The sequence below is a fragment of the Taurulus bubalis genome, assembly GCF_910589615.1.
Source record: "Taurulus bubalis genome assembly, chromosome: 12".
Lineage (NCBI taxonomy): Eukaryota > Metazoa > Chordata > Actinopteri > Perciformes > Cottidae > Taurulus > Taurulus bubalis.
In genome coordinates, this window is record NC_136600.1 from 21,173,261 (window position 1) to 21,228,681 (window position 55,421).

At 40.9% G+C, this 55,421-nt stretch overlaps 3 protein-coding genes across 3 annotated transcripts in view; all 3 read left to right on the forward strand.

The window, feature by feature from the left end:
* Nucleotides 1-422: 422 nt before the first annotated feature.
* On the forward strand, nt 423-28,704 carry aplp1 (amyloid beta (A4) precursor-like protein 1; the record flags this gene model as incomplete). The annotated part of the gene is made up of 17 exons (XM_079227586.1): nt 423-488; nt 19,084-19,263; nt 20,234-20,363; nt 21,709-21,821; nt 22,554-22,747; nt 22,833-23,137; nt 24,329-24,456; nt 25,618-25,692; nt 25,794-25,952; nt 26,047-26,175; nt 26,603-26,702; nt 26,838-27,005; nt 27,137-27,154; nt 27,280-27,347; nt 27,482-27,547; nt 27,686-27,829; nt 28,585-28,704. The coding sequence occupies 17 exons, from the start codon at nt 423-425 to the stop codon at nt 28,684-28,686; spliced, it is 2,145 nt and encodes a 714-aa protein (XP_079083712.1). The 3' UTR covers nt 28,687-28,704.
* Nucleotides 28,705-38,685: 9,981 nt separating this feature from the next.
* zbtb32 (zinc finger and BTB domain containing 32) lies at nt 38,686-44,224 on the forward strand (the record flags this gene model as incomplete). The annotated part of the gene is made up of 4 exons (XM_079227336.1): nt 38,686-39,704; nt 40,531-40,631; nt 42,993-43,160; nt 43,995-44,224. The coding sequence occupies 4 exons, from the start codon at nt 38,686-38,688 to the stop codon at nt 44,222-44,224; spliced, it is 1,518 nt and encodes a 505-aa protein (XP_079083462.1).
* A 9,395-nt stretch (nt 44,225-53,619) lies between these two features.
* Nucleotides 53,620-55,421, forward strand: part of igflr1 (IGF-like family receptor 1) — a gene marked incomplete at its 5' end in the record, with an annotated part of 2,605 nt that continues 803 nt past the window's right edge. The window contains 8 exons of the mRNA XM_079227337.1: nt 53,620-53,668; nt 53,780-53,975; nt 54,227-54,254; nt 54,353-54,403; nt 54,628-54,715; nt 54,806-54,886; nt 55,075-55,179; nt 55,369-55,421. The exon at nt 55,369-55,421 is cut by the window's right edge and continues 803 nt beyond it. Coding sequence (XP_079083463.1) covers nt 53,620-53,668; nt 53,780-53,975; nt 54,227-54,254; nt 54,353-54,403; nt 54,628-54,715; nt 54,806-54,886; nt 55,075-55,179; nt 55,369-55,421 — 651 coding nt within the window. The remainder of the gene's footprint in view (nt 53,669-53,779; nt 53,976-54,226; nt 54,255-54,352; nt 54,404-54,627; nt 54,716-54,805; nt 54,887-55,074; nt 55,180-55,368) is intronic.

Below are 55,421 nucleotides of genomic sequence, written 5' to 3' on the forward strand. Positions count from 1 at the left end.
TCACAGTTTATTTATGGTATCAATGACTATTCCCCAGGTGATGTCTGTTTGCTCAGTTTAAAACAAATTGAAGTTTTATTTTCTCCCTTTAACCAGACGCAGACGTCCAGCATGCGACTGCTGCGTTGCATTCTCCCTCCATCGCCACCAGATGTCGCTCTTCCCTAAACCACTGCGAGGACGCCATGAGTGAACTCCGTGATAAATACCCGCAGAAACAGGGCTTGGTTCTGTCAGGCTTCATCCACATAAAATCCCAGGCTGCCATTGGAGAGCCCGTCGGCAAGAGCGAGCAGGACGCAGACGCAGGAGATATCGCAGGAAGGCGCCGACGAACGCAGTGTCCATCACTTCAGCTGATGTAACAGTTGGAGGCAGTTATTTAACAAAATATACAAAAAGAGACAGCAGAAGGAGAGAAAATGGGACATACCGCAATACCTATACTGATGGCTGTATTGTCCTGCTGCGTGTGTGGAAACGTCGAGGTAAGAGAAATCCAAACCGTTTGAATCGATGGCGCATTGCAATATTGCTGTCTGTTTAGAATGTCGATGTGGCTTTTTTTAGACAAAATACTGTGTTATAGTTCATGCAGACATCCAGCATGCCACGCATACAGCTTTCCCTATGTCCATATCGCTGACACGCACCCTTATCTAGGGCAGGTTTAATTTGTAAATGCATCCCCGGGATGCGTCCTATGTCAACAAGAGTAATGGCACACAGCGGCAGCGAAAATGCAGTGATAGTGAGAGGCTTTAAAATGCAAATGCAGCAATAAGTATATGCGTATGGGAGCTGACTTTCAGGACGTAAATATGAGAGGCTTCATCGAGATGTGCGTTTACAGTGCATCCTGCTCGCTGCGTCAAGTCTGGGCCTGTATTGGAAATGAAAAATGTCACACAGGCCTTTTGCTCTGTTGAAGGATGGAGATCATATCCCTACTCATTGCGTCCCATCTGGCCTTGTCAGATGGACAAATCAGCTCGCATCCATCCTTTTAGAGGAGTGGTGCAGCTCTGGGAGCAGGATGGAGTCGTGCATATTCAATTGTTGTCCTGTGTTACATTTGGTTTGTGTGACATAACCCTAAATAAATTAGAAAATCCCCCAATTTAATCTCACAGGGAATCAGGCAACGCTGTCAGGGTTTTCAGTGGATCGTCTTCTTTTAAATACCTCTGTTTCTAATTATGTGGCAGTGAATAAACTGATCATCAAGAGGGGGGTGACTTTGACATATCATTGGGCATAGAGTGCGATACAGAGTATTCTACTAATGAGAGACGCAGGTCATCCTATTGGCATCTGTCTCCATCAATAGGTAGCGAGGAGATAGTGAAAGTCTGGGGTAGAGAGCGACAGATCAATGGGACGCCAGCTGCTTCCACCTCCCGCCTGTCTCATCACGTCGTGCAGCAGACGCACAGTTTGATGGACTCACCCATCATCTCCCCCACTGTAATAGACCTGAGGCAGGAATGCAGTTGGATCATGGGCATTTGTGGGCAGGAGGATGAGTCATGACGTCCAAACTGGAGATCTGGTTCAGGTCCAAAGTACTGCTCCACCTGGAAATGAAGAGCGAATGAAGCTGCAGTGTCGGAGATAGAATATTGAGCACCCAGACTGTTGGTCTGCCTGAGTTTCGAGATATGTTTATTTATTAGCCATCTTCCTCAGTGAGTCTGTAACAGTCATAAAGCCTCTCCTTTCATTCCGAAATAATTTCACTTCTAAGAGCCTTAGTGGGATTACTGCTATGCTGAGGAACAGGCTTTAGCTTCATACAAGGAGACCTGCCCATGAAGGTTTACACTGAAGATTACCCCATGAGAGGGTTGGCTGGCTGGATTACACTGTGGTATTAGTCTCAATAAAACTGTCAGCATCCCTTAATTTACTCAACATTCACCCAGATGAAATGTGCGAATTGGATTAATTCTCTCTTTTATAGTGCAATATTTAAGGCATAATCAAAAGCTAATCAAATTAGATGTCCGAACGCACAGTGTTCTGGATTAGTAAAGCTATACGCATTTTTAGCTGGAATACAAAATGAGCATCATCCTGTCTTCTGATTGGACACTTTGATGCAAGGTTGTCACCTGAGTCAAGTGCAGTAATGGCCTCCCATATCTGAAGGTACCTGTCGCTGCACACAACGCGGTAATCGAATGGACATGCTGAACAGTTCTGATAGAAAAAGATCATTCTTAAAAAGATCACAGAAACAACCACCTTCATGTGCAGCCTGTACACTTCTATATCATGGAGTCTGACATTCATGGAGCACAGGGAGTTTGTGTTAAATCAAATTTGTTGTTTTTTGTGTGACAGTAGCCTTTACGTTATTTCATCTTGAACCGGAGTGGGCAATATGGAAAACATATCACAGTCAATAAGATTATGATTTGATTTTAATACTAGAGGGGTGGGTGGTGTAGCAATATATTCTGTGAGATAATATACTTTTTTTTGTCATACCATTTATCCCTTGGACATACTTGGGTGTATTTATTCTTCACATACTACCATCTGGCCGGAGACACAGGACACTGAGATGGAAAACAGCTCGCTTCAGAAGGAGTTGTGTTGGACACGCTGCCTATAGTTCCTTTTGTTATAATAACCATTAACATTTTCTCAACTGAATGTTATGTCACAATGTATTTATAGTAGATATGATCTGACCATAATTTTCTTGTTTTGTCCCACCAACACTTCAAACCCCAAATATAAGTATAATTAATATAATATAAGTATTCAGTTCACTATCAGAAATGAGTAAGAAACACAGAAAATGTTGGAGATTTTGCTTAAAAAGTTACTTAAATCAATAATTTGATTATCACAATGGTTGCTGATTATTTCTATTTTGGGCTGATTTATTGTGTCAGTTCTTATTGTGGCATGAAATCATTTGTTTCATTACAGAAGGTGTTATCGATATCATGCAGCCCTATCATGATGTCATTCATTCTCTGGGAAATCAATGGAGAAACTGATAAAACAGCAACGTCTTGTTGTTGGCTAATCTCAGCTGGGGCTACTCCTTAGGATCACAAACATTAGGGAATCACAATGGCATTGTGAATACTCACCAAACATAAAGCCAAACTGAATCCAGTGAGCTTAGTATTTGCAACAAAACCCCGAACAGGAAAATCTGATTTACGAAAGCGATCAGACAAAGATTGTGTTTGTGTGTAGCCATTTTGATAATACAAAAAGGAGGCTAAAGGCTACAGGTAAGCTTAGCTTTAGTCAACCAGCTCTCTGTTTATCAAGATAAATGACTGCAGTGCAAACCTGAGCACTCCAACCCAGAGAGGCTGCAATAAAGAAGTAGTGGCCCCAAAACAAACCCGCCCTATCTACAGGTTTTAATACAGAAGGCCTGGGACGGCATAAAGCTTCAAAGACAATGGAGAGAGAACATGGAAGGAAAGAGCAGAAAGAATAGGACGCAGGTTTTATGGCCAAAGATTAAAATAAAAATGGTGAGTCATAAAGTCGCTGTGTAACCCCCCTCACCCTTCTTTTCCAACACCACATCCCCACCAACAGAAAGTGCAGGCCGCATGCTGGAATACAGCCATACAGATCCATTCACCTCCCACCCCCATCTGCCTCAATGCAGGCACACAAGAGGATTTGTTAGGAAAAAAACTAGAAAAATACCTCTTTCTCTCTCTATATCTCTCTCTCTCTCTCTTACACACACACACACACACACACACACACACACACACACACAAACACACACACACACACGCACACACACACACAAAGTGCCCTACACTTACTTAATTAATTAATTTTAGAGCCAAGAGATAATCGAGTTCCACTAATGGATTCCTGTGCGCTTGCTATTCTCTACTATATCTGTGTGCCAGTGGGTATGAAGCATACATTTTGTTTTATCACATGTTTTATCACATGTCCCCCCCCCCCCCTCCCTCTTATCTGGCTTTCTTTTACAAGGATTTGATGTGCATGCAGCGCACTCTCAGTACCAAGATTAAATCCTGCAGAGTCACTGTAAAATGAGAGCTATATTGCGGAAAGGAGCCCTAGAAATTGAGCTGTTCCAGAGGTGACAGACTAATGAGTGATATTAATGTATTCTGTTGGCTATTCTTGCAGTCGACAGCATTGAAACAGGGCCTCGTGCTGTGTGAATCAGAGGGCTATTGGGTGGTTTAAATGTCTATTATTGCTGCTGGTCTTTTAGAGTGCGGATGAAGTACACATTTGTGTTTGTGTCTTCAGGCATGGAAAGTCATCCAGCTTTTCTGCTAAAAATAAACTGACATTAATTGTACATTTGCACAGCCTCCTCCCGATAGATTCAGGGAAACTCTCCCAAACCCTGCTTTTAGATGAATCAATCTTGTCTTCTGGCCTTTCTGGAAAGGAAGTGATTCCCAATTCAGCATTTAATAATGTTTGCTCGCAAGGCCCATCACTGGATGTCATCTCCACAGCATGTCGTGCAAAAACCTGAAGCACTGTATTTGATGAGTTCATTTCTTTGCCTTCCCAGACGACACAGCCTTTTTTCTAGGTTAGATATAATCAAGGATTAGCATTAACTTCCAAAAGATGACTTTACCTTTCATCATCATCCACTTAATGGATGTCACATATAACATGTTATATATTCATGGGGCTATTTTAAACCCTACGTACATGCCAAGCAAATCTGATTGGTTGAGCCATGTGCCTGTGACCTTCCAGGTTTCTTCTGTTTGCATTTGCACATGTCATGTGTTTGCTCAGTGTCACATAGAGAGTTTGAGACTAGCATAGGCATCCTGATCACATCCAGCCATGGCTCCTCTCCAGAGTCTTGCAGGGCAGAGATATCACTGCAGCCCAAGGTCTTCGCACTACGCATAACTGCCTCAGTAAGCCTAATGGGGTGGATTTTTTGCGGAAAAGTTTAATGCCAGGGCGTAGCGAGATGTTTAGTCCTGCTGCAGCCTGTGGGAGGTTTCAGAGGAGCCCCCTCGAAAACATCTGCAGTGTGGCGATAACACTTGTCCTCCATGTTCAGGAGGAAAAAAAAGAGAGAACACTATGAAACAGATTGAGGGCTGCTGGAGAGAGAGAGAGAGATAGAGAGAGAGGGGGGCATTTTGCCCTTGCATGGCGGATGAGTTGAGAAAAGGAGAGGGTGAGGGAGGATAGGGAGTGTAAGTGATGTAGAGCATGTAGAATGTTATGTGGGTTGCAGGCTGGAGGAGTGCATGCTAATGGAGGGACCCAGCCCTATTGCAGCTGGGAGAGCAGAGAGATCAATCTTTGTCATGTGTATGTACATGTGGCCTTGAAATGAGACGAGGGGCAGAGGCAAGAAAAAGCCTGTGGCCCGAGTGGAGCACTGAGTTGTATTAAAGAGGGACTGGGACAATTCTAATTTCCTTAACGGCTGTGGCTGCAGGGTTTGAGAGAGTGTGAGGTTGTTGAGTCCACTGAGACTGATATGGCCAGTATTTAAATTCTACAGGAGAACATTGGGAGCTGTTATGGAGGGAAATTGATGTACCTTTTGCCAAGTCTTTGGCATGCTCTGGCATCATTTTGCACTGCATTGGCTACACAACATACAGCTCTTATCAGAAGGACTAAAAGCTCATTTCAAAGACATGCAACATCCAAATGCAACAAAGATACACTGTTACTGGTGGATAGAAAACGCTTCAACACACACAATTAGGTCACACACACACAGATAACTCAAAAGTATACACGCAGACACACACATTCAGCACACACTTGCTGCTTTATCAAGACGGCACGCTGCAGAAGCTGCATCAATTATTGAAGGCCGTGGAAAGGTCTGGGCTCTAGCTTGTCTACTGGGCTTTGGCACTTGTCACGCACCCTCTCAACGCTGTGATGCGAGTCCTCTCTCTTCCTGCTACCTGTTTTTTTGTTACCCCCGACCCTACCCCCCCTCTACGCCCTCCAGGTCCACTCCCCACCCCTTGTTCCACAGGACACAAAAGAAAATCCCCACGCCTGTCTCCTCCTTGCCTTGGCCCCTCTCCTCCCTCCTCTCGGCCCAGCCTCCCCTGCCCCATCCCAAAGGCACTCCCTACCCCTCCCCTACCAGCTCTCCCAGACACTGCTCCTCCGCCTCAGCAGCTTTCAGCGGCCAGTGACATCTTTTCCCTTTCCTTGTGTATTCTTTGATTGTTCTTGAATAATTCATGCTCCGAACTCCCCCTTCTTTTTATTCAATTTTCTTTCTCGGTACTTTCTGCTCATCTTGCAGTTTTTTTGTTCCTTCCTTCTTGATATTTTCAGACATCTGAGTCTAACCGTCTCTATCTGCACATGCTGGTTCTCTATTGTTGCTCCAACTTCCTAATGCACCATCAGATAACTTTACAATATGAACAATAAGTTCCCAACAATATGAACCGTACGGTACAATGTGAATTTCGTTCAGCACATTCCAGGAGTTTTGTCATTTTCCTGTTGGTTAAACCCATTTAACCTAAACACATAACCCCAAATGATCTTTTAGTGATTTCCTACTTTTCCCAGAATGCTTCTTCACAATCCTTAGACAACTGTGAACGTGTTGCTCTCAGCTAAGAGGATGTAACCAGTAAAGTTAGCTTATTATTGAAGTTCTTCAATGGGACACTTTTTGTTTTATATTTGAAAGTGAAATTTGATGAATGAATATATACTTTATTAATCCCTAAGGGGAAATTTGGTGTCGAGTAGCAGCAATTTACAGACAGAAAATAAGATATCAAAACAGCAGGGATGAAAGATATATACAATAATAATTTATAATAATAAAATATAATAAAATAAAAATAGCTGGGATGAAAGAAAAGAACAGAGTATTAATTTAGGAATTTAATTACATTAAACTTAAATAGTAGAAGTTCAAAAGTGCAAGTATGTATGATGCAACCGATCAGTTGTTTATTTACCGGTGTTAAAGTGTTTTTGGATGCAATATATTGTAGAGGAGTTTTCATTTCCTGCGAAGGAGTCTCAAACATGCCCTCCCTTCTTCCCCTGAGACAAAATGTTCCCACAGCATTTGACTCCATGCTCAGTAATCAGCAACTCCAGCTTAGATTCTCCAAAGATCGCCTGCAATCGACTCAGCCTCTATTTTATACAGTACGCACAGATGGCTCGCCTATAAACAACCAGGTGGCGGTACGAGCAGCTATAGATGATAAAGAGACGCAGGTGTTGCACTGGCTGCTGTTAATCGTCAACAATAAGACACATATAATTCCATTCTTTGCTCAGCTGAGGGTCATTGTGAACGCCAAGGCCAAGCCGTGCCCGTTAACAGTCAATACTCGCACGAGCTCGTCTGACAAATTGTGAGTCTATGGTTTGGAAAAAGAATGTAATAAAGACATAAAGCACAAATGGAGGTTCCAGGCCCCGGTGAGGGGTCTTTTGTAAGATTGTCTCAATGATTAAACCACTTTACCTTCAATCTTTCACTCTGTGGAGACTTCATGGCCTTAGGAAATGAGATAACACTAATATTTAATCTACTGAGTGATTCTGCAGCAGAGACTGGCAGACTGCACAGCCAGCACGCATTATCCTACCAGAGTGGCCCGGGCTAAAATAACACGGAGAGGGCCAAAGCAAGATAGGACATGTCGGTCATCCTTTTTATTTGTTGTCAGTTGATTTTTTTTTCAACTGCTTTCTACTTCTATTTAAATGTAGAAGCACTTATTTTTAATACAGACACTTGAGAGGTGATTCATCGTGTATGTCTTGACCGATCAGAGGATTTTAAATCTGTACATACCCCATCTTTTGTAATAGTGGGGATGAGTGTACTGAAAGGGAGGCTTGGAAGGACAGACAGTTGGTGAAGTTGATTAAAGATAATCAGTTGTGTTGTAACATGCAGGCTGTGCAGCCCTGGAGCTCAGGAAGCCTCAGAGGAACGTGACGAACGTTTAGTCAGCTACTGAGTCACCACGTTGAGATTCACTGGGAGGACACAAATACAATTCAATGCTGTCAGGGACAGTGGTGTAGTAGTAGTTTAAGCTACACTGTGAAATATGGTATGTTATACTAACTGTGTGTATATGTTGTTATTACCATTTATGTATTTTATTTATCATGTGTGTGATATTATGCTACATTTTATAACTTTTATTTCTTTCTCTTTTTTGAGCAATTATGCCATCATTGTTTTATCTATGAAATAATCTACCAGAGAAAAATGGCCATCACAATTTTATAGATCCTGAGTTAGCGATTAAAAATAGGCCAACCCGAAGAGAAATGTAGAAAAAGTGGGAAATCTGCACATGTGAGAAGCTAAAGCCAGTAGATGTTGTCCATCTTTCTTTGTAAATTACCTTTATTATGAAATCAATTCAAAATCAGCATACTCAAATAATATTCATGTTTGATTCATAGATTATAACAATGTTGTTAATTATAGTAATTTCTTTGGAGACACATTTGTACTGTTACCAGGGTGTTACCATTGTTATTTTTATATTCAGATAAAGTTATTACTCATTCTCATTTGCACTGTTATATAATTAGATTTGATAGCAACACTATTTCTACAATATAGACTTATGGTTTTGATCACTCTAAAGACTGAGGGAGGCCCAGTATTGCTTTAGAAATGTAAGTGACACGTAAACAACCCACAGTGATAAAGAAAGCCAACCAGAGAGAGAGAGGCAAATGAGAGAGAAAGAGAGAGGCAAATACAAGAGAGAGAGAGGCAAATGAGAGAGAGAGGCAAATAATAGAGAGAGAGAGGCAAATAAGAGAGAACGAGGAAGAGAGAGGGACAAATAAGAGAGGGGTAGAGAGAGAGAGAGAGAGAGAGAAAGGGGCAAATAAGAGAGAGAGTGACATGCTTGAAATTCTGTGGGGAACCGGTTGCTACAGTAACAGAGAAGGTAGCCTCCTGTGGGTGGTGTTACCATGGTAACCACCCTCAGTGGCCCTGTGATGCTGAGAGGGAGAACGTAGAGAAGAAGGGGAAAAAAATGAAATGTGTTTACGGCTTGGATGGGAACAAGTGAGCGGATGCTGATGTTAAATGTGGGAGAGCGACGCCAGCCGCGCCGCTAACTGTTTCATCAAGATCGTCTGACGCAGATTATTTCTTCTTCGCCTTGAACCAGTGGGAAGCCGGTCCCCAGTGGCAATACCAGTTCCCCCTGCTGTTCACCTCATTACAATGAACAGAAGGCCAAAGGTGCTGTGCAGGGGCCACGCCCTCTCTGGGAGACCTGGGAAGAGGTCACCTCCCTCACTGTGTCTTTGCAGTTTCTCGTGCTAAAGGTGGCCATGCTGGACTCCTTCATCAGCAACCGTGTACATTCTGACCTCTCACTGGGAGTTAAAGACCAGTTTGTTCCCACTGTGGCGATACCACATGCCTTTGAATTAAAGCCATGAGCCATGGTGTGTAATGTATTGCATGTGGTATGGAACCAGGATCTCCGTCACAATTTAAAAAGATAAATTATTGCTTTTAGCTTCCTGGTCAAACCCCAACAAATACATATAAAACACACACAACCACACACCACTTTGCCTCCACGTCACGCTCTCTTTCAGAGGCTAACACAACAGTATATGTGTGTGTGTGTGTGTGTGTGTGTGTGTGTGTGTGTGTGTGTGTGTGTGTGTGTGTGTGTATATGTCTATAACATACAGCCTCATTTCCATAAGGTGCATCTAGACAGGATCCCAGGGGAGCTGTCACGATGTGATCAGAATTGTAAATTGTGCATAAATCAGAGACAGAAGCAAAGAGAGATGTATGAATGTTTTAACCCCTTCTCCCTTCTCCCCCATCTCTGTCGACACCTCTCTCCCAATACAGTATATTACTCCATCGTATGCTGAAAGTGCTGATCGTGCATTCAGTTCAGCACATTTTTATTTATTTGACAATCTCAAAGAGTCAATTTCAACCACAAAAAAACAAGATACAGAGTAATCATAGAGCATAAACATGACATATTCACAGTTCCTCATTTACATATGTGTTATATTGCTATACGTTATAAGTGCAAAGAGCATCAGAGGTCATAATTCATATGGATGAAATGCATTCATGTCATAAAGGACTCACACTTTCCTGAAACAAATCTGAGCTTGACAGATAATTTCAATTTTTACTCAAGAGATGTTCCAAAGCAATTTCATGTGTGTTTAATTTGCCTTCCTTCCTGTAAGATGCACTCCAAGATGATGCATTGCTCTATTGGCAGATTCCATTACATGTTTTAACAAGCGCAAGATGCAGCGTCGACAGATCTGTAGAAGGTACACTTACCAACTATGTGCAATATTCAAAAAGTGCATGAAGTGACAGGAAAGTAAAAGTCGAACTGGCAGAAGAGACGACGTGCGGAGGAGAATACCCGGGAAGAAAGACCTCGGTGCAAAGAAAAGAGAGTCAAAGGCAGAGTGAGGCGCTTAAGAAGCAGCAAAGGAGTGAGAGATAAGAAGAAGCAAGAAGAAGCTCCACATCCTATTGATGCCGGCTCCCTGCTGTGTGTCAGGGAGACTGGAGAGACCGGCTGTCTTTAAGTGGATCAATTATTACAGACTAAACATTCCGTTTTAACCTAAACATGCCCTCATTTACGCTTTAAGAGCCCCTTAATCTACTTAAAACATGCTCAAGGGCATCATGTTATTGTTATAAGAGCTACATTACACTACATTTCTCCGCCAGCACAAAACACACACACACACTTGTCAGATACCTTGCTATGAATAAAAGTATTATCTGTATACAGGTCCTCGTCTGAAATTGAAAATCGTGTTTCTACCTGATCCCCATTAACCTGCTAAATTCAGGATTTGGTTCCAAGGTGGATTACCAATTCATGAGATCCAGCTCAAAGCCAGTCTGTCAGTCATTTAAATGGGGACTGCTTTTTCACAATACCAAAAATGATCCACATCTTGTGTTCTCAGAATAGATAATGATTTGATATCTTTATGCATTAATGTTTCGTACCTTTTTAGCGGCGACGATGCACAGCATAGTTAATAGAAATTTGAACCTTTGAGTCCCAGATATGACTCAAGCGGCGCCTTTTTGAATGTATTTACCATATAAATACAGATTCGGAGAGCGTGTTTGCATCGTGTCAATCTCAATCTGCCCGCAGAAAATCCCTGATTCAGTGGCAATTGTGTTGACATTCGGATGTTTCAGATGGACCTGCAGTGCTCAAATCTCCGCTAAGCCTTTGATTCTTTCAATCCCCTGAGGTAGCTCTTCAGCTTGAAATCATATCTGCAGGCTCCCAGTGTTTGGCATTAACATGTTGGCGTTCCCTTGTTGTGTTGCTTAACTGTGAAGGAGGTTCAGCGGTGTTACATAAGAGCAGAAATGTATCAAGAGTGCTACTAGTTTGGCTGTGTGGAAGACGCCCGCTGGACTCCGAACTCTCTGTTTTCCTGGCTGGATTTTATGAAAAGTTATTATCACGCAGTTGTTTGTCTCCCACATATCTGCAGGAGGCGGTGGCAGAGAGAGGATCGGGAAGATGACAAACTACGCTCTGTGTTTTTGTCCTTTCTGGAGAGAAGACATGCACAGTGTGGCCTCATTATGGCGCATGACTCAGAAGTAGCATTTGTTGAAATGTGGGTGGAACAGTGGGGGAGACATGCAGTTCTTTTTGCAACACTAGTGTCACAATCACTTGTTTCCCTGTTGGAATTTCCTGGGTTTTTTTCCGTCTGATTGCGTTGGATACTTCAAACAAGTTTTCCCACAGATGCTGCTGAAAGGCAGGAAGTGTTTGAAAAAAAAACTCACAGGAAACACATCTGTAACACTATTGCCTTCACAATGGGAGTTAAACACAGGTCTCTGTGAATTATGGACTGTGTTCTAAAGAGAGAGAAAAAGAGCGAGAGAAGCAGGATGTGTGTGAACATGATATTTATTATGAGTCATGTGAGTCCCAGCTAGGAAAGGTGAAGTCTCTGTTTGTGTGGGTAGGAGCTTCTGTTGAGTCCCATGGTGCGATCGCACATCAGGGACATCTGTATCAAACTCAGTTCACGTGATTTCCGGGGGCTGTTTGTGACCTTTACAGAAGAGGGAAATCAGTCTTTTTCTTATCCCTCCCAGCTGCAGCAGCCTGTAGAGTGCGAGCTGAAAAGATATAGGCTAACACCTTGAGATAGGATATATATATATACAGACCCCAGTATGCACAGCCCTGAGTAAACACACGCCTAAATAACCACGATCATGAAATGGTTGGCACTGCCAGCCTCCAGATCTATGGAGTCTCTTGCAGTGATGCCATCTGACATGTCCTGTATTTTAAGCTATACTTGAAATGAAATCAAATATTGTGAGCTGGTTTTGGCTTCTGTTTCAGACCTAGATGAACCCTGGTGATTATGGGGCCATCTGCTCCCAGTGTGCCCAGCTGGAGGCTGGACCGCTGTAATCTGGACTGATGAAGCTTGACTTAGAGAAGGCCCTGACGTTTGCACATCTTTGCAACAACAACAAAAAAAAGCCTCCCTCGTAATGGTTGTCAATTAAGTATTAAAATGAGGTTCAGTATTCAATAAGTAACTTTACTGCTGTATGTGGTTTACAGGAGGAAGCTGTTGAACGGTATTTTCCACCCTGCCGGAAAATATCAGTCGCTTTGAATGGAAAATGAATGGCTTCAATTAGCCATTAGAGAGATGTATAATGATGAGTGTCAATGCGCGGAGCTAACCTGCTCTATCCTCCATTGTCCCCTCTGCTGCAACATTAGAGTCTGGCAGACTAATGTTGCTACTCTCTAATAACTACATGCCACACCAGGAAGAGGTCTGATGGAGCATATGAATAATTAACCAACATGATTACAATGATGAATGCTCCCAAATCTCTCTGGCCATTTAGTACTGGCCTAGGGAGGGAGGCCAAACAGCAGAGTGTTAGGCATTGTGTGAAAGCTGTTAGGGGGAGGGAAGGGGGAGGCAAGAGAGAAATCAAGGATAGGGCGGCTTGGGTAGATTGAGCTCAGCCTTGAGAGGAAGCAGAGAGAGGGGGATATAGAGAAAGAGTAAAGGAGGGGCACGGAGAGCAGGAAGACACCCACTATTCAGCCATCTGTGCTGCAGAGAAGCACAAAGACGTGCTCAGGAAGGTCCGTGTGTCTCATACATGCATGACTTATGCATCGGTGAGGCGTGTTTGTACGTGGGTGTGTTCGCTACGCGAGTGATGGAAAGTGGTCGGTCCTCAACGTTATATTAATCACAAGCAAAAGCTAACCAGGCGTTTCACAACACGACAAAGAAATGATTTAATAGAAACTCATTATTTTATTTTGTATCGCATGTATCACCAGTAAAACATAATGCATTTATTTGTGGATATAATGACTGTATGTATACAGCAACACAGATGTACAATGTTAAGAGTTGTACCTGGACCCTCAGATCCAGACATGTTCAAGTTGTTTTGTCTTGGTGATGATGCCGTTTTTTTTTTTTGCTTTGATGGGATATCCCAGATCCCTGTTGCTAATTAGGGATTAGCTCCACAGGGGTCTGATGTCTCCAGTTAATTAGCAGGTGTCAAGCAAGCTCCCTACAAAATATCTCTGATGGGGGATTCTGTATATTTTCAAGTTGAAGTGTGTCACAACATATGCACAGATGCCCACATGTACTTTGTAACAGTAATACATGCACACAGAGAATACACCTCCGATAATTTAGAGCATGTAAGATAACAAAGGAAGTATATAAATTAAATATAGATAAATCAAACCTGGTGAAACATGAAAGGATAAAACAGGATACAAAAAACTAAATGAAACAGAATTGTGTGCAAGGACATAAACATGCTTTGAGTGATATCAAAGGCCCCAATCTAACCGTGGTTGTGATGCTCCATGCTGCAAGCACTGTAGACATCTACTTGAAACCTCTGATGCATTTATGGCACGGTGCTCCGATGTAAAGTCTGGCAGCAACTTGTAAAAGGTGACAAATGATGGGTGGGCTCCTCCGCTCCGCCTCTATTGCTCTGGCTTGCCTGCCGGGGCCGGAAGATTGCATCATTGCAGAGGATGAAGTCATCCTGCAACATAAGGCTGGAACAGGTGCTGAAAATTTAATTAGAACAGGGTGGAAGAGGCTGGAAGAACATGTAAATGTACTGCCCTGGCCCAAACCCAGCCCTGACTGACAGAAGCATTTCTGTTGCAAGATCAAATCTAGGCTCTTGTTTTCGGTGTTCCATTGCTGCATCCTTTACTAAATGGGATATCTGTGAAAATATAATTAACCATTATTATATCCACACTGGCTTTCCCACAACGTCTGGTACAGTGCACAGTGCGTCTCTGGGGAATCAATTATTTTCCTGGGGATGCTTTCTGCTACGGCAATTGTGAATGTACACGTGTTATTAAAAAGCGGAGGATGCAACCGGTACGGAGAAGCAGATCAGAGGAAAAATATCATTTCAAGGGAGCTAACGAAGGCAAACAACCTGCTGAAAAGGCAGAATGCCAATCGATGCTTTAAGTCATTGGGCCATTCTAAATGATGAAGCTTTCTCTGCAGTGGGGGGCTGTCAGGCTTCTGGGCTGTCTGCCTGTTCAGCCTCATCAGCACTGAGACATGATATGTGGCCGTCAGGATGGCTGAACAGCGCTGCCTTACCAACAGATGACTATGAACCTGTCCGTTACTGGTGAAGAAGCACGATTGTTGACAGATTGTGAAGCCAACTGGATCAGTGTGCCTCGGCTCTTGATGGAGACTGGGCGTGTTCAGAGAGACTTAAACTGCCGTGCTCACACGTTGGCATCAAAATGGAAACTGCATACCAATCTTTGTTTGCATGTTTGTCTGTCCAAAGGGAATTATAGCTATAAATTGTAACATGGACAAAACAGCTTAATCAAGGCACGAGAATGAGATTCAGTCACTGTTACAAGAGCTATTTTTAGCTGTGAATCCTAGTCCTTCTCCACAGAGGACTATTGTCTGTGTCTATTTAATCTGTGTTTAGTGAATACACCAATGCGTCTACTAAAGAGCCCAAAGCATTGTGAGGAAAGCAATTTTTACTCTTTGATTTATTTGTAAACATTACCTTCCTGCTTTTGCTAAATTAGAAACAATATCCAAATAGCATATTTTCAAATTCTGCTTAGTAATATTGAATATATGCTGTGAATCATCAACACGGCCGACAACCATGCTAGCAGCTCTGTTCTAATGCTAGCATGCTAATATTTAAGAGATATAGATACTGTGTTCAACATCTTACTTTTACAGTTTAATTTGTCATTCATGTTCCAGATTTTTGGTCGTCAGTATAGAACAAATGAGAATTGTGACGTTATAATGATGGCAGAGGACAAGTCAGTGCATTATAAGGACAATACATTGTTCGGGAACTGAATATACTAAGTTTGATGGCAATCATTCCAAAATGTTAACCTCCTGATGGCATTAGAGGAAAAGTCATGTAATCACAAATGAAGTAGACTTCATCCTCTGTGGATCATGACTGTATGCATAATATTTCCTGATAATCTATCCAATAGTGGTTATTATATTTCAGACTGGACCAAAGTAGTGGACCGACTAACCAACGTTGCCATCTTTAGAGCCATGCTGCTTGCATGGCTAAATGTATTATTTATTGTGACCTTTTCACATTAGGTGCAGAAATCAGAAAGTTGGAAGAGAGACTATTTGTTGTGTATGTGTTTGGTCTGCATGACCCAGACTTTAGGAAATAAAGGAGGTGTGTGCAACAGAAACAAATGTGCAGACATGTTGAAATCTTTTGTGTTGTAAACGACACTACAGGTAGCTACACATAAACTTCCCTGCCCTCCTCTCTGGATCTCATTTTCCAATTGCCTTTATCAGGCAAACTCTGCTTTTGGTTGACTGAACAATTTGCCATAAAAATCAACAATTGTTGAAACTTGTTTGATCCTCTCTGGCTTCAGGTTGACTATTGAGTTGATTTGACAGTCATACCAATGATATGTGATCTGGGGGTGCTTAAGAATGATAGACACAATGCAATTGAACTCGCAAAGTAAAGTAAAAAAGTGCATTTAATGGTATTTTAGCATTATTGCATGGCTAAATTGTAGGAGTTGTATATTTTAGTGTCACACAGTAACCAAGGTTCAATATGACTAAACACGATGAAATAGAAAGGCAAATGACAACAGTTGGTTCTTAAAACAAGTTCAGTCGACAACATTCACTGGAATGAAATCAGCCTTCTATCGTCATGCAGGGATTCAAGCACAGTCTTGCAGATGTTTTTCCAGACTCCTTACTATTGCATTTACTTATTTCCCAAGTCAGTGTTTATTTTTCTTAGACACAAAAAATAAATAAAGCAAAAAAATATTCTGTCCAGTCACGGATGCTTCCTTTAAAAGTATTCAAACCATTTTAAGGGACTGACACATGCTGACGACTGTGTCTGTTACTGCTGTGAGAACACAATGAAACGTCTACAAAGGCTCTGTGTGGCCTTCACGCAGCAGAAACGAGTGTATATGTGACGCCAGCCCCCGAGTGATGCTTATGTGACCCTGACGCTGTTTATAGTGAAGACCAGCTTGTGGAGAAGGAGTGAAGTGGACATCTTAAAACTGTATTTCTTATCATGGGTTATCACAAGAGGGAGATCTAATCTGGTCCCAGATCAGGCTGGAGGCCGGGTGTGCGGCCTTGCCGTGCTGGAGGTCAGGGCCTCGGGCTCCTGATGGACTGTTATTGATTGGGGGGAACGTGGCGATACAGTTGCAGTTGCTCAGCATTGATTTTCGGCAAGTGCAGTAGTGGAGAGCAGGCAGAATGAGAGAGCTGGACCAGGGGGAGCTGCCAGGTTATCTTCTCAAATATCCGGAAGTATTTTTTTTTCTTTGTGGCACTGACCTTTCCTGAGTCAAAGAGAGAGATATCTGTTTAGACATTAGCTCAGCAGCTACACAAGACGGACTGTTTCAGCAGCTTCAGCAGTGTTTTATTGTGCCCCTCCAACAAGAAAATGCTTCAGTTCAGCACTATTAATAACTCACACTTGTCATTCAGTTTGATAGAATAGAACACTTAATATTGTGAAACTAGAAATAATACTTTAATTTAAACATTCATTGTCTACAAATAATAGATCAGCAATTTTGCCAAAGCACACTATAGTTATTTTATATATTTGTGTATATGTTTTCCATGCCACTTAACTTTGGGATGATCAGTAACTTGCAGGGACTTGAAACTTCCGTGAGATGGGTAATCCATCACACTAAACTTGTCAGCAAGTGCTGACAGCCAACACTTTGGAGTTAGCTGCAAAACAGCATTGTTTCAATGAGCAATATTGTCAAAAGACCCATAAGGCAAATGAAAAAGGAGACAATCAATTTTGTAGGTTGTGGTAAAAAAATACGTATGTTCAAAGAGTTAATCTATCCTTCAGCATGAGGCAACTTTGTAATCATCTAGTAATTTATATTCAAACAAAAATCTAATTAACTGGGAGAAAATACATGGCCTAGAAGGTAAAAAAAAATGCCTTCATAAATCTGAAAAACTCTACGCCCTATGCTTTGGGAAATGGTCAGCAGTAATGAAAAGTAGATCCGTAATTTGTAAGAAATCTGCTAGGACATGCAGAAACACAAACTCCTCTTAGCATAATTATAATGCACAGACTGCTGAGGGCCTTTTATATTTATTGTACATTTACTCAAAGGGTTTTATATATTTATTTGATTCCGTGTGAATTTTAATTAGGACTTCAAACACTTGAGCTCCGGTCGGCCATAGCAGGGCTTCCCTTTGATCAGGCGTCACTCTCCCATATTTTATCTCCTCTGTTTCTCCCCTTTGGGCAACTTCCTTCTAATTGGCTTAGCGTTGCTCATCTTGTCTGTCGTCAGTAGGCCTATCTCTCTGTCTGTCAGCGCAGATGAAAGGATAGGAGCTATACTCTGGGGCGCGGGATGCCTTTTGAGGGGTTTTAGGGTTGGACAGTAAACAGTATCGCGTGTCCTCGTACAGCCAAAGGATGCGCTGAGGAACCGCATCTTTTACTTGAGCAAAGTGACCCGCAGAGAGTCTGTGCGTGTGTTAGGTAAACAACGTGTTTGTGCTCAAGAGATGACTCAGACATCTAGGGGAACATGATGTATTTCCCTCATGATTTTTGAGGCCTTGCTGCCGTCACATGTTCTGAAGCTTTGTCTGCTCAGGCAGAGGAAGTCCTTGTGTGTGCTGCATAGAGTTTCTCTTTCTCCTACCTCACCCTTCCCCTCCTTTATTCCTCCCTGGACTCACTCTGTCTCTGTGCTTTGTGTTAATGTAGTGAAGTGGCCTATCGGTCAATGAGCTTGTATTAACACCTGACTCTCAGCCCTGTGCTGCTGCATTTCTTGCTCTATGTGGGATCCCCTGGGCCCTCCCCCAGGCAGAGGAAACATATCCCACGATCAATAACAACATCCTAGAATGCTGCTGGGGGAGGGGAAGGGGGACGACGACAATCTCTTACATTGTCTTGTTACAGTATGTTTGCTATACGCCTTCCTTTTTATCCACCGTCCATTCCTTCTTTTCTCAGCTGTCACAGCTGTCAGTCGACGGGGAGCATAAGGCCAACGGTCGATTACGCAGGTCTTCTATTGCCTTTTCATTCACTCCACATTTATTTCAACAGTGAGTCTTCTATGGATCTATCCTGCATTTTTAGGTTTTCCAATATTGACTTTAAGCTCGCAGGGTGCACTCAATTCTCCCATGCATTAGCACCCCCTTCCTTTCTCTACATTCTCGCCTCTCCGTTTCGATCTCACACTCACTCAGTCACTCAGTCTTGCGCCCAGGCTTGCCCTCTTGGTCTAATGTTGGATAGTGCTGGAGTGCATTTAGGAATTATCTGTGGTCTACTCGCCATGGATCAGCTTCAAACACAATATAATCTGCCACTGTGTTTGTATCGACTCCTTCTCATCTCCCTTGTCTCCCCCCGCCCCCTCCTCTGCTCTCTAGGCTCTGGCCATGACCGAGGTGAACGGGCCCGGCCTCCAGGTGGCAGAGCCGCAGATTGCCATGTTCTGCGGCCGTCAGCTCCTGCACATGAACCTACAGACTGGCCAGTGGGAGCCGGATCCTCAGGGCCACCAAGGCTGCTTCAAAGAGCCCGGCGAAATCCTGTCCTACTGTCAGGAGGTAGGGTCCTGAGCATGGGAAGGGAAATAACATAAAGTTGAACTGTAAAGAACACCAGCCCGGAACAATACGTCTCACAGCAGATTTCTCTTAACGGCAAAGAGCTGGTTTTGAAATAATGCAGCATGAATTCAACACTGTAGAAGACGTATTCTTATTCTCTAATTCGGTTTGTCTAACACCTGTCCTATAAATCTATATATATAACCATATATAGTGAAGTGATGGTGGCCTGTTGGAATATTACAATATTTCATTCGTAGCACCATCTACTTTTCCTCATCTTGTTACCTGATATGTGTACTCTTTAACATCTACTGTCAGGTAATCAATAGTACACATACTCTCCACAAACTCCTCCTTCAGAAATATTTATTTGAAGTGCCACTGTAAAGGCAACCAAGCGCCATCTGGAGGTCAAAGTAGACGCTGCAGCAGCAACGAGCCTGAATGGACTGTAATGCGATTAGCAGGCGCATTATGCATCTGTGGTGGCTTTGCACAAAAGACTCCCTGTTTTCCTTGACATTCGTGATGAATGCATTTTAGTGTGCATTCAGACTCTGAGTCAGCTACATTTCCCTCACTATTAAACCTCATTATGAGTTTGATATATTGTCCCCAATCAGGTGAAAGTAGTCAAATGCAAAATTGGAAATAATGAAAGACAGGATGTTCACTGAAATGCTCAGTGAACATATGTGTAAGGAGGCTTTAGACAAAGGTTGTACACAGCTTTGTCTCAGTACTTAGAACATGTGTTGCATGAATCTCTCCCTTGTTAGTCTTCTTCCCTCTTCCTCTCTCCGGATCCTGCTACTTTTATTCTCCCCATCCCAACCAATTCCCGAACCTCTTCTCTAACCGATTTTCCCTCCACTGCTCCTCTTGTCTTCAAACCGTCTGTTCTGTCCATCCATCTATCTGTTTCTGTGTCTCTTGTTGTCTCTGCATGTACCTGTATGTCCAGATGTACCCAGCACTTCCAATCTCCCATATAGAGGAGTCAAAAAGACCTGTCACCATCCCTGCCTGGTGTAAGAAAGGTTGGGGCCACTGCCAGACACACCCCTTCATAGTCCTGCCCTACCGCTGTCTAGGTAAGAACACCGCCGCACTGCCATTTTTTCCATTACAGTACGAACAATACATAGGATTACATTTCCTCCTTTATGTTTCAAGACTGACTGTGTGTGTGAGGTCACACCATGTGTATCACAAAATTACACTTTTCTTAAAGAGTCATGCAACAAAAGTCCACAACCAAATTCAAACCAGGAACATTGCAGTTATGCATCGTTGCATACTAGGCTAATTTGCTTTCTTGTGGAGAGTCAGATGAGAAGATTGATAACACTCTTATGTCTCTGTTTTAAACATGAATGCAGCTGGTTTGCTTAGCTTAGCATGGAGACTGAAAATAGCTAGCCTGGCTCCGTCCAAAGATAACATAATCCAAATGTAAATATGACGGATCGCCATTTTTACAAAACGGTTGTTAAAAGAATAAACAAATAGTAACGTGTCACATTTCTTTTATTGAGCGGTATTGATCTTCTTATCTAACTCTGGATAAGAAAGCCAGTGTGTGTATTTCAGAAGAGCTGTTCCTTCTCTTGTTGTATTGCACAAGATGGAAGAGGCCAGGCCACACATTTACTTTGGAAATATTTGGGGTCAACAACACATCCTTTTGTAACCCAATTTATGTGAAAAGCCAACAAGACAAACATGCTTTTATATGATTTAACATGGATTTAAATCAAACTCCTTTTGCATCTCCCCAAGTGCCAGTGCTTTCTGATTGTCGTACTATTGCAACACTATATGCAGTGATACAATGCAGGATGTGCAGCTCAACATTATTGCAGAGAGGCCATGTCTGCTGTCAGCCACTAGAGGGGTAGATAGGCTAACAATGGATGGGTGAATGAATGAGTGAGTACTGAACAGTGAGTCCCATTGGATTATTATGAACAGCACTGTAGAACCTGCTCTAGCTTGTTTTATTTCTGCTGTACTGCCTTTATGTGTGAGCCTGAAAGACCAGCATGTCACCCTAGTACCATGTGAAGAACACATTTTAAATGCAATCGACTATAAAACGTTATATTCATTTATGTATGGGTTATTGTATGAAACAAAGTAGTCATCTACATTCATGTTCTCTATAATACATGTTTTATATTTACTTAATGGACTGTAGCAGTCTTCTCAAAATGCTTATAGATTACACATGAATGCGTTATGTCAGTTCCTTATTTATGCACCCCATCCCAAATGAATTATTCCAGTCCACTATCATACTTGTTTCATGCATTCTTTGTATCATTCATTGTTCATTCATGTTCTCTCTTTCTGTCCTTTTTTAAAGCCCACTTAAAATACTCCCACTGCTTGAAATCGCCTTATACTGACCCCAACTTTTCTTCAATCCCACTGCAGAAGGCGAGTACGTGAGCGAGGCCCTGCTGGTGCCCGACCGATGCCGTTTCCTCCACCAGGAACAGATGGATGCATGCGAGAGTTACGTGTACTGGCACAGCATCGCTAAGGAGGTGAGGAGGGCAGATAAACAGTTGGCAGAGGAATTTTTATGAGACTTTCCACTGGAGCATTGTCAAGTACACAAATGAACTTTCCGGTGCCGATAACACACCTCCTCTGTAGCCTGAGCAGCAACAGCAGACTAGACTAGACAAGTCGGTGAACCACGTCATACTTTTTCATTACACCTACCTGAGGTGTTTTTTACAAGCTGTTATACTCCCTCATATCACCTCCTCTCAACTTTTTATATTCTGAAAAAGGAAAATCGGAAATAATTTCTGTACTTTTAACTTTTATCATGAATATATAAGGTCCAGATAGTACAAAAACATTAAATAGAATAAAATACATACAAAAGCACAATTAAAATACATAGACGTACCAATGCCTTAAAAAAAAAAAAATAGACAGCTGTACCAATGTCTCCACAGCTGGGACTGGTAGCGTGTAGTACTGAACTGATTGACAAAACAAAGATGATCTCATTAACTTGACAGAAACATTTATACATATGACTTCTTAAAACAGGTAGGAAAGTATTAACTCCTGCAGCCACAAACATTTCACTGGCACTGCAACATCCTGGTCTCTTCAGTAATATTATATATATATATATATATATATATGTATATATATATATATATATATATATATATATATATATATATATATATATATATATATATATATATATATATTCCAACCTCATACATTGTGTTTTGAAACTTTGTGGAATTAAGGAATGCACTGCAGACAATTTGGAGCTCCATAGCTACGGCATGCTGCTGCCATGTGGAGACCATTTCCGGGGGGTCGAGTATGTGTGCTGCCCAGGCCGAGGGGCTTCCAGTGGTAAAGGAGAGGCGGAGGAAAGAGACGTCCCTGCTGGCACTCAGACGCTCTCGTCTCACACCAGTGGAAAACTCAACACTGTGTAAGATGATTCAGCTTTGGCAACTCAGAGATGAGAGATTGTGTATTAATGGTCATCAGAGTAATGACTTTCCACATTTCCACAGCACCAAAGTGACAGCCCCCACTCCGAGCCCGTCTCCTGAAACAGATGTGGACGAGGCCGATATGGAAGAGGAGGATGATGAAATGGTGGAGGAGGAGGAGGACGAGGAGGACGAGGAAGAGGGGGAAGAGGAAGTTGAAGAAGAGGAGGCGGAAGAAGAGGAAGAAGAGGAGGCAATAGCTGTGAAAGAGTATGAATACCCCATTGACTCAGGTCCCTACCAGACATCAGACTATCTGGACTCCTTCTACTACGAGAAAAGCCACAAACCCACCACCTCTGCACCTCTGATGAAGGGCGACAGCTGTGAGTGTCCCTACTTGGTTTGGTTTATCCTTTCATTGTTTGTAAAAAAAAAAAGAAGCCTGCAGTGATTGTTAAGTAGCTATGGTCAACAACACAGAAGGACTGAATAGCTCTGGGTGTAGTGTTCAGTAGGGAGAGGGGAGCTCTGTTTTCGTCATATACGGCCATACTCATCCGTGCATGCCAAAGTCTTATTCATTTTCAGTGCAGGCCTCTCATCAGTCTATACTGACTATTGACCTCACGACATGTCATCATGCGTGTCGGGTAACACACATCCACACCCACAGCAACCTCCAGGCCTCATGCTACTGTGCTCAGTAAATGGAGCAGTTGACCACGATAAACATGAACTTGACTAAGAACTAGCTCTTGATGGTAAACCATGATGGAGCTCTCTGTCTGGGTGGTAAACAATGTGAGCAATTCAAAGAAAAGCCGTAGCCTGTCCATACTTTTTTTGTGAGTCAGGTATGATATGGTGTTGTCAGAGGTTTATTAACCCTCATGCTACTTTCTGTTCAAATCAGAAAGTATATATATTTACTTAATACTTTTTTCTTTTTAAAGGTATACAATAAGGAAACACTCCAGGATTCACATTTTGATATTTACATATCCAGTGTTTCTTACCCTATTACTTTTATTAGACAATAACATTAATTTAACTAAAACAAGTGGAATTCATGTTTTGTAATGAATTAAATGTACTTAAAGTCTAATTTAAATGGTGTCACAAACTCAGTCCAGGACTCCAAGCAACTTTCAAATTTGAAATTTTCAAAGCAAATGCCAATTTCCTCATCACAAAAATATGATGAATTAAGTTTAACTAATGCACAACCATTGGAATCTCTGCTTTTTTTATGATTAGTTAATAGAGAAACTATGGTATTGTGTAATTGTGTCTGTTGCACAAAGTGATGTATATTTCCCTGGTCCTTTGCTGGGGTAGTAATACAAAATATGATCATCTTCTGTTGAAATTCTCTTCAGGAAAAAGCAGATTTCCGGTTGATATTTGTCTCAATTTTCTCCTTCCTCAAATTGTAGTGTAAAATTTCCTTGCGACTATCTCCGTGAACACACTGTCACATTTCGTCCAGGGCTTTTGATTACGGGATAATTGCTTTCTGGCTCTTGCAGTCTGCGTGACAGTAATAACCTCTGCTTTCTGTCCCTCCCATCTAGTGACTACACCTCGGCCCACAGACGGCGTTGATGTTTATTTTGAGAAGCCAGTGGATGACACTGAGCACGCCAACTTCCTGCGTGCCAAAACAGACCTGGAGGAGCGCAGAATGAAGCGCATCAATGAGGTGACTTTCACCAGGCTAACAGTTAGTTGGCTGGACATGTAATAGATGCATTCAGGGAAGCAGATAAAGAGAATAATACCATACATTTTACATATGTCCCTATGGACTTTGTGACCTAAAATATACAGTACATTATCAACAGTGGACAGTATACGTATATTTCCATGTATAATAAACCCCCATATATTTTAAATGAATATGATTTCAATGTAGCACTATAAATATTCTTTGCAGTGGTTGTGGAGGTAGATTTTCATACTGCACACGATGGAAGTTAACAGTTTATCATACTGCTCATCACACACACACACACACACACACACACACACACACACACACACACACACACACACACATGCTCTAATGCTGTACAGCAGCTGTACAACTTCAAGATTGTCTTTTTGATTTGTGGTTTTACCACAAATTCCGTGTTTCATCAGTGCAGCGAAGCACATCTCGCTTAACAGTTTCGATAAGCACCATGTCTCTACAGATGCACAGTTACGATGTGCTAACTGTTCTTTTATAGCTACCCTGCTATGTAAAATAGGATCACTTTGTAAGTCAGACATTGATGTCTGCACCATGGTTTTCTTTTTATTCCCAAACTCCTTGTAACTGCTATCATTATTGTAAGGCAATAAAAGATGTTGAGGAGTAGTTCAACATTTTGGGAAATACCCTTTGTTTTCTTGGAAATGTTTTTTCTTGACTTGTTACTGTGAGGAAGTAATTTTGATAGCCCGTGACACACTTAACCTGTAAATTCTACACTTCACATTTTGTATGGATTTATCACAGATGTTATTGATACATAACATATGTCTTATGAGCTGTATGAGCGAGTATCACTCTTCTTATCTAACTCTGAGCAAGACAGTGAATAACTATAAATCCCAAAGTATCAAACTATTATTTTCAAGCCAGACATCCAGGTTTTTAAAACCAAACCTTGTCAAACTGTGAATGAAGATCAGTGACATAGCATTAACACATGCACCTGTCAACAGGCAGTTTATGTAATGTGACAACTTCAACCAAATCTATTGCAAAACAAAAGCTACAGTCAAATTAATATGATGTTGCGTGCTTCAGTGTGCTGTTTACACACGTCATACCCCATTTCTATAGAAATAAACCAGTGTCTCTTTAATTCCCTAGATCATGAAGGAATGGGCAGAGGCAGACAACCAGTCAAAGAATCTGCCAAAGTCAGAGCGACAGGCCCTGAATGAGGTTTGTTAACTTGCTTTATTCCATAGTTCAACTCATCCTGTGCCAATGTAGCACTAGCTTTACTCATGCTTGCATCGACTCCCTCATCTCTCTGCTTCCAGCACTTCCAGTCTGTGCTGCAAACGCTGGAGGAACAGGTCGCTGGAGAAAGGCAGAGGCTGGTCGAGACACATCTTGCCAGAGTGGAGGCCATACTCAACAACAACCGCCGCCTGGCCCTGGAGAACTACCTCACTGCCGTGCAATCTGATCCCCCTCAGGTGGGTCTAAGATCTGCTTGAGATTCTCGCTCTGTGGTACCCTTATCTGTCTGGCATTTCCTGACTCTGTCCTTCCTTCAACTCTGTCTTCCAGCCAGAGCGTGTGCTGCAGGCTCTGAAGCGATACATGGCTGCAGAGCAGAAGGACCGCAGACACACTCTCAGGCATTACCAGCATATTGTGGCTGTCGACCCCCAGAAGGCTGAGCAGATGAAATTCCAGGTGTGTGTGTGTGTGTGTGTGTGTGTGTGTGTGTGTGTGTGTGTGTGTGCGCGCGTGATGTACTCTCTTCCAAGAGGCTTTTCGCAGACACCTGTGCTTTTGAGATGTGAGACTCCTTTCTGCTGACCGTGTAATGAAGAAATGAACAGAACATTGTGTGCTGAGGAATTAGTATGTGTCACATATTACTGAATACATGCTGAACTCACAGAGGTAAATCAGCTACCAATGTTCTTTTCTTAAACTTAGATCAAAGCCAATCTTTGCTGACTTCAAACTCAGTTTTAGACACATAAAAATCCCAAGTTTTTTATTTAAGGAAGCAGTTCATTGCTTCTCTTTTAACGACTAAAACCAGTTGAAAACACAGACTTGTTGGCCCTTGATGGTTAAAAGCTTATGCAGAATGTATTTTGATGTTTTTCAGGTGTACACACATCTCCATGTAATTGAGGAGAGGATGAACCAGAGTCTTGCACTGCTGTATAAGGATCCTAACTTGGCTGAGGAGCTGGCCAATGATATCCGTAAGCTAAACTACACTTCGGATCTGTTTTCAAATCCACAGATTGCTGTGTGTGAACTCTGTGCTATTTTTCTGTAGTAACTCATGTTGTAACATATCTGTCTTGATTACTGTTTTCGGTCTGTATCACCTGTAGAGGAGCTGGTCAAGGCAGAAAGAGGTGACATCAGTGAGCTCATGACCACCTCCTTCTCCGAGACCCACACTACTGAGGAGCTTCTGCCAGCTGAGAGCGAGGAGGAAAAGGATGATGAAGAGGAAGAGGAGAACGCCTTCAATAAGAGGCCTTATCCTCCCCGCATCGGTATGTACATCACATACTCCTCACACACTCACCCAACAATTCAGCATTCTTAAATCCGTCCTAATGCCGTATGTGGCATGTAAGTCTTCTCTCAGTTGTTAATGATGCTTTTCCTCTTTCTTTCTCTAAAGAACTGCAGCCTAAGAAAGGTGAGCTGGTATTCAGTGTCACTAAAGATGCCTTTTTAGTTTTTTACTGTTTACGATGATTGCAGTGTACTTGTTATTGTTGCTCCCTGCATGTTTTATTCCATTTTTATTCCTGTTATTCTTAGTCTCTGCAGTTGATGAATATGATTATACCACATCTGAGAGAGGCCCTACTTATGAATATGAGGAAAAGGTAAGATGATGATCATTTTGGCCAATTTAAAAAGCTGGGGATATTTCAAATAGATACATGTGTATGTACTAATATTTTCGATGTCTCTGTGTCCCAATATTTCCCTTTTTCTGACACATTCCCTGTCCTCTTAGATCAATACCTCTGTGGAGCTCAAGCAGGTAGTCAACAAACCTGCTGAGATCGAGAGAGACGAACTGGTAAGAGCATAACAATGCATAAGCCTCATCATGTTTTTGTGAAAAAATGTAGTGAAGAAATTTGCATGACCAAATGACCTATGTCTATATTTGTCTCCCTTGTTTAATGTCTAACTGCACATTTCTTTCTTTCCACAGCAACCCGATGCCTTGGAGACGTTTAACCGTGGCGCCATGGTGGGGTTGCTTGTGGTGGCTGTGGCGATTGCCATGGTGATGGTAATCAGCCTGCTGCTCGTGCGCAGGAAGCCATACGGCACGATCAGTCATGGCATCGTAGAGGTACGATCCCAGAGAGGCCTTTCAATTAAGCCAAAAGCAGTCTAAAGAAGATCTTGCAATAAATATTGTATATATATTTAACAAACTAATAAAAAACTGTGTATATATTACATTATTGCCTGTTGCATCATGTAAAAAAACAGTGGGATGATGCTTTCTTTGCAAGAGGTGGATATTAGGCTTAATACCACTCTCAAATCTGCACGATAAATATGAAGCTGCAGCCAGTTAGCTTACAGTAGCTCAGTATAAACATTGGAAACAGGAGGAGACAGCTTACCTGGTTCTGTCCAAATGGAAAATTGTCTTTTTTACATTTTTATTTATTCATAACAAAGACGTTGTAAAGTGTTTATTAGGGAGATTTGTCACTCAGCAGATTTCTTTTTACATGTGAAGAAAGCCAGGATAGGTTTTTCTCTCCCATGTTTCCAATTAAGCTAAGCTTGCTCCAGCTACATACGTACTACACAGAGCGGCATAACTCCTGGCAAGTAAACAAAAAAAAAGCATGTTTCTCAGAAAATGCTTAACTTTTCCATTGGCGACTAAATACTGTGCAGAAGAAGGCTTTTGGGGCTTTCCCAAGCCTAGAAACCAAGGTAGATCCTTTAGAAGCCTTCCCACGGCCCAGCAGTCATCCTGCTCCCTTATTCTCATTTAATACAGCACATTCCATATTTAATAGACAATTTATTCACATTTTATTAATTTGTCTTTAGTGTGTAATAATTATAGCTTTGTGTGTCCCGCAGCAGGTCGACCCCATGCTGACACCAGAGGAACGACAGCTCAACAAAATGCAAAACCATGGCTATGAAAACCCTACCTACAAATTCTTTGAACAGATGAACTGAGGTACTGGGGCTGCCAACAAGTCATGCCTGACCACTTGTTTTGTCCCCCCCACTCCTTCCTTACAGTGGTAACAGCTTCACTCCCTTTGACGGATCTATGACGTGTTGCAACATAAAGTAAATGAATAAGTACGGGGTACGTCCCAAACCCATTGTAAATGCCCAACATGTCATCATTACCAGAATGTGAATGAGATATGATACAAACTCACATCACCTATTGTAATCTAATACTCCTCTGGGTTAGAGTCTGAGGATTATTCTTTCCATTAGCAGTGCCACAGCGTTTCATGATCCTGAAAACATTCACCTCACAGACAGGAAAACCATCCCAGTGGCATGACTTGACCTATTGCTCCTCACTAGAAACTGAAGTTGAACGGTTTGTAATGCTTTATAGTATTTATTTTTCAGTAGTAGTCTCTTTCGTTCAAATTGTACCACAGTTAGATATAATGTATCTGTGTAGATGCGTGCGAGTGAAAGCCTAGTTAAATTTTGGTCTAATTTCCAATTTGAAACCCACTCAGTGATAAAAGGGCAATTACTAAGCTAATTGACAAACTATCCTGACCTCCGTTAGCTGCTGTAACATTGGACAATACCTCTAATATTAAGACATGAACATTAGGTGAGGATGTGGAGGTGTTTACCTTGAATGTGTGAGACATTTAGGCTTTACTTTTACAACATAGAAGGCCAAAAAGACCACGATACAGAGCTATGTGCTGGTTGTACAAATAGACATCATGTTTCTAAATTCTGAGGATCTGTCCTCAATATTTGTATTAACTATTTGGCAAAATATACCAAATATTCAGTCAGTGAATGAGTTTTATTTTGATTTGTACTGCTACCTAAAGAACTGTAAGACAGAATAATCAGAAGTCCGTTATTTTAATGAAAGCATGACAACATTTGGTGTATGATACTGCTGTATTTATTTGTGTTGTTCCTGTCATTGCTTTTAAAAAGTCGGAAATGTCAGCGTTCAAAATTGACACTGTAAATAACGTAAGAAATACATACTACTAGGTGTAGACATTTCTATGATTAATTTGCATCGATATAATGGAATAATACATAAAAAAAATAGTACATTGTGCTGTTATGAGAAGGAGAAACATTTTCCTAACATGGCTGATTGAAAACGGACTGTTGTAAAAACCAGCACAAGACAACGACAAAGTAACTTCTTTCTGAATGTATTTAAGGTAGACGTTGAGATTCCATCTTTTGTTCAGTAATGCATCATTCCCCAAGTAGACCTTCATAGAAGTAGTGAAGTTCAACACATCCAACAGACTGCATGCCTGATGCCCTTCTTATCACTTCCTGTAACAGCCTGTTCCTTTTCACACTTGGCAGGTGTGTTTTAAGGTTGTTATACAGTACAGAGCAGCAGCGCTTAAAGAGGCCACGGCTCAAGTAGTGTGTCAGTGTGTATAGGCCTAAAAACAGACCCCACTCAGGCATGGTAGTAGTTCAATATGCTGTACGTCTCTGAATCTACCCGTTTGATCAATTTGGACTCAACAACATTGAATGTTAGTACTCTGTAGATGCTATATTTAATTTACTCTCTTCTGAAATAGTATAATTTTCACTGAATGGCTCATTGTAGTTTGTCATATTTATGATCAACACAGTACCCTGTATAGGTAAGCAAGAAAGGGACTACTGCCCTTTTTCTGGCTGATTGTTAACTGCTTAGTGTGTCAGGTTGAATTTCCTTTAGCCACTTTATTCTATCAGACCATCTTGCTAAAGGGCGGTCACATCGTGGGATGTTGCTTTTTGTTCATCAGTCTTTAACTATTTGCTATAGTAGAGATAATACATACCAAAATCAGTTCATATTGTATTTATTTGTTACTGGTGGAAGTTTTGTTTTATTAACCTGCATTTGTCCATTCAGAGGAAGAGTTGTTTACTTTTACGTTGTGTTTTTGTGTGTGTGTGTGTGTGTGTGTGTGTGTGTGTGTGTGTGTGTGTGTGTGTGTGTGTGTGTGTGTGTGTGTGTGTGTGTGTGTGTGTGTGTGTGTGTTTATAGTTAGCTTTGAAATAAGCATAAAGAGTTTGACTATCAGAGGTATGATTTCGCATTAATCTTCAGTTTCTCTCGTTAGGCAGGTTAATTGCAGGTTGCGGTTGTGTTATGACAGGTGAAGAGAAGTCATAGCCCTTGTATAATTTGTACAGCTACGTTAGTGAATGAAAACGTTGTATGTTCACCGTTTAAGTCAGTTGATCTTGTAATGATACTACTGAAACCATAGATGAGAATAAGCTTGCCTGTGTTTCCCAAACCACTTAAGGTTTCCTACCAGCATTTAGCAGACTTAGAATGGTGTATACTGTAGTTACTCAAATCACATTTGTACGTCCTCTGTCAAATTCTAGACTTCTTTGTTGGTCTGTCCCCTTACTTCCCAACGAAACATAAACATTATTGAGATTTTAATTGCTGCATTATTGCCTTTTACAATGCTGTGTTTTGGATGTAATTATTCTGTATTTTTTATTTCTATGTGATAATCAGTTGGATCAAGGGTCATGCTTTTCACCTGTAATGTAAGTTAAGAAGCTTGTATGAGAAAACATTGAAGTTCATAACGTTCAGATGTAAAATATAGACAGATATATGGCCTCTGCCTAATTGACAAGGAGTGGCACTAAGCACAAGTAGAACCAAATTACTCAATTTGTGTACAGGTTGCTAAACGTTAGACATTGATTCTGTCTGATTTCAATTATACCGCATTGGTTCTAGGGATGTTGAAAGCATCAACGAGAGAGCTGTTCTTCATTTTCATTCAGACCTTTGACCAAAGACATGCTCCACAAATAAGCAGACAGATATTCCAATTTGGCAAAAATGTTCTCTGTTGTGTAACTGTATTTGCAAGCAATCTGAGGAATTAAAACTGGTCAAGCTAATCAATAGTGTAATAAAAAATGAATGACCCATACAATACTGTGTCTGTGTTTATTGAAGTGCTTCCTCACAGTAATGTTTTCTCTCTCTAAGGAGTCTGACACCATGTGGCAGGGACACTTAATTCAGTCATCCATCTCACAGAGGCAACATGCAGGAGACTGAAAACGGATCATGATGAAGCCCATGATGTAAAAGCCACAGTCAAGAGGGGGGAAGTTGTCTGACTAATTCATACTGGAAAATTGTTTTTTTTTTTCTCTTGAATTTTCTCTGTTGAATTCTTTGGAAAAGGAAACCTAAGTACACGAAGAAGACAATAGTTTTTTGTTACATTACAGTACAAATTGCAAATGGTTTCAAGACGTATTACGTTCACCACAATGCGCAAGGTGTGATTTGACAGCAATATTGATGTTAAAGTCTAAAGTTCAAGTCCTGCTTGTTCACGTGTCAGACATTGGCACGATACAATCAATTGATAGTAACAAGATAAAAATCTGAACCAAGATTAAGATCAGGCGTGAGGTCAGATTTCCTCTCAGTTCTCAGTATGGAGTTTCAGTGACTCCTTAAGCAACAGTGTTATTTCTGTGAGGCCAAAATTGCAGTTCACTTCCTGTCAGGAAAAGCTACTTGTGATGCATCACCTCATTACACTCAAAAGCACAAAGCTCTTGTGAGGAGAAAACCTACCAACACCAGAGATGTACAGTACTTGCCTGATAATATCCAAATCATGGTAACATTGTTAGTAACTGATGAGTATTTTCCTTTGAACTTAATATAGTGCATTGAGTAATGATATACTGTATTTGTGGGGGTTCATTTCCTGTCATTTCTAAGCAAATGATTGCTTTAATCAAATCATAATCCTTTACTTTATGCTGCAATAAGCATCAATGAACATCAGTAGCTCTGTAAAACCCAACGATTAGATACCTCGAGACAGTTCCCAAGCTGACACTGTCACTAGCGTGGGTAGGGGAGGCATCACACTTCCTTCACCCACAAATTACAAAGAAGCATCAAGCCCCGGCCCTGCAGAGGTTCACTTCTTCCAAACCACAACACTGACGGGTAGTCCTGCTTACTCAGATTACTGTGAAAAGGCTCTGTGGCTGTACAGTGACAGTTTGCCATTGATGCCTCCAGTGCACATCAGTCATCTTGGTCGAGGTTCCTCTGTAGTCAACTGCTCACATAACGTCACTGTGGTAATGTCAGACGACTCATATTAACCCTGACTTTTATCACGTTGCATGCTGAGTGTGCGTTTTGTTTAGTTCAGTAACACTTTGATTCATTCAACAAAACAGCAATACGAAACCCCTTCGCATGAAGAGATTAAAGAGATTGGTAGGTAGATCAAAGGTGAGTTGCTTACTTGATGTAGTAAAAAATAAATACCTTTAACATCATATGACCCGTGTGGGCGCTGACGGACACGTCGCAGCATTTGCATCGATGAGCATTTACCTCAAATCCCCCCACACAGTCGGAGACCTCGGTGAGTCAGCGTTGATGCTGGGTCTGATGGTGATTGTTGAGCTGACAGTGAGGGGATAGCAGGTGTTAAGGAGTAGGATGTGGGGGACTGACAGTCTTGATATTACTGGAAGGTGAAGCCCTTTGCATCAGCTCGAGCTGTCTCCTTACCATATAGCGCAAGGTGACATTTAACTGTCGGTATAATGCAAATTTCTCTGGGAGGAACAGATGAGATCAGACTGTCCAGCGGTTGCAGCGATACTTGACATTAACTGTTTGTGCAGACAAAGGTTTGCACATTGGACCCCCCTACCCAGACCAAATGTCTGCATATACTATATAGTGTGCACGTACACACACAGACCAAGTTATGGTCAGTGACGTATAGCTGTTGAAAAAAGCGCTTCCACTGAAAATGGAATGAGATCTAAGGAGGAAATCTAAAAAAGAATAGAAATATCACTGTTGAGTGTGACATAAAATGAACATGTTAAGCTGTGACGACAGCAACTACAAGGTAACCAGCTTATGTTTAACACTACACACACATCCCTTGACCACAAAGGTGCCGAGTGCAAATGATGCTATATGTGCTTAAATGCTACCTATTTGTAATTTAGTTATCTGTTAGAGCAGGGGTGGCCAACCAGTCAGAGACTAAGAGCCACATTTTTTACTGTGTTACTGCAAAGAGCCCCCCCCCCCCCGTGAGCCAAAAATTAAAATGTCTCTGTTACTACGACATAAATCCATTTAATTTAGGGTTAAGAAATCAACATTACTCTATCAAAGATCAAACTTAAAACAGATGAAAATAACAAAGTCAAAGATTAAACACACGTTATTATATTAACTTTGTTCAAAGCTTTTTTGTCACAGTTGAGAAGGACATAACTCTAAGAACATGCTTGTGGTCTGGCGCAGTGGTTCAACTGATCTGGCTGCAGGACCCACCATCACCCTGAATGACAAGCCGCGACCAAAGCGAGGAACATTTTCAACTTCTCAATTTGATTTAATGAAAATATGGCACCTAGGTTTGAACCTGAGATAGTATCACAGTATGCCAAACACAGAAATATTCCCTTTCACACTCAATTAAAAACCCAAAAGTGCTTCTTCAGGATACAAGGTAATACAACACACATAATAATGTTATAACTTCAGCCTTTTTGAACATAACAAAAAAAAGGTTGGGAATGAAGCAAACTATCACAAATAGTCCGATGTGTAAACTCACGCAAGTAAAGTGTGTTGTGAACGCAGCATTGAGGAGTGTGTGAATATTCAATTCAATTCAGTTTATTTTATATAGCCCAAAATCACAAATTAAAATGTGCAATCTGTACAAATAACATCCTGTCCCGGGACCTCACATCAGATCAGGAAAAACTCCCCAAATAAAGATAGTAAAAACCCTTTCACAGGGAAAACAGGAAGAACCCTTCAGGAGAGCAACAGAGGAGGATCCCTCTCCCCGGATGGACAGAAGCAATAGATGTCATGTGACCAGAATGAACAACGTAACAGAGTTACAACACGTGACATCAATATGACTGAAATTGAATAAATTGCACTCTGCCGCATTAAAAAATCCCTTCAAATGCCCATGTAAAATGACTGTCCTGACGGACTGAAAACGGGTCCGCGATTTCATGGCTTTCAAGCCGTCGCGCCTTGAGTTCGACACCAGTGGTCTAAAGTATTTGCAAAATCAATAAAAAGATTAAAAAAAAAAAAAAAAACACAAACTTTGATATGAACGCAAGAGCCGCATGAAACCAGGCAAAGAGCCGCATGCGGCTCGGGAGCCGCGGGTTGGCCAGGCCTGTGTTAGAGGAAGACTCAACTTGTCAGTACACATGAAATAGAACAATCAAATGTGTCATTCTACTATATATGTTTACATATACTGTAGAATATGTGGAATGACCAAAACTAAAATATTGAAAAGATCTTACGGACAATGGATGATAAGGTTTAAGAGCTGCCATTTCTGAATCAGCTATGCTTTTGACACTATAGAAAGGACAAAGCACATATTTCTATTTCAGTGGTGACGGTTTCAGAGAGGCCTAGCCCTGCATACCGGGACCACTGGGTTTCTGTCTGAATGTTTCCTGTCACAGATCAGTGTCTTTGAAGTGTTTTTTGTCTCAGTACAGAACAGCCTATTACTGTATTGACCAGCAAGTGATGCTTGATGGAGGAAATCATGTACAGCATAGCAGGTATACAGCATAAGATAATAGGGCACGCGCATATCCCTCTAACCACTGTCCTTGTTTCTCTCCCTCACACACACAACCACACACACACAGGCACACATGCATGCACAGCTAAATCATTTGGTCAAATGAAACCAGAACGTGCGTTGCTGTTGTTACTTCTGTTTATTGTGTGATCTGCAAGCAATATGCAATATCAAATTATGTTGTGTGCAAGATTATTAAATAGTACAACTATTTGTATGCTTTAAACTAAAGGAACATAACCAAATAATTAAAATAACTGGTTTACTAAGTAGAAATCCACCATCCACAAAAACAATCCATTTAGCATAATCAATGAACCAATAAGGAAAAAAAAAATTTTTAAGTTAAAGAGGAGGGACTGTGAAGACAAAGGAGGAAACCACCCTGTCCCACACCAAAACCTGTACCCAGACAGACATGTCACTTTACAAGGCACTTCACAGTCATAATGCGAGGTAGCTCATCATTTTCCAGAGAGAATATTCACTAAACAACAGGTAAGTGTTTCATTTACGCAGCTTGCTGCTTCGTAAGATTTTAAGACTCGAAACCACAAGAAGATAGTAAAACACCGCTCATGTTTGGTCTTTTCTGTGATCGTTAACACATAGTGTGCTGGGACTGATCTTCTTTTGCCTTTCGAGGCTATAAGTAGAAGCTTTTGTCTTTTGATTCTAGTCCTTCACGTGCGAGCTGTGGGGAGGCTGGCTGCCAGATCGTGTCCTGTCAAAGGATGTGTAAATCTGACATATGCATGCAAGGTTTTCCCCCATGTAAGCATTGAGATAGTACAGTGACTGCAAGGAGCTCAAAGACCTGCTGTCACAACTTGTATACTTGAACAGTATATGTGGGAATTTGTTAATGCACAAGGCAGTTAATTGCTAAATCCAATAAAATATAAAATAATATTTAGACACGGTTTGCAAGGACATTTAGCATAAGGAATCAATTCAATAAAACAATGTATTGAATGGCAAGCAGTCTCAGGAGAGCAGCAATACTTCAATGCATAATTGAAAATTATAATCAGGTGCAACACACCAATGTGATGTGTGTGCAATATTAAAAAGTATACAATCTAACAAAACAAACAGTTGAAACTAATATATTGATTGGTGCTCCACTCGAAAGAAAGCACAATTTCTGAGTTGAAAAGGTTTGCGCATTGCACAACACACTACTTTTAGAGATTTTAAAATCCCCTCGCGCATAAGATTAATGAACACTAATTCTGCAAAAGAGGGGAGAAATATACGCACGTTCTGGTTTCATTTGACCAAATCATTTAGCTGTGCATGCATGCGTGCCTGTGTGTGTGTGGTTGTGTGTGTGAGGGAGAGAAACAAGGACAGTGGTTAGAGGAATATGCGCGTGCCCTATTATCTTATGCTGTATACCTGCTATGCTGTACATGATTTCCTCCATCAAGCATCACTTGCTGGTCAATACAGTAATAGGCTGTTCTGTACTGAGACAAAAAACACTTCAAAGACACTGATCTGTGACAGGAAACATTCAGACAGAAACCCAGTGGTCCCGGTATGCAGGGCTAGGCCTCTCTGAAACCGTCACCACTGAAATAGAAATATGTGCTTTGTCCTTTCTATAGTGTCAAAAGCATAGCTGATTCAGAAATGGCAGCTCTTAAACCTTATCATCCATTGTCCGCAAGATCTTTTCAGTATTTTAGTTTTGGTCATTCCACATATTCTACAGTATATGTAAACATATATAGTAGAATGACACATTTGATTGTTCTATTTCATGTGTACTGACAAGTTGAGTCTTCCTCCAAAAAATGCATGACTGCATATTGTACGGAAGAAATTGGAATTGAGCTTTTTTTTTTTTCATTTACTACATTTGTGACTCATTTGACTGCAGATAGATAATATATAACAATTATGAGCAGCCGTAAACGTTGCCGTGACATAACGGTCCACGACTTTATATTCATGTACGCAGACGATACTGGAGGCTTCACTTAAATTATACTGGCTGGATTTGCACTCAAAAGCAAATGATGTAACTATAGTTGCTTTTTACATTTTTTTATAAATGAACACTAAATGTAAACCTTAACATGCTGGCTGAGCCTTCATTATTTCAGTAAATTCAGTAAATCCAAGTGACTTTCTACTTCTAATACTGGAGCTGCTGCAATATCTAGTTTCACTATCAACGCGTAAACAAGTTTTGTTTAACTTATAAACAAAACACTATTCAGATATTATTTTAAATGTACTTCTTGTTGCTGCTATGTTATCCAATCAATTAAATAGAGTAATTTGATTGAGAGCAAAGAGAGCGAGTTTTGGAGAGCACAAAAAAAATGCACAAAAAAATGCATACACATTATTTTTTTTTTATTATTCCAGTAACAAGATAACTAAATGTCATTTCGTTTCACATCTACTTTCCATTAACAGTCACCATCAGAGGACCTAATGGGGTTGCAATTGTGCAAAAAAGGTGTGACCTTCACTGCAGAAACCGACCGCAGACTGTATAATCATAAAAGTTCATTATAGACTTCAGAATGTGACGGCAACCTCTCAGGTCACTGAGACGTCTCAGCCATATACTTAAATAATTTAATATTCAACCCCTTCTGAAGTTTATAGCATCCAAATACAGTCAACCAAATACAGTTGTTGTTGTTGACACTCAAACTTTTACTCATTTAGTCATTAGTCATGGTTTCTGTTAGGGCTTTGTGGCTTTAGAGTGTGTGTGTGTGAGCGCCGAATATCACAGTGCTCACAAAACCGGGTACATTTCCACAGGTCGACCAGACGTTCAGACATGATTGTAGACACAGTTCTGATTGAGGAAAGTTTTTCACCTAAAAAGAAATTGTGTGAACCCTACTGTGTGAAGATATTAATATGTGTGTGTGTGTGTGTGTGTGTGTGTGTGTGTGTGTGTGTGTGTGTGTGTGTGTGTGTGTGTGTGTGTGTCTATAAACTTTCTGTAACACCAACTCGTCGCAATATAAACAAATAACGTTACCAGCATGGGGATTCTGCCCCCTCGACTCTCACTACAACCTAGGATGGAAACAAGCTGTACAAACCACAGATGTATCTGTTTAGATTACACTCTGCTGTTGATTTGCTAAATGATTTTCCTACTAACAGTTTAGCATTTCTAGAAATGTCACATACCCGGTAGCCACTTGGAAAATAGATCAAACACATTTGAGCAGTGTGGGCATAGTCTGATGGGATCCTTCTCTAATTTCTTTTTTTGTTTTGTTCCATCAACTTTTTCTTCTCAGATTTTTGAAAAATATTTCTACAAACTTCAGAAATGATCCGAATCAACAACACCCAGTACTTCCACTTCCTGCAGCAGGCGGATGCCTTACGGCGCTCAGGGTCACTCTGCGATGCCATCATCTCAGTGAGGAGTCAAACCTTCAGGGCCCATCGGCTAGTGCTAGCTTGTGCTAGCAGAAGACTAGCGCAGCAGCTCGCCCAGGTAAACATAGACAGCCCAGTCCACTGCACTCTGGAGTATTTCTCTCCACGCACCTTCCAGCAAGTCCTGGACTTCACCTACACACAGACTCTTGATGTGTCTGTGGATGACCTGCACTTGCTGTTGAAGGCTGCTCAACAGTTAGAGATGCAGCAACTGGAGGACCAGTGCCGAAAGCAGCTGGGGAATCTCGACTACAGAGCCAGAGAGGGCGGGAAAAGAAAAGAAATCAAAGAAGAAGAAAAAGAAAGTGCAAAAGAGAAGGATCAAAAGCAAAAAGGGAGTCCAGTTCAAGAGGAGAGACATCAAGGGACTTCTTCCCCAGTGGAGGAGGCAAACGACTGCATCGTCCTGGAAAACCTCTCACCATCTGATCATGCCAAGAACTCCGACAGCCCGCCATCCCCGAGAAAGATACCCAAACTCTCCCCTGTGTCAGCAACGTCCTATAACAGAGACAGCGTAGGCACTAGGCCTGCCGGCAGCAGTTCATATTTCTCTTCCCCCTGGACTTTTCCTACAAACATGTGGAGCTCCCTGACCGCCCTTCGGCGGATAGCAGGGAACTATCCGAGCTTAATTGCTGCTCACCCCCTTCAGTCCCCGAACCAGTCCACCTTAGCGTACCCATTCTCCATCTCCACCCCCCACATGTTCCCCTTACTCGGCCCTCATTTTCAAACCCCTGTTCAAAGCTCTAAAATGGGTGCAGGCTTTTATCCGCATTACACACAAAACCTTTACGCTGGGTCTACAGGTATGGGGAGCATAATCAAGCAAGGCCTGTTGAAAAGGAAAAAAAACAGCCAGAGAGCATTCACTGGGACCATTAAAGCCAGTGAACAGTGGTAAGTCAGCACCTGGACATGGTTTGGGAAACTTCTTGCTTTTATTTTTACTCATTGTCTCCCTATTTTCTCTCACAAAGTCATACAATAATCCCCTTATTTGCTCAATTGTTCCCTTACGGCAGCTACCGTACCTGACTCACTGTTGTTTTGAGCCTTCTGCACTTTCCAACTCAGTTTCACTTTTAACCCTAACCCTGACAGTCCTAGTCAGTCAAAGCATTTTATAATTCACAATCCCATTTTCTGACCAACCACAGCGCAGAAGAGCTAAAGACACAATTAATATAATTGTTTTACTTTTTTCGTGGGATTAAAACAAATCATACTTTGTCCTAATTTTGAATAAATTTACCGCTGCCCTGTTGTGATACTAGATCGTGTAAAAGTGTCAAGCGACTTGTTTTTGGAAGCTTCCACACAGTGTAACTACGTGTGCAAAGGGGAGCCCCCTATATTTCTCCCCTCTTTTGCAGAATTCAAGATTTTCCACCCACTGAAACATGCTTTCAGTGTTAAGACCGACCACGCTTGTACCACAAGAAATTGTTCAAAATACCACTTTTTTGCTCCTTCGCACATTATATAAAATGCAAATAAGCTGTTACCGCGAACGAGCGCTATAAATATATTGTGGTTGAGGATTGAGAGGAAGGAAAAGACGTTAAAGGATTAAATCTGTGATAAGATGTATGCAGACTGACTTTTACTCAATGTGCATATCTCCAGTGAAGTATCGCCTTGGAGCACAAATAAAAACAGTTTCTTAAGGTACAATTTGTGTTGTGTTTCGCAACCGTTGCATCACAAAATGTATTTTCCACAGTAACCATGAGGTACCCAAAGCCAGCAGAGAGAGAATTAAACACTGCAGTACAAGCTTCCTCGGTGCTCCGGTGCTGCGGGAGTCAGCCTCCACACCACCAGGTAATGTGGAAATAACAGAAGACGTACAACACATTGAACATACCAGTATTACTATCCAGTAGGAGCAAGGCTGAACCACTGTAAAAACAATCAATTTGACACGATAGTAAGACCGTTCTTGTCGTGACCCCTAACCTCGGCAGACTCCAGCTACGTAGCTACACAATGGAAAGTGCTAGAGAGTTGTGGTTTAGAGAGCATGGTGCAGAAGGAGCAGGAGTGTGGTTACTAAACAGAGCTAGATGTACTATGCAGTACAGTATGCATTGCATTGCAACAGTAGTTTGTCCTAAACATCATACTTATTGATGTATTGTAATAAATAACTATAACATGAATGTCACTTCAATACTAACACTGTTGCACACTGTGTGTGTGTGTGTGTGTGTGTGTGTGTGTGTGTGTGTGTGTGTGTGTGTGTGTGTGTGTGTGTGTGTGTGTGTGTGTGTGTGTGCATGCAAGCGGCTTAACATGTCTTGTCTGAAGTATGTTCATACTTGAAGAGAATAAGCGATGGTAAAACTGTGCTTTACAAGTCACAATGCAGTTAGCATTGTGCATAGTGTCATTATTTAGTAAAGTCCTACAAGTACATATAAATTCTACTCAAGCACTAATTTGATTTATCTCTCTAATATCTAAATACAAAACAGCACAACGACAAAATAAAATGTAAGCATTTAAGCATCTGCCTTCATTTTCGCTTTGAGCCGTTTCATTATAGTACTGAATGTTAATAAGGCCAATATAAATTAAAGCAGTACAACATAAAAGATGTTAGGTCTTCTAAAGTGACAATTGAAGAGAAATATTGGACAGGAAGCATGTTAATGACAAGAAGACTCGGTAGGTTGTGTTTAGAGTGGTAAGTGTTCAACTGTTGTGGTTTATTCTCTCAATTTACTACAGTACACAACCTTCTCATTTCAGCATCCTGTCTATACTGTGAGGCCAAGGTTTTCGCTTTAAAAACCCCAAAAAGTACAAGGCGCTGAGCGGCTTCTGAGTTGCAACTCTAACCTCAAAATCACACCTTTGTCATTTTAAAAGACTTACAAACTTATGTGGCTGCAGACCAAACGTGTGACAGGAAAGTAAGCTTGTACAAACTGAATGTATAGTCTTGCAACAGGATGCTGACCAAAATAGAGTTGTGCCTCTAAAGGTTATTGAAATGCGTATGTGACTAACATATTATTCTAAAGTGTGTGCATAAACTCTATCTTTTTTACATGAGTTATGATTCATTGTAATCATGTCAAGGAGGTCAGGGACAGTTGTAGTCCAAACTGCTATTGTCGATTTAAGCAGGATTGAGAAAAAAACCTCAACCTCAAAATGCCTCAAGTGTTTTAAGGTTCATGTTATAGCATGATATGTTTGTGTATGACCTTAAAACAAAGGGCCATGATTGGAATATAGGGGATGATTACTTTTAGCATTATAATATGGTAATTACCAAATTTTGTCCATGTCATTTTTTAAGTATTTTGCTGATAGTAACATAAACATAGTGTAACTATATCTCCCCATAATCATATTATTATCCCATTACAGTCACCATATCACCAATTTCTTATATAACCATTTTATTATTAGTAGATTATCATATTTTCACCAATTTACAAAATAGTTTTCGCTCATTGCTATCTTTAAATTAGTTTTCCCAGTGCAACCTTTTGTTTTGGGCCCATTTTACCCTGTTACATACATTATTACATACAAAATTACCCCAAAATTACACCAAACTATCATCAAACTATCGTAAAATGATATGATAAAAAGATATTACACTGTATTACTTAATTATTCCATTTTATTATCAAACTATTCCCCCACTACCATCCTGTTATTATCAAGCTGTAATGTAAAGTGCTTCCTAAATGTCCTTTCCAGTCCAACCAACAGTTCCAAATCCAAAGATATTAAATGTGTAATAATATAAAAGCAGATAAGCACCACACTACGAACGATCAATCGATGAACAAATAATTCGCAAATGTATTGAATGAAGGAAGTTCCCTTTATCACAAGTCATTGGTCATTTTGGCTGCTTGTACATCTCATTGTGCTTTACTGCATTTGTCTATAAGCACTTAAGTATTACAATAAGCATAAACAATTTAAACATAACAAGAGCAAAAGAAAAGCATAAACTCAGACCATATTAAGTGCAGTTTTAATTAACACAATCATTACTGTGTTTAATAGTAATGTCTCTACAACACCTCTACAGTACTGTTGGTTGTTGCAGAAAATGAAACCACAGTACCTTTCAATTGTCGTGTTTTTTTTGGACGGCCAGGCCACTCACTCCCCACCACAATGTTCACACCTTTCTTTGTTTTTTCCTCGTCTCAGGTGAGGCCTGTGCAGGCGGCCGGTTCTGTGGAAGAGGAGATGTGCTGCAGCATGAACCACAATCCCATCAACAAGAACACAGAGGAGAGAAACCCTACCAGTGCCAACACTGTCCCAAGAAGTTTAGTCTCAAACATCAACTGGACACACACCACAGAGTTCACACCGGTAAGCACAAGACCAAAAGTGCTTTATCCGAGCAGAAATAACTAAAGTAGCATTTATACGTATATTTTTTCAGAAGGGAACTCAGCTCAGTGACTTGTGGTGCTGCTAAGTACTCACTAGTTGGACACAACACATTAGTATCTATGCATACCCACAATATGGATAATCATCTTTGTTTTTTATTTCTTTTGTATGTTTTAAAACATGTTCTATGAAACATGATTAACATTTTCCAAAGCATACTGTTGCATTCTGAGTTTAAATGTCTTACAAACTCCCTGGCAGGTGACGCTTTCTACTCATTTAAATACTCTGAAACGCACCTTACAGGAACTTGAAACTTGCAAAATTAAAACTTGTGAGGTTGAAAATCAATAAATCCACAATGAACATCATGTCTACTTTGACTGCCTTAGAGCTATTGTGATGCAATTGTTTTTATAATGTGATGCAATTCAAAGTGTGCCCTTGCAACATTATTAATGATAGGTTTGTCAAAATTAACATAAGGCAGGATAATCACTGTGACGACTACCATTGTCAAGCAATTTTCTCTGCAAATTGGATATTGTGCAAAAGTGTAGCATAAGAAATAAAAAAAAGGAGTAGTGGCAATATAAAGTCTATAAGATAATTAGCTGTAAATTGGTTGAAACATCCAAAAACACATATATGGTGCTTCTATATCTTAAATATTAACTTGTCCTAAAACTGAATATGTTTCAGACTCTCTCCCTCTCTTCCACACCCATACACACCTACACACACACACACACACACACACGAGGCCTCCTCTCATGTGAGTGAGTCCTAACTGTCTTCCCTTCCATCCAGGAGAGAAACCCTTTGAGTGTCGTCTCTGTGGTCAGCGCTCACGAGACTACTCGGCCATGATCAAGCACCTGCGGACTCACGGCGGGGCCACGCCCTACCAGTGCACAGTGTGCCTGGAGTTCTGCAACAGCCTGGTCGCCATGCAGAGGCACGTCAAGTGCCACGCAGTACAGGACTTCCCTCCTGATTGGAGCATCAACAGCACCTACCTGTACAACTCACACGTCTGAGGCTCACAACACAGACCCCACTGTGTATTGCAAAGTTCTCATTTAGTCTGTGCCTTTCATGTATTTTAATTATATTGGAAGAACAGAGGTAAGCCTTTGTTTTTCTGACGGATGAATCCCAGATGATGTTTGAAAAACCAAGAAGGTCCTTTAACAACACTTAATGCTGTTTTAAAGCTATAATTATATACTACATGTACAAGCTGGGGCTATCACAGGTGTTGCAATGACTTTGATACAAACTGAAACTGCTCAGTGTTCACATTCACAAGTATAGAACAATAAAAAAAGCGGTACTAATTTCCAATGGCATGTTAGAAAATACTGAAAGTGCTTATCATTTTACTTTAAGGCCACATGAACAGTTCCTCCAAATAACAAAGACATCATTTTTGGACTGCTTGTGTAAACGTTGTGAGTTTGACGTAGGTTTGAAGCGCCCCCTGAGGGCGAGCGCTGTAACAATCTTTTTTTTTTTCTGCAATAGTGCTCACAAATGCATCACGATGTCAAGATGGGGCCAGTGTCTGAGATGTTATGTTTAGGGCCGAAATTTTTTTGGATTTTTTACTAAGTGCTGGAACATATAAACAGTAAACATTCAATGATTCAGATTTGGACAGAATCCGTCTGAAACACATCCTTTATCTATACTTAATATAATGTATTCCCACTTCAATTAAAAATGTATCCATTTCTTCCTTTAAACCCGTTCCTGTCCTGATCCTGTTTTATTTCACAGTCAGAGAAGAGCAGGAAGAGAAGGGTGAAAGAGTTTTCTCCAGTGTCAGTGAACACAACCTTGAGACTTGGCATGGTTTGCGAGACAAAAATCTACCGAATCCCATAAATGGTAATATTAACACATTTGAGGAGGACTGTATTTGTACAATATTGACAATAAGGAATGCCGTGGACGACTTTAAATATCACTGGACAGCTCTATAAACTGCTCTGGTTCATTTAGATAAGAATAGCAGAGCTCAGGCAGTTATGTCTGGCTCACTATGGTGACAAACATTAGTCCAGCTTTTTCTTCATTTCTTTCTGCCTTATTCACTTGTTGCAGCTCAAAAGTATGGATATATTTAGTAAATACTAAGCCATACCGCTCTAAAAGCACCACACAAGTTGTATGACTGAAATTATGCCAGAGGCCCTCATGTTCGCAGTGTAAGCATATTGCTTCATAGAGGGAGCTTTTAGGCCACTGAACGCTATTTGTTGATTTGTACTGTTTTCATTAATCAGGTTTTATGGATCTATTTTAGGTCTGGACTGAGGTTTTTTTCTGATTGCAGTTCTTTTCCCCTTCTTCCTTATCTCGTCCCTCTTTACCCTTCAGCCTCTCTGCCCTTCATCCCCTCATCAGATGAGTTAGTATTTAAGTCCTGGTCTTCAGTTCAGTCCGTGTTGGATCCTTAGTTTGATTCTGTGATGTTCGGTTTTGCCTCGTCTGCAAGCTGTGAATAAAGATAACTTTCTTCAAGTTCCTGCTCCACTTGTGTTCATCTGCTCCACACAACAGCTCTCGTGGAAATTCTTTGTCATTCCTAAAAAAGATATGTATACGTACGGGAATAAAGAAAGTGTTGGGGGAAGAGGGGGCAGATGAGCGAGGTTTTCTTAAGAAGCCATGAAACATTTGTGATTATTACTTTAATGGTAAAACAAACAATGGATGCTTTGCAGCTGAAGTCACAACCGCGTCAAAACTGTGTTTACCGTTGGCTGCAGTCATACTGTGTTGCAGATTCAAGCATATACTCTGAAACCGGAACATGCCTTTATAGGGATACCCACATAACAGGAAGGAGCTCTTCTAATAGTGCCGCATATCAGCAAGGCATGTAGGAGAATTAGATAGTTATGCAGGAGTTTAATGGGATGCCAGATGTTTTCTAAACTTATTTTATACACTTGTATATGCTTCAAATGTTCCCATATCGATGATATCGGTGTGAAGAGGATAAAGTGTGTTTAGCCATTTATATGAAAACCCACTGAATGATCATTTGGGCATTGATGCAGTACCTTTGATATTTGTAGAGGTTGTTTGATAAGGTTGTAAACTGCATGTGTTAAATTGGATTGACAACAGCATCCGAGGGTAGGGGTCAGCCAACGGTCAACATTTTATCCAATGCATGGTATTTTCCATAATTTTTGGTTGTGTCAAGCTTTTTTCTGCACCTCAGCCCTTCGACAATGTCATACACGGTTCAAACTCCATCTCCGTTTCAATGCTTGGTGTTTTGGATCGGCACATCCTGCTTGTTGTGCATAACATAAGGACACGGAGGTGGCTGTCAGTGCTTCGTCAAACATGTTAAATGCATCCGCGTTCTGACATTGAAGTACACATTGTTTGCCACAAGATGTCACTATATGTTTGAAACCCCACACTTGAAACAGTAATCAACTCTCAAAATGTCTTACGAGAAAAAGGGCTTTGTAAAATACTGTCAGTGTGAACGCCTACGATGTAAAACAATCAGTTGGAATAGCAGTGAAGATGAGTAACTTTTTCTTTCTTTTTTACACCAAAAGATGCTGTAATCTTTGAAATGAGCATGCTCCATACAACCCTGTCGCCCAGATCTTAATAATACTATCAATGTGAAAGAGAAAAGAAATGGTTTCTTGTTTTGTTTTTTATCAATATGATGAGGAAACAGTTTTAATGTGGCATCCTGTATATACCAAGTTCATAAAGTTGATACTAAACATATCTGCAAGACATTCACTTAAAATGTGTTTCCTTTGATTTCACAGTATCCCGTCTTGCATCACCAGTAAATGGGTTATATGTTTCCTTTTAAAACCTTATCGGCAAAACATCTCCTCTTTGAAAATGTTTTCTTTTCTCTATTTCTGGTGTTCTCTCTGACACAGCTTTTAAAAGATTGTCATGTTAACGTTCCTCTTGTATTACTATCACCTGAGTGATATCGCATTGTTTCAGCTCTTTGTTTTGTGTTAACTCCTGTTTCTGTACCCTGGTGTGCAAAGCCCTGCCTCCTTGGCGCTGCCTCCTGCATCCTACCTCCCACCTCCTTCCCTGCTGATGTGCCTCCTCTCTACCTCCTTCTGCTTCATGGGTCGTGATTATCTGGATCATGGTCCATGCCTACTACTCATTATATGAATATATTCTGTCATATTCATTGAATGTGCTGTAACTCTGTTACCTTTTTCATTCTGTACACATGACATCTATTGCTTCTGTCCATCCGGTGAGAGGGATCCTCCTCTGTTAATCTTCTGAAGGTTTCTTCCCTTTTTTCCCTGTGAAAAGGTTTTTTTTTTTTTTTTGGGGGGAGTTTTTCCTGATTCAATGTGAGGGTCCTGGGACAGGGATGTCGTATGTGTACAGATTGTAAAGCCCTCTGAGGAAACATTTTAATTTGTGATTCTGATCTATACAAAATAAACTGAATTGAATTGATTTAAAAGCACAACAGGAAAAAAACAGAAACACAAAAGCATTTCAGAAAAATAATCAATATTTCAGGAGAACCACCTCATTAACATAAAGCAATTTAACACACACACAAAGACATTTGACCAACTCAAAGTGCCATCTTTGTGAGATATTACAGCTCAGTGCTGCAGTTCTAAGGAACAAGGTGTGTGGGAAAACCTGCAAAGCCGTGCAATTGAGCAAGACATCAAATACAAACGTAGAGCAAACTGTGGAGAAATCGAGTGTTGTCCGTTATGGGAACAAATCCAGTTGTTTTTGGATGCACTTTGGAAACCACTGAATTATCCAACTTTCTGATTAAGGCCACTGCATTCCCACAATGCGAGATTTCAAAAGAAGATTGAGATTTCGAAAGAAGATTGAGATTTCTACATCAACGTAGACGTAGTCATCCAGTTCCACGGAAGGATCTATCAGTTGTGACTAATTGGGCCGATACCAACAGCCACAGTGTGCTATGCAACGTTACAATGTGTTCTTGACGGGCCGGCCTTCAGTTATTCCTGTAATTGTAACATTCAACACTAGATTGTAGGCTGTTAGTCTCATGTTGTGCAATAAAGGTTTAAAGGATAGACCGAGCTATGGTTTCCTTTTAAACAGATCATGTATAGAGTCCGGGTTAATTTATGTTTTTAAAACAAATTCCCCAAAACTGTCATTTGAAGGAATTAACACCTAGAGTGACATGGAAAGTGAAATTCAAAGAGTTTTGCATCTTTCTGAGAAAATGTCAAATGGCCAATTTGAATATTCCGATCCAACATGCTTCTACTAAAATCTCTCCAATTTTGCGAGACAATTTTTAATTTTTAACACGTCTTTTTCGAGCAGAGGCCTGAGCCGAAGAGGCAGGGATCAAGTTTTGTATTTTTGAGAAAATTGTCTCAGCCAATGGACATGAACTGGAAATGCTGCATTTCCTGAAAAGCCATGTTTTTCTCTGAAAAGCTAGCTTTTAAATGTTGTATTTTATGAAACAATGTTGTGTTTTCTGCTTTGTTAAATTAACTGTTTGGCATTTTGGCAAATAGATGTACACTAACCACTGTCACGTCTGAGTGGTAAATATGCAGCTGGAGCCAGGAGATGGTCATATATGGTTTATATGTTGTTTATATGCTATATGTTGTCTATTCTTTTTACTTTTTTTTACTGTTTTTGCACTATGTTTATATGTTGTTTATATGAGTCTGTTTTTGCACTATTCACTTTATGTCAGACAGAAGAGAAACACAATTTCAGGTCTTCTGTATGTTTGCACAAATGGAAGAAGTGACAAATAAAACTGACTTTGACTTTGACTTTGATAGGGGAAACAACTAGCCTGGTGTAAAACTAGCCCTAGTGTAAAAAAAGAAGAGAGAAATATCTCAGTTTTATTGGGATTCATGTGCCAGACTATTTCTTTACAATGAGCAGTCAACACTGGGTTTCCCTGCTGGCTGCCTGCACTGCTTCCAGTGGAGAGATATTCCCACAGAACCATCTCTCAAATGGGAAATCTTGGTTTTTGTACAGATTTAACAAACAGCATATTTATAAAAAAAAAAAAAGGTATGATGATGGAGCTTTTTTTTTTACCCCATTGCTGTGCTTACCTTGTTGCCTCTCTGGCTACTTATACTTATATACTTATTGTATGCAGCCTGAAAGGAAAACCTGCACACACTGGTGGTGCTGACGTTTTTGCCAGTGTAAATATTTCCGGTTCCAATATTATTGTGCTTGTCTCCTCAGGCACCCGCTGACACATAAACTGTCCAGAACAGTCAGTAACCAAACAGGATGAAGGCATTCCTGCCAAGTGAGTGAGAGACATTTCATATCCTGTGTTCAACCCTTGTGGTCTTTTTCTGTGTTTTCCGCCTTCGGCCTTTAAACATTTGGATGAAATTCACCAATGATCATTGGTATAACTCTCCCAAGGAATACTTGACTTTACTGAGAGAAAACAGTTATGGAGAAATGTATCTCCAAATGTAAATAGCCAGTAAATGAGTAGTATAATTGACCAATGATTGGATGTGAACCATTGTCCTGTCGTTCTTTTACCTCTAGTAAAGAAAGTAGATCTGAATACTTAAAATGACAAGAGAACCCCCAGTGCTGTTCTCTCTCAGCAACTGAAGGTTTGCTCTGTTCCAGTCAAGGTGGAAGCAACAGACGTAGCCTTGGCAGCGGATATCTGTTGTATGTTATGGCATCCCTCCCCTGTTGCGAGCTCTGGAAAATTGTCTGGTTTGTTGTTTGGAAAAGGAAGAGGTGGGTCTGCGTCTCTCTGGAATCTGGAAAGTACTCATGAACTTGACCTTTCCCTGCCTCATACCATTTTTAATCTGAGGGCATTCAAGTTCAGTCTCACCAGATCGCTTTTCCTTTTCTTCAATTTCAGTGGCATATTCTAGACTTATTTAAAAAAAGATTTCTATTTATTCTACGGTACCAGGAACATTTTTGATTAAACATGTTATACAGCTGAAGTGGTTGTTTATTCAGCATCTGTTTTCAATCTAAATCACTGGTTTACATTTATTACATAGCTCTCACACTGCATTTCCTCTCCTTAAGGTAAGGAATGGACAACCATGATAGAGCATGGACGCCCACTGTCCTATTATCCCATCTTGGCCCTAACCTTTTAGGCCCCCAATGGATCCAGGGGATCCTCTGGTCTCAAAGTTATATAGTCTCTTCTCGCAGCGGGAAACATTTAAAAGCAAAAACAAACTTGCAGCTGGGCGTTCTGGATCACCTGAATGTTTCTGCATTAATTTTTGGTTTGAGGACATAGAGGAAGACTGTCACACATGTTGCATAACACACACCAGGAGGAGGAGTAATGTGCTCCTTAAACCGAACTCAAGCACTGTAAACACTCTGCAACAAACAACCAGGAAGAGCACACTTTTCTAAAGTCAATTTCAGATTCAATCTTAGATGAACTAACCTGAGGCCATTAATCCACCCCAGACACAAAACACTCCTTTTAAAGCAATGTTTTGATGTACTTCAAGTAAGATTGGAGCATGCAACACAATGGTAGAAAGCTTAGCAAAATCCTTTCCAGCTGCTGCTCCTCATCCTGCTCTGCCCCAGCACTCCCTTTGGACCATGCAGAGTAGAGTCGACTCAGCTGCTTCTAAAACCACTTCATTCTCATTACTGGAGAATGATTGTAGCCGCCCACTCTCACCCTGGACACAAACTGTTGGAGTCCCTTCCCTCTGGGAGGAGGCTGCAGTCCATCAGGACCAAGACCTCACGCCACAACAACCCTTTCTGTCTTTATTTCTTTCTTTCCAGCCTTAATGTAATAACCAATTGTTTGGTTCATCAACAAAGCCCGGGACCCCCACTGACTGCTGACTGACTCTGACTCTCACATCCACAGGACAATTGCAAACACACTTGCACATCTTTTATTTTTCTTATTAAAATAAACTTAATTTGTACTTTATAATATATACTTGTTTTAAAGTACTGTTATCTGGTTGTTGTTTACCATATGTATCTTTAAAGGAAGTCTTGATTATTGCTTTGTTTATTGTTTTCATTGTTTTATTGTTTTTTTTCTATGTCTATGATTAATGTCATGCACCTCTCACCTCGTACAATTCCTTGTGTGTGCAACGTACTTGGCAAATAAACGATTCCGATTCTGATCCTGACATAGCAAATAGTTGTTTGCTGCTATATTAATGAATCCCTTATAATGCACCTTTAACAAACATTGAGACATTTTAACATGATAATGTTCGGAGATACTCTACTGAAAAGCTTGAGTTCCAGTAAACAAGTGAGCAGACTACTGATATGTCAGCGAATGAGTAAACTGACATTAAAAGGTCAGCCCACAAAAACAGTTGTGCTTTGAGCTAAACACGAGCGTCAGCGTGCAACACGCTCACAATGACGAGGCTAATATGCCCATGGTGGATGTTTATGCTATTTCTGCCGTCTTGGTTGAGCGTGCAAACATTTGCTAATTAGCAATAGAGCTAAGGCTGACAAATTGGAATTGTTTTGACCTGATGGAGGAGCTGGAGGTAAAGTCAGTGGATCACCAACGATATTAGATATTTTAGTCTGGACTAAGGCAGTGAACCTACCAAATGTAGAACGTGGCACTTGCTATGGAGACGAACTGGAAGAGGGAAACACAAACACACTTGAAAGGGCAGCATAATAAAGGAAGTGAAACTAGTCACTTGGTAGACACTATTCACTCAGTCATGAAGGGAAGTCATCTGAAAGGGGAAGAGGGTGCATTAAAATATAACAGGGAACAATAAATGAATGACAATTAATAACATAATGCGGTCGGGATACCCTTAAATAAATGTGTCCATGTACCTCAGTCATTAATGACTCCTACCTTAAGATTAAGCTACAAATTAAACACATTTTGGATAGTTAATAATAATAGAACATTCCAGTAATATCATTTCCAATGACTTATTCCCAAAAGTAATTTTCAAAATCGTTTCAAAGTCAATGGAGCCTGTTATATTCCATTTTAGGAACAATTTGTACTTTGTTGAGCATACTGTGACCTCATAATGAATTATATATACTGAGCACTGATACAACAGCACAGTCATCACCCATAGTCACTGTGTAAGAGGCAACACTTAAAAACTCCAGATGCTGACAGGAGGAGGTGACTTAGGGCAAGAGGGAAGTAATTGTCATAGAGGCTACAATTTATGAGCACTAAGTGCTTTTATTAGTAGCTGCAAAATATCTTGATAATAATAATTGACCTTGTAAATCTTACCACACATGAACTTTTTTTTGTTGTTTTTATAAGAAAGCCTGATTTCTACTTTACCGGGAATGTCCACAACCCACAACATCCAAACGATCAGCCAAGCAATCGGCCTAATGGTCAGAATCTATAACCGATCGGGGTATGCTAGGCATCGTTATTAACATTATGGATGTGCAGTCAGACGCAATAGGCCATTTTCACATGTCATAGCAGGGGAAGCACAAGTGTAATTGATAGAAAAAGGATGGTCCCAACTCCCATTCTATTTAGTGTCTCACAACCAGTGGTCCAGCCTTATATTGAACTGGATCAGAGCCATAATGCATGTTATTAACCACACATACCCTGCAATGACGTGTCAACATGGCTGCTGTGAAAAGGGCCAATGAGACACCGGAAGAGTCCACTTCAATTTAGATTGATTGTACATGTGGTAGGGCAGGTGAGGCTGGCACCAATGGATGCTGGTTTTATCGAACAGAAAATATATTCCATGTATTATCACCATACACTGAATGAAATACACGGGGAGCAAATATCTGGCTCCATATTACTGAAAAGAACGAACACAATGATCATCATTAATTTAACAAAAGGCATTCCAGCATCGAGGGACCACTTGAAGTACTAAGAGCGAAGAAACTCACATTTTAGAGGACTTGAACTTGAACTCAGCAACCACACCTCTTCACTAAAGTATGTTTGTTAGGATAAAATAAGATAAAATAAGATAATCCTTTATTAGTCCCGCAGTGGGGAAATTACAGGATTACAGAAGCATTGCTCACAAGTAAATAAAAGATCAAAATCAAGTAATATGAATAAACAGTGAACAGTAATAAAATCAAAATAAAAAAGCAGTAAGAAGAATATTAAATATACAGACTGAATACAAAATCAAATAAACGTTTTGCACGTATTAGACATTGCACCATGTGAATGAATTAAAGTGTTCAGACGTGTTCAAGTGCCATAAATAGTAAATGCCCACATCTTTCAAACCCACTGCTTCCTTTTCCAAGAGTCACGGCTGACTCACGCTCATGATGTTACTTGAGTTGAAGTGGGCGGCGCCATATTGCAGAGGTTTTAAGCTTGTAAAGTGTGTTACTCTTTGAGCGCAGCTGAGCAGCAATGGGACACTCAGACCGATGCCGCGATCTGGAAACCTACTGGAGTAGAAGTACTTCGAAATGTGAGCCGTGTCCTATAAAGCCAGGTAATATTATTATTTTCTATTCCATAATATTGCATTGCATTGCATTGTATGATGTTGTTGCTGTCAACAATCCAGGATATGGAATCACCCCTAACTGTGGCTTTGACGACCACGGAGGGCGGCACGAGGGCCCCCACGAAGAGTGCACAGCCGCCGCTACTTTTAACGACGGCAGCGGCGCGCACTGCCGGCCGTGCGGCGCGTGCCCGCCCGGGGTCTCCATCCGGAGCGCGTGCACCACGACTTCTGACACCCAATGCCGAGACCCGGGGTGAGAGAGCGTGTTGATTATTATGACTGCGGCCGTCGATATGTCAGGAAAATAAAAGGCCAATTAAAGTGAATATGTTAGAATATGTTAGAAATATCACACTGGCCAAATCATGACGTCACCGTCCCGCTGTGGAACAGGCTGGAAGGACGTTTTGTGTTTCCCAATTAAAGACTGTGTACTTGACATGTTCTGATCTCTCTTTACATGCTCTGGACTTATGATCTCTCTTTATATGTTCTGGTCTCTAGAAGCGGAGCGTCCACAGTTCCAGTCGCAGTGAGTATATATATATATATATAGGCTGCTCAGAAGCTTTTCTATTTTAATGTTGTGTTGAACTGCCCTACGTGATCCCAGTGTATCTTTCTCGGCAGGAAACAACATCATCGCACTACGTGTCAAATGTATTCAGCACGGCACCAACGGTAATCAATGTATATGATCTTTTATTGGCGATCTGGAATATACACTAACTACGTGTGTGCTGGTGATGCTGATTAGAGCAGGAAACTATAGCGCCGTGGCTTAGTAGGAAACTGAACCCACGTGTAAAATTTCCCTGACGTCATGGTGTGAATCTTTTAGTTAGAAGTTGGTTGAGTTTTCTTTCGGCAGGTAAACAGTGACAACTTTTCATTTTCATATTTAGAGAAACCAAGGATCCAGTTTAAAACCGAATGCAGCCACTATACTGACCCCCTTCCGTCCAGCTTCAGCCGATGGTGTAGGCATACTATGTGAGTTCAATAAGCCCTTGATTATGGAATAATAACACATTTCTTCATAGTATGCAATTTGACCTGAACTTTTATTTAATATGTGTGCAGGGGCGGTACTGTTTGGCATCCTGATGTCCATCATGCTTGTTGTGATATGTGCGTGTCTACTCATCATGAAGCGGAGAAGAGGTTTGCATATGTAAAGTCAAGGTTTTACACACAGACAAATGAGCCCTCTGTGGTCAAGACTCACACGGGACTGCACAACAAAAAGTGACCACTGTTATATAGCGAGCATTCGTATTCTCCTGGAATGTAATTATACTGGGCTGCTTCTGGCATTCATTATGTGCGTCTCATGCTTTGGTTCAACGCAGGTCCGCATTCAATGTTGAGTTATCGCAGACGATCATCGTACATCAATGCAGGGTTCTCTCCCCTGTCTGCTCCACATGGCAACAATGATCTGGAGCACATTCTGAGTGAGTGGAAAGGACACCAAACATCTGTAATGTTATCTGTAGTTTTATGAATGATAGTTCATGCATCTTGATCTGCTGGAACAGCCAGTCTACGTTGTTTTGTTAGCTCTAATAACACATGTTGAACTAAACTAGCACAGGTAATTGGCCCCAAAAAATGCATTTGATACCCTCAAACGTTCCTGTTAGGTCCCGACATCCTGACGGCACCTTTACAGACGGTGCTGGACAACCTGGACGTT